This window comes from Tuber melanosporum (genome assembly GCF_000151645.1).
Source record: "Tuber melanosporum whole genome shotgun sequence assembly, scaffold_47, strain Mel28".
In the NCBI taxonomy this organism is placed as follows: Eukaryota; Fungi; Ascomycota; class Pezizomycetes; order Pezizales; family Tuberaceae; genus Tuber; species Tuber melanosporum.
Window position 1 is genome coordinate 626,884 of NW_003299092.1, and position 67,752 is coordinate 694,635.

At 47.6% G+C, this 67,752-nt stretch overlaps 14 protein-coding genes; 7 read left to right on the forward strand and 7 right to left on the reverse strand.

Annotated features, from left to right (window-relative positions):
• Positions 1-11,873: 11,873 nt before the first annotated feature.
• GSTUM_00008485001 (uncharacterized protein) lies at positions 11,874-13,111 on the reverse strand. XM_052355806.1 has 1 exon: positions 11,874-13,111. The coding sequence occupies exon 1, from the start codon at positions 12,257-12,259 to the stop codon at positions 12,035-12,037; it is 225 nt and encodes a 74-aa protein (XP_052211771.1). The 5' UTR covers positions 12,260-13,111; the 3' UTR covers positions 11,874-12,034.
• A 740-nt stretch (positions 13,112-13,851) lies between these two features.
• Positions 13,852-14,342, forward strand: GSTUM_00008486001 (uncharacterized protein; the record flags this gene model as incomplete). XM_002840068.2 has 1 exon in its annotated part: positions 13,852-14,342. The coding sequence occupies one exon, from the start codon at positions 13,852-13,854 to the stop codon at positions 14,038-14,040; it is 189 nt and encodes a 62-aa protein (XP_002840114.1). The 3' UTR covers positions 14,041-14,342.
• Positions 14,343-18,520: 4,178 nt separating this feature from the next.
• Positions 18,521-19,310, reverse strand: GSTUM_00008487001 (uncharacterized protein). XM_002840069.2 has 3 exons: positions 19,023-19,310; positions 18,840-18,946; positions 18,521-18,775 (listed from the first exon to the last, which is right to left on the reverse strand). The coding sequence occupies exons 1-3, from the start codon at positions 19,258-19,260 to the stop codon at positions 18,722-18,724; spliced, it is 399 nt and encodes a 132-aa protein (XP_002840115.1). The 5' UTR covers positions 19,261-19,310; the 3' UTR covers positions 18,521-18,721.
• A 210-nt stretch (positions 19,311-19,520) lies between these two features.
• GSTUM_00008488001 (uncharacterized protein) lies at positions 19,521-19,910 on the forward strand. XM_002840070.2 has 1 exon: positions 19,521-19,910. The coding sequence occupies exon 1, from the start codon at positions 19,640-19,642 to the stop codon at positions 19,784-19,786; it is 147 nt and encodes a 48-aa protein (XP_002840116.1). The 5' UTR covers positions 19,521-19,639; the 3' UTR covers positions 19,787-19,910.
• A 5-nt stretch (positions 19,911-19,915) lies between these two features.
• GSTUM_00008489001 (uncharacterized protein) lies at positions 19,916-21,358 on the reverse strand (the record flags this gene model as incomplete). XM_002840071.2 has 3 exons in its annotated part: positions 19,916-20,301; positions 20,358-20,464; positions 20,552-21,358. 3 exons carry the CDS (start codon positions 21,356-21,358, stop codon positions 20,052-20,054), a joined length of 1,164 nt encoding a protein of 387 aa, XP_002840117.1. The 3' UTR covers positions 19,916-20,051.
• Positions 21,359-23,217: 1,859 nt separating this feature from the next.
• GSTUM_00008491001 (uncharacterized protein) lies at positions 23,218-25,172 on the forward strand. XM_002840072.2 has 5 exons: positions 23,218-23,470; positions 23,535-23,649; positions 23,880-24,669; positions 24,721-24,966; positions 25,041-25,172. Exons 1-3 carry the CDS (start codon positions 23,431-23,433, stop codon positions 24,064-24,066), a joined length of 342 nt encoding a protein of 113 aa, XP_002840118.1. The 5' UTR covers positions 23,218-23,430; the 3' UTR covers positions 24,067-24,669; positions 24,721-24,966; positions 25,041-25,172.
• Positions 25,173-25,204: 32 nt separating this feature from the next.
• GSTUM_00008492001 (uncharacterized protein) lies at positions 25,205-27,251 on the reverse strand. XM_002840073.2 has 4 exons: positions 26,473-27,251; positions 26,042-26,404; positions 25,869-25,975; positions 25,205-25,794 (listed from the first exon to the last, which is right to left on the reverse strand). Exons 1-4 carry the CDS (start codon positions 26,563-26,565, stop codon positions 25,533-25,535), a joined length of 825 nt encoding a protein of 274 aa, XP_002840119.1. The 5' UTR covers positions 26,566-27,251; the 3' UTR covers positions 25,205-25,532.
• A 3,443-nt stretch (positions 27,252-30,694) lies between these two features.
• Positions 30,695-33,231, reverse strand: GSTUM_00008493001 (uncharacterized protein). XM_002840074.2 has 2 exons: positions 31,897-33,231; positions 30,695-31,821 (listed from the first exon to the last, which is right to left on the reverse strand). The coding sequence occupies exon 2, from the start codon at positions 31,805-31,807 to the stop codon at positions 30,746-30,748; it is 1,062 nt and encodes a 353-aa protein (XP_002840120.1). The 5' UTR covers positions 31,808-31,821; positions 31,897-33,231; the 3' UTR covers positions 30,695-30,745.
• Positions 33,232-33,449: 218 nt separating this feature from the next.
• Positions 33,450-35,182, forward strand: GSTUM_00008494001 (uncharacterized protein; the record flags this gene model as incomplete). XM_002840075.2 has 3 exons in its annotated part: positions 33,450-33,638; positions 33,699-33,971; positions 34,039-35,182. 3 exons carry the CDS (start codon positions 33,450-33,452, stop codon positions 35,047-35,049), a joined length of 1,473 nt encoding a protein of 490 aa, XP_002840121.1. The 3' UTR covers positions 35,050-35,182.
• Positions 35,183-35,267: 85 nt separating this feature from the next.
• Positions 35,268-35,876, reverse strand: GSTUM_00008495001 (uncharacterized protein; the record flags this gene model as incomplete). The annotated part of the gene is made up of 5 exons (XM_002840076.1): positions 35,268-35,374; positions 35,430-35,495; positions 35,546-35,617; positions 35,667-35,709; positions 35,769-35,876. The coding sequence occupies 5 exons, from the start codon at positions 35,874-35,876 to the stop codon at positions 35,268-35,270; spliced, it is 396 nt and encodes a 131-aa protein (XP_002840122.1).
• Positions 35,877-36,319: 443 nt separating this feature from the next.
• GSTUM_00008496001 (uncharacterized protein) lies at positions 36,320-38,164 on the forward strand (the record flags this gene model as incomplete). XM_002840077.2 has 8 exons in its annotated part: positions 36,320-36,455; positions 36,504-36,608; positions 36,669-36,765; positions 36,818-36,943; positions 36,998-37,127; positions 37,167-37,173; positions 37,223-37,347; positions 37,396-38,164. The coding sequence occupies 8 exons, from the start codon at positions 36,320-36,322 to the stop codon at positions 38,134-38,136; spliced, it is 1,467 nt and encodes a 488-aa protein (XP_002840123.1). The 3' UTR covers positions 38,137-38,164.
• Positions 38,165-46,780: 8,616 nt separating this feature from the next.
• Positions 46,781-47,836, reverse strand: GSTUM_00008498001 (uncharacterized protein; the record flags this gene model as incomplete). XM_002840078.2 has 1 exon in its annotated part: positions 46,781-47,836. One exon carries the CDS (start codon positions 47,834-47,836, stop codon positions 47,378-47,380), a length of 459 nt encoding a protein of 152 aa, XP_002840124.1. The 3' UTR covers positions 46,781-47,377.
• A 295-nt stretch (positions 47,837-48,131) lies between these two features.
• GSTUM_00008499001 (uncharacterized protein) lies at positions 48,132-49,427 on the forward strand. XM_002840079.2 has 4 exons: positions 48,132-48,348; positions 48,423-48,522; positions 48,584-48,717; positions 48,779-49,427. The coding sequence occupies exons 1-4, from the start codon at positions 48,229-48,231 to the stop codon at positions 49,358-49,360; spliced, it is 936 nt and encodes a 311-aa protein (XP_002840125.1). The 5' UTR covers positions 48,132-48,228; the 3' UTR covers positions 49,361-49,427.
• An 83-nt stretch (positions 49,428-49,510) lies between these two features.
• GSTUM_00008500001 (uncharacterized protein) lies at positions 49,511-52,286 on the forward strand. XM_002840080.2 has 3 exons: positions 49,511-49,565; positions 49,617-50,521; positions 50,590-52,286. Exons 2-3 carry the CDS (start codon positions 50,471-50,473, stop codon positions 52,102-52,104), a joined length of 1,566 nt encoding a protein of 521 aa, XP_002840126.1. The 5' UTR covers positions 49,511-49,565; positions 49,617-50,470; the 3' UTR covers positions 52,105-52,286.
• The last annotated feature ends 15,466 nt before the right edge of the window (positions 52,287-67,752 follow it).

The following is a 67,752-nucleotide window of genomic DNA, read 5'->3' on the forward strand; positions in this document are numbered from 1 at the left end:
GCTACTCTCACTCACTTCAGGAAAGCAGTTTTCAGTAATCGGTAGAAAGAGGTGGTCTCATTTGCAATCTTGTGCAACGCTTGGAAATTGCTGTTGGCCTGAACTGAGCCATAGTTCCCAATAGTGGTTCTACCACTTTGCTCTTCTAATCAGCTGTTAACCTTTCTTAAAAGATAGCATTTTCTCACTTACCTCTTTCCTTTCGCAATTGTGGCATCTTATTTCTGAGAATGAACATTATAGCTGCTTGTTCAACATGCCTTAGTGAAATTTTCACCTTAGTTTACATTCAGATGATGTTGCTAACTGATTATTAAGCCCCTGTCTTAGACAGTACCATCGCACAATTTTGTGGCTGCACTCAATTTCGTTGTTTCACCTCTCTAAGGGATAGTATTGTACCACCATATTTATGATATGGCCTCTATTAATACTTTATCAAATATCTTGTAGTAAAACAAATATAATTGATTCTCAACTCTAAGATATTGGTGGAGAATTTATAGAAGGAAACAGGTTGGGAGGGCATATACAAGACATATTAATACAAGAAGTGCTGGTATGGGTGATAATCATGAGGATTTAGATTGAAGTTCAAATTTTTCATATCCCCTAAGTCAATTGTAAGCAACGTCGATTTCTTAATCTTAAAGAAACTCCTTGAACCCTTGAGCAAAATTGTAGCAGGTAGATAACAAATAGTGTTTTATTTTTTTGCCTATCTGAATTAAGAGCAAAAAAGGTTGAGGCATCACACTTGCTTTTGCGTCACACATGCTTTTACTTACTATGAGCGACAACGAAATAGGAGGGTAACCGGCTATTATTGGCCACTAAGGGCAAAAGGCTCAAATCAATTATGAACTACATCTTCTATTCGGGTGTGCACTCTTCTGGGAGATTATTGATCTTGAAGAGAATCCTAAGAGCTCCAAATTTAAGCTATCACTATTAGGCTACTGTTCCCGGCTGTATTTTTTTGTCTAATTGTTCTGCCTAGGAAATTTATTACCGGATTGGAAGATGAAAAAGAGAAAAAAAATTGGATCCAAGGAACTACGGAGGTACAGCCCATAAGTTTTGTATGTTCCACAGGCAGAGAGTGCGACACCCTATGCTTGTGGAACATACAAGACTTACGAGCAGTACCTCCGTATAGTAAGTTCACTGCTCGGCTTGGAGATAAGCTATTGATGATCTATCTTACCAGATTCCGGATCGGGAGTCTAGAAAGAGGACGAATTTATAATATCGTAGGTATGATACTTGAGTATATAGAAGGAGATAGGGTAAGCCTGATAGGGGTTCGGCTCTACGAACTGACCAGGCATAATAATCCGCTTGTCTCTGCTTGGTGATTTTATTTCCCCCAGAATTGTCAGGGGAGGTGCCAGGGACAAATTATTCAAGGAGCACCAGGCAAAGGTCCAAATCCATGAGGGTGATGGGCTAGAGAATGTTTGTCATGCTGCGCCACATGGTGTGTCTGTGGGTCGCTCCGACTGTTTACCTTTCCTCCGATCCGTTTGCGCCTGCGGACTGATAGAAAGCCATACATAATAAAACATGGACTATGGGAAATCGCGAATAGAGCAAGGAGTTTTAGAACCAATCGTGTCAAGAGCACCAAACTCTGCCCCTCGAGCTTTCAAACTCTCTAGGGAGCCTCGCCTGAGTGTGGCTTGAGCTGCATTGGAATTTATGGCCATGACTCATTTCTAACAAATAATCAAATATGATCCCAGCATACACTAGCCACCATAAATGCGAATAAAACACCAAGCTTTGATGCAGCACCATGAAAACATCAACGAGTCTAACCACCGCATGTACAACATCGGAGGTAATATCTAACCACCCCTCCCCCATACACATTCTGCCACCCCCACTAACTGGACAGCAACTCAAAGGTCCAGATCACCACTCAAGTGATCCGGATCCCCCGACCAATGACTAGAGTCAAAATAACTCGCAATAGCAAAAATCTTGTAATTATCCGCATTCTCCCTAGCTTTCTGAGGGCTCTCGCGCGCCAGTAAGAGTGTGTTTCTATGACCGTACACGTTTTCAACACCCCCGGTGGCGGGGTTGGTAACAGTGTGGTCGTCCGCTGTATATACCCGTTAGTAATTAATGGCCCTTAGCGAAGGGGAAAATGCTATACTTACTAACGAACCAAGCATGCGTGAGTTCGTGCAGTAATTGGGACCCGACAGATATGTACTGGTCCAATGGGCGGTAGAGTAATGGGTGACGGGAAGGGGACATCTTCCGGAGGATCCCGTCCTTGCGGCTGTGCCAGTACGAGTTGCAGATGTAGATGTTTGGACCACCCTTGTCTGCTGCTACGATGCTGGGGGGATGTTAGCTCCTGAGCTTTCGTGCTGCACTAAGATTTAGTTATGTGAGGTGGAGAGTATCATACTGGTTGGCAGGCCTGCAAGCCGGAACCGACTGAGTGTTGCAGCGGATGATTGTGTCCTTCCTGGGCTTCGATTTGAAGTTCGAAATAGCGGTGTAGCGTTCTCTCTTTGTTAGCTGTTTCTTCTAATTTTTAGGGCCAAGGTGACTGGATACTTTTAATTGTAGTGTCCTTAATAGATGTCCGCGCAGGTTCTTGCCCGAAGAACGCTTTGAAGAGCGCGTTGTTGCTATCGACGTGCTCTGCGGCTTTCCTTGCTAAGGATTGCATTTCTTCAAAGTCGGCTTCGAGTAAGGCTTTCTCCCAAGTGCAGTCTCTATACTCTACTACTCCTGCTCCTTCTTGGCGAGTGTTGAGATCTGCCTCTGGAATCACGGCTGCAGAAGCCAGAGTGATCAGTGCGGCAAAGGATATGTATCGTATATGCATAATTGGTGACTATCAGGGAATCTAAAGAGGGTATATAGTTAAAAACGACCTGTAGAGAGTGTGAAAATGGTTAAAATATGAAGGGAAGTCGAGGTCTTTATGTACAGCTGAATCCTTCTCAAGATGGCGCGCTTCCTCAACGGACACACGGAAATAATCACTATCATTACCGAGCTAAGTGCACTTCCCTCAATGAGACTCTAGCATTAGAATTACTTGGAATTACTTAGACGTTCATCATCCCATAGCATTAACCAAAAAATAATCCAGTCCTTCTAAACCACCCAAATATCCCATCAGCACTACTCAACCACTAAAGAGCCGCTGACAGCCCCCGGTATAGATGTAAGTAACCATAGCGTTTCGAGAAGATGGCGCAGGTACAAATCTTTCCTAGCACTGCCCAGACCATTAGACGTTAAAATTAAAGTTGCAGCGAAGCGCCCCGGGCAAGGGCTGCCGCTTACTGCGATGCATTTGCAGTCTAACGTATCACAGAGAGTGGCTCGAGTGCAACGTACCTGTAGATCATCTCCCGACTCACGGAAAAATCGCCGTAATAAGAAAATTGTATGATAATATTTGCATTTTGTGTCGCCGTTTTCGGAAGCGCCCGGGGCGACGCTTACCCGGGCGGGTTCTCGGGCATAGCAACAAGTGGGAAACAACCAGGGGAATGGTTCGGTTTGTTTTACCATTCGTTATTATTATCGTTTTACTAGTACCGGTGCTATACTAACATTATGACATTAACTCATAGCGGTTTATAAGAGTAATCAACGCCATGTTTCGAGCAAACTCCGAGGTAATTAATGGACTAGGATTGCTCAGCCTTCCGGGACCTATCAGCTTCTGACGGTTTTAGTGGCCAAAGAGATGCTCAGTTGAATTGTATAAAGGCCATCTGAAGCGCAGCATGGAAAAGGTCCTCGAGAAACTCTCTGATCACTGCCATTTTCAAACACCTATACACTCTTACATCTAGTTTGTACACCATATCAAAATGTTGGTCAACAGCCGAATCGTCGCGGGTGTTTTTGCACTCTTTGCTGCTACAGCTCTATCAGCGGACTGCTCTGGCGATAAAGGAGAACACCCAGATGCCGGTAAGTTACCAACGCATCTTCCGAGACAAGGTCCGAGTTAACCCAGAGAATTAGAATGGGCAAGAGAAATCCAAGACTCGCTATGTGGCACCGGGTGTGCGCTCAACGATCAAGAAGTAGGCAATAAAGAATGCAGCCTCCAGTCTATTATCAAAAATGGCACCGCGGTGGTAGCATATAGATCTGATACAACTGGTCAGTACAAGAATTGGTATGCTCAACCCCTAGATCTCACTTCCCTGAACGTACACAATACTGACTCCAGAGACAGCAAGGGAGCTCTGGACGACCTCATAAATCAATGCTTCCTCGACAAATCTCAAACCTACAACGGCAGCACAAAGAAAACCCAAGGAAACTGGAAACTTGGAGATGAATCTTATTGGGTTGCGATTGAGACGGCGGACCAGTATCTCTACGATCCGCTACAGGAGCTTTCCGTAAGCGTCAATGTCGACGATGACCCAGCGACCCCTGCGGGAAAGTGAGTGCCTCATCCCTCAGTATTTCAAGTGCAAGCCCCGTGCTAATATGGGACAGCATTATTCGGGGACCCAATAAATTCTGTACTGGGCTTAGTCATGGTGGGGGAGAAACTTGCATTGACATTCCGGAAGATTGCTTGATAATTGTTCCTGGGTCTAATGTAATCCCTCCAGTCATATGCCCTGACCAGGGATTGTGAGCTTGAGATATTGGAAGACACCAATATCTAGGAAGGGTGAGCAGAATATTTGAAACTTTAGGATGAAAATTTGTGTAATGCTGTATGATAGTTACTCCTCTGTGCCTTTTTTCATTACAAGTCTTGTGGAATTCTAGCCTAGATTTAGACCTGATATTAGGGAGGAGAGGGGGAATGGGGGAATGGGAAACATAAACGTGTTTGTATTGGATAAATTTTGCATGGCGCTGGATGCGCTGCATGCTAACACGCATTGCTTAGCTTTGTATGGGCAGTTCTCCTATCAAAGCTCTCTATGGTTCCGATGAGATCACATACCGATGCCTTATCGTACTTTAAGGCCTTTTGTGCCAAATAAGCTCCCCACAGTCATAGAAACTCACTAAGCTAAGGCCTTTCTCCTTGTTCCGTCCCCTTTCCACTTCACCCCCTCTTGCCCCCCTCTCCCGGTCCCGATACCCCCGCATTCCCCTTTCCTTATATCCCCGATAGTTACTTCAGTGTCAATTCTCGATAAAGCAAAGGCCATCCCCCTTTCACAAATTCCACCATACGACACCTCTGATGCTCATAATCCTAATCCTATACTCGAGCAGGAGACCTCTTCCCGGAGAACCATGCTGCATCTAAGGGTATGACCTGAGTTACGGGGTATGATTCCATGTGCTGGTTTATTTGGCGCAACACGATGCACTCGCGCCCCCAACTAAATCGTTGCTATCGCACGAGGGTAGGGGGGCAATAACAGTGCAACGCCATCGCAACGAATATCTGTACAAAGAATGACCAATTATCGAATATCAACTTCATTAATCGTCTACCTTAGATTTTTACATTTATCGAGCCAAAATTACTTTTTCTACAGTCATTTTTGCGAGTTCAAATTTCTCTCATATTGAATTCGAAGGCTTAAATTTGTTCGAATACCGGTATTGAACTTTCTGGATAGGTAATACATAAGATGAGGATGGAAGGGTTGCACGGTAAGGAGTTTCACCATCCCTGTGGCTTAGCTGATTACTGGAATGATATCTATATCATACTTGGTGGCGATAGTTGCCTATGATGGCTGACCAACTTACAGCCACACACCCCATCCCGGACCTTGACAACCCGGATACCTCGCTACCCCGCATGAACCTCTGCGGGATAGGTAGGTTTGGAGTGGCTTGTCTGTTGGACGTGATGCTATACTCGAGCAAGGGCCATATGCCGGATCGGTGGTGTTCTTTTAGTTATGATACCATAACTATGAATAAACCCGACTGAGTGAGTCCAAGCTTTTTTTTACTCAAAAACCTGACCTGATGTCCGGACCACTCGCAGTGCCAGACAAATTCATTTAATCTTGCCAGCCCGGGATAGCGGGGTGTGGCTCTGCTCACTCGTCTTTGCCAGGAATACCTCCTCCAGCCGATATTTTGCCACAGTCAGCACGAAATATGGGGCTTTGGAGGTATTCTTGGCAAATTGGAGTATTATATGTAATGCGGCCGATAGATATATTCGTCACGTGAGTCAGATAAGCAAAAGCGGCACAATGCAACCAAGACACATATTACTGATGCCTCAATCAAGGACCAGTAGGAGCCCTATATCTTTAGCTCATACAAACATAATATAAATGATTAAACATCAGAAATATGATTCTAATCAGGTAGGGGTAGCTTTAGGATGAGTGGGGAAGTTTGCTCTTTCTCATTCAACTTTCTCTCTCCCCACTAACTAAATGAAAACATGCTTTTGCTTATCTGACCTCACGTGGCGAATATATCAATCGGCCGCACTCGCACTTGTACTGGTACTCGAGTGCGGTACTAGTACAGTACCGGTATGATACTTGAAAGGTTGCCCAAGACCTTGATCTAATCATCGCTTGGCGCGTCAACGGGAAGTCAAGGTATGATACTGGTATATCATAGCGTGACTCAGCCACACCCCAATTAGGCAGGTAAGACATCTGCATGCATCAGCCATACCCGTGATGTGCTTCAAGTCAACCTCTCTTCGAACTGAATCGATTGTGAAACCCCCCACCAACAGGTTCCCTCTTTGCCGCTTTTTTTTTACCGATATCATGGATCCCTTCAGCATCGCATCAGGTGCAATGGGAATTCTCGGTGTTTCCGCCCAGATCCTGAAACTCTGTTACTCCATCTACGATTATTACGGGGGTGTGAAAAATGCCCCGCAGACCATGAGAGATATCATGAAAGAGCTCGAAGCGCTCGACCCGGTCCTCTATCAGTTGCGGGTCCTCTCACTGAGGTCACAGCCTATTCCACTGCTCCAGGAATTCTCGAAGCCGGGGGGTGTCATCGAGATGTGTCAGGGGGAGCTTCAATCGCTAGCGGATGAACTGCAAAAGAGGATCGAAGCGAGAGGGTTCCACGGAAAGATCGGGAGGTTCACATGGCCTCTGTCCGAGTTCGAGACAACCAAACATCTCCTTGGAATCCAGAGGATGAAGAGCACAATTTTGCTGGGTCTTCAGGCTGATAGTTTGTAAGTCAACGGAAATGTCAATGTTTTTCGGCGGCAACACCCTTGTTCAGATTTGCAGTGGCGCACCTTTTCCTAGGCGTGGGTGCATCAATGCGATTTCACTTCATACCGATTCTGGCCAGATGATCTGGGCTTTCTTTCTAACACGTCATTAAAGGAGTGCGTCGCATGAAATTCTTCAATTGGCTCAGAACATAGATTCAAACCTTTCACAAATACATAACGCCACCGAAGAAATTACCGATTCGCTGGAGTATCGCAAGGCTGGTAGGGCACTAATCTAGCATCGCGAAATTGCCACAAACTAAACGTGACAACCTAGGAAAAAAGCGTCGGGAGGTCCTTAAATGGCTTCATTCAGACGACTTCAAGGAAAAACACCAACTAATCCAAGAAAACAGGCAAGAGGGGACAGGAGAATGGCTGTTAAGAAGCGAAGCGTTTGTTGACTGGAAAAAGGGTGTATCCTCCTCTCGTATACTGCTCGGGTTAGGAATAGGTAAGGTGAAACCGTCTCCGGAATCAGTAATTTTAGCTGACAAAGCACCATGTGTAATAATAATTAGCCGGGGCGGGAAAAACTTTCTTGAGGTTCTCTTGATATTCCCAAATTTTGGTGTCCCAAAAAACTGATGAGCTCCCTTAAAGTTCGCTGGTGATTGACCATCTAGAAGATGTTACCGAAAGTGGCGTAGCATACATATATTTTAACTACCAAGACCAACAAAGTCCTGCCCGTATAGTGGCCAGCATAGTGAAACAACTCCTATGCAAGTTGCCGCCAAAGACTCCATTTCCCGAAATCGTCAATGACTTACACAGCAAGCTCGCTCCTGATAAGAAAGCTTCGCAGGATCAACTACGCAGCGTGTTGAGTGGTGTGGTCAGTCTTTTCCCTGGCATCTTCCTCGTTTTTGATGCTATAGACGAGTGCGAGGAAGGCCTTCGAACACAGATTCTCTCTCTGCTTCTATGGATGAAAACCTTAGGAGAGAAAGTATTCCTGTTCATAATAAGTCGGCCATTGGCGGATCTCAAAGATGTACTGACAGATGCTATTGAAGTAAAACTCTCAGCTCATCCGGAGGACATAAGTGCATATCTCGAGGCAAGGATTGAACAGACCAGACCGCTTAGGACGACAAAAACTCCCCCACTAATGGTGCGATACAAAGACAAGATAATCCCCGAAATCAGAAATAGTGCCGGAGAAATGTGCGTAGATTCTCCAACACTTCTTTTCGAAGCGCTTGTTGATCGGCGCATGTAGGTTCCTACTTGCCAAGTTCCATTTCGACTTCCTTAGCCAGAAGATCAACGCGAGGAAACTCCTGGACGCAATAGAGACCCTGAAAAATCCCTCGAGCAGAGTCGACGCCCTGGAGCAATGCTACAAGAGAGTCGTGGACGGCATTAGAGCGCGAGACGAGAACGACGGCCTCGCATTGGACGCGCTCGCGCTGCTGTCGCGCGCCACGACTCCCCTTCGCATCAACGAACTTCAGGACGCCCTGGCAGTGATTCCCGGGGAATCGGAGCTCGATCCCCTGAACGTCACGAGCGCGGAAACGCTGGTCGATATATGCGGAGGCTTGGTCGAGATCGATCATCACAGTCGAACGATCGGATTAGCGCACTACACGATCAAGCAATACCTCGTCGACGAGAAGGTATCGCCCATTCTGAAAGAGGCGAATATGAGAACTGCGATCTTCTGTCTCGCGTATCTATCACTTTCCCACATCCCGGGCGATATGGGCAAGTTGAAATGCTCGGTTTGGGGTCGTACCCCTTTTGCCTTTCTGCGGTACGCCGTGTCTAACATCTCGTACCATTTGTGCTGTAATGAGCCGGACGAGCAACTGACCGCGATGACTCTGCAATTCCTCAAGAGTCGAAAGTCCTTGGCGATGTACGTTGAAGTCATATCGTGGATTACCACTGGCCGTGGAATCCCGAAAGGAATTACCCCGCTATGTGTGGGGTCAATGATCGGATATCTACCGGTTGTGGAAGCCTTACTCGATGAAAGAGATGGAGAACCATCGGAAGAGGATAAGATGCACTCTACTGAGGTGCATTGGGCGGCTTATGGAGGAAGGCCGGAGGTAGTCCAGTTATTGCTGGATCGTGGAGCATATCACTCTTCGGTGGATTCCCTAGGACGGACTCCGGGATCCATTGCAGCCCGTGCGGGGCATGTAAAGGTACTTCGCTGTCTACTGGATAATGGAGCAACCCTATTAGAGCGGGACAAAAAAGGCAAGATTCCGTTGCATTTCGCCGCAGAAGGTGGGCATTTGGACGCCGTCGAATTATTGCTAGAAAAAGGGATAGGCCTTGAACTCGCGGATAATCGTGGATGGACAGCGATGAATTATGCTGTTTCTTCCAGAAACGCAACCACTGTCAGAATGCTGCTCGATAGAGGCGCAAAGAGCAGTGGCATCATTGAGGATAATAAGGGTGACTTTGGGTTCCACAAGTTACTCCCTTTGTTCTTAGCCAGAAAGGAATATAGCACGGGGGCAATAACTAGCAGCATGGAGACGGCTCTCTATCTAGCGGCAAAACACAACTACCCGGAATTCGGTCTCCAATTCTTGCAAGAAGGGCAAGATCCCTCTATCACCGACATAAATGGGACAACTCCCCTGCACTGGGCAGTTCTGCACCGCAGTACAGAGTTAGCAGAAGTTCTACTTCTCAAAGGGGTCAACGTATCTGCCGCTGATAAGAGTGGGGAAACTCCATTGCATTGGGCTGCCGCAGAACGACCAAGCTATGGACACAAAGACTTTTCTTCCTTCCTCCGGATGATGGGGACACCGGGCAAAGATTCTCGAGCCATTATTTCTCTGCTGCTCGAAAGCGGGGCGCACATTTCCTCCCGAGATACCAAGGGGCAGACGCCAATGCACAAGGCAGTCCTCAGAGGGAACACTGATATTGTCCGCATCCTGGCCCGTAAAGGCGCAGACCTGTCCACCGGGGACAAGAAAGGGCAAACACCACTGCACACGGCAATTCGTCAGCGTAGTCTCCCAACCTGCCGCGTTTTACTCGACGCAGGAGCAGACATCTCCATCCCTGACGCCGGCGGGCTGACACCGCTGGACATCGCGTTCAGCCAGGAAAAAATCGAGATATGCCGAGCCCTGATCCAGAAAGGAGCGGGTATTTCCGGTCATGTTCTGGACAACAAGGGCCACACACCATTGTATATGGCTGCCCGGTGGAATTGTCCTGACATTATTGCTTTTCTCATCGACGGGGGAGCCGACGTTTCCACCCCAGACTATTTAGGGAACACACCACTGCACATCACCTCCGATGCGCGAATTGCCGGAATCCTGATTGACAGGGGAGCCGGGCTTTCCACCTTGAATAATGTGCGACAGACAGCGCTACATACTGCGCTTGATAGGAAGGACACTGCTGTCGCCAGTTTCCTGATCGAGAGGGGCGGGTCAGGCATCTTTATTCAGGACAATATGGGGCAGACACTTTTACATATTGCAGTCAAGAGAGATCTCCCAGAGGTCGCCCGCACCCTGATTACGAAAGGAGCAGATACTTCTATACCAGACACCGAAGGCCGAACAGCACTGCACCTCGCGGTGAATGCAGAGAATATCGAGGTCGTCCGCACCCTGATCAGCAATGGATCCGACGTCTCCGCCCGGGACAAGATAGGCCAAACGCCATTGCACTGGGCCATCGACAGAAGATACCGAGAAATCGCCCATCTACTCCTGGAGGAAGGAGCCGACACCACAATCCAAGACAACATGGGCTACACACCACTGCACATAACCGTCAAGCGAGAAATCACAGACATATTTCACGCACTACTGGAAAAAGACGCAGACCTCTCACTCCAAGACAACAAGGGCCAAACACCCCTCCACATGGCCGTCAAGAGAGACAACATCGAGATCGCCCGCACCCTCATCGACAAGGGATCGGACATCACCAGCCGAGACATGGACGGGCAAACACCGCTCCACGTCGCGGTCTGGTGGAACAACATCGAGCCCGCACGCCTGTTGATCGAAAAAGGTGCCGACGTTCGCACACGTAATAATCTGGGGCGGACGCCGGTTCACCACCTGGTGGACACAAGCGCGCCCACGAGTGCGTTTGAGTTGGATGGGCCGACGGAGGAGATATTCGTGCTCCTAACAAATAACGGCGCAGACGTATCCGCCGCGGATAACCTGGGCTGGACCCCATTGCATGTTGCGGCGGGCGGAGGCAGGAAGCATGGCGTCGAGCTGCTACTGCGGTTGGGCGCGGACGCATCGAGTTTTGATAATGATGGGCAGACTCCGCTGGATGTAGCTAGGAAGGGGAGTGCTAGGAGTGCGGGGTTTGATAGACATAAGTCCATTGTGAAGTTTTTGGAGGAGGAACTACGGAGGAGGGGAGCGTTTAGTAGCTGTGTAGGCGGTGTTGGTGCAGAGGGGTGAAGATTGTCGCCCAGTGGGAGGGAAATGTATGGAACTTTCTCGTGGGGGGTTACAGCTTGCAATGGATTGCAATATTGGTCAACTCAATATTCCTACGATTAAAAGCAGTAAATAAATACCTCCTCCCGTTATATTGTTTGTAGAACCCCAAAAGACGCCAAGACTAACCTAACCGTCTCCCGGAGGAATATCGCGAGAAAATGTGCTACAGACAATGAATCGGTCGCTGGCCATTTCAAGCGGGCTAAATGGAGAATTGAAGATGGTTTGGAAGTGAGATTTGTGAAAGTACGCCGCACCTTAACTAAAAGCCCATTTCTAATACTCCGCGAAGGCTACGGACACTAACACCATTGGTCCGCCAAAAACTCTTGAACCGCCAACCACTTTTCACCCAAGCCCGACATACTAGATTTTAGCTTTCACCACAACAAAATTCTTCCACCGGGTGACTATTCATGAAGCCCTCACGTGGCTCTCGATCCCCCGCCAACCCAACCAGGAGTATTACTCTCAAACACGGAATCGGGGCAAACTCCATCGACCCTACCTCCTCGACCACCAATGCCGCCCCCAACTGCCCCCCGCCCACTATTAATTCTCTACTATCATACTTGAGTAAAGAAAATATTCCGTCCATGGGCCACTGCCGGAGCAAAATCAACCTCTAATAAGTAAGCCGGAATGTACGCTGCATAGACCCCCAAACTCCATCCTCCCTTCCACCCACACCACATCGACACCCACCCACCCCCCTCCATCTTCAGCAGCCTGCAGATTGCGATAAATATCGAGTGACATACCGTGACAAGCAACTACCCGAAACCCCCGCATGCTTGTTGAATATGACAAGTAAGGCAACAGAAAGGAAAAAGGAAAAAAGGTTTCACCTTGGTAATACAGCTCAACAAAGTGCAGGTTCCTTCTTGGCTGAACGCAAGAAAGTGAAACGAAACGAAATTTGGACGGAAAGTAACGGGTCAGGGGAAGGTCGGAAATGATGTATCATATCATTTGCCAGGAAAATGGCCCTTTTTTCATCCTTTTTTTTTGCTTCCTGCATGTCGGCTAGTGCAGGTATAGAACTGTGCTTGTATGGTAACTGGGTTCACGTTCCGGTGAAGGAACGGACGGCTCGGTAACCTGCGTTGTCTGGGTCCCTCGGTTCCCAGCTAAGTCCGATAACTCGGAGCTATGAGCGCGGGCCGGTAGTTGGACTGGATAGGGAGAGGGCTATATTTAGGTCAATGGATATTCGCATCGTGTCCTTCGGGAGAGGATTTATTGGAGAGGTCTGAGGACTGTGGAACAGCCGGTGACAAATTCTGATCTGGGGTTAAGGTATTTTGCACGAGTACTTATACGAGTACAAGTGAAGAAGTGTGCCACCTCGTCCCGCGTAAGGCGTTTGTGCTCCCGTGCTTAGGTTGTTGGAGGGAGGGGGGTATGTCGAGAACGCAACACCCCTTGTGAGGTTATGATAACATGGGATATTAAGCGTTCCTGCAGGAGGCTGTAAGTTAAATTAACTCTCCGAGAGGTCAGGTTTTCGATGAGAACGAAAAAAGCCTCAGGTTAATCACCTGCTATCGATGGATCACCAGGCTGAAGACACCGACCAATATTAGATGCTGTCCGCCTTGCGACGCAGAACGCTATAATGTCCAGAGAAGTCGACGGCATATTTTGTAGTCAGACTCTAGCGCTCTAGCGCCCCACCTACTTTACATGTGACGATTGGAATCTCGGGGATTTGTAATATTAATTACTTTAGAGAGAAAGTTGGTAAACTTGAGATATCCGCAGACTGCATGATCGGTTACTTGTAGGGGGCATGGGGCCTGGCTCTCTAGCCAATGGAGGGGCTGCTCGAGTGATACGTTATGATGAGTTCCCGGGTACCAGAATTTGACTTGTGGACGCAATTCCCGGGATACTCGTAGTAGGTAAGCAGTATCCAAAAACAGGGGTAGAGAATTTGTATGGGCGCTCAAGTAGGCACGGATTTTTTGCCATAGATTTTGTGAATCCCTGCTTTCGGATACTCCTTGCCAGCTATGAGTACGATCTGTCGCCCAACTATGCCTGAGGCGGTGCGTAGCCGCCAGAAGGGCACACCAATCATGATCGGCCACCCGCACCTCACCGGATGAGCGAACCCCAAATAAGCTTTATGATTTCGTGAGTATAAATTCCTTCATATCCCCCCCTTTCCTCGCTGGGATGGATTCGATGGTTCGAATTTCTCACCGCCAGACTGCTAGCTCTGTGGCACAGCCCTGCATTACCCCTAGTGGTCCCACCGCCCCGCAGCTCAATCAACTGAACCGATTACAGATAGTGAAAATTTCGGCGGAAGGTTTAAAAGGCCAACAAGCTGAATTTGTACGAGACACCATGTGGCCTTTTCTTCAACACTAAAATTCCGCCATTACCCCACAATACTCGACCATGGGACAGATCCGTATCGCTCCCCTGGAATCCTTGCCGTGAACTCTCTCCGATAGCGAGCCAGCGGGAACCCTCCACTATCGGAATTAATTCTTTTCGTTCACGGAAGAGGTCTAATGCCAATATGGGAGCGTCTTCGAGGAGTCGCTATCGGAGATGCGTTTTCGGTTGAGGTTTTTGGCGGAGTGATACGAGTTTGGCTTCAAGGACTCAGATATTGGCGGGAGGGGAATTTGAAAGAAGGGGAGGAAAGAAATGGTCGACAACTTCCGAATATGGCTGGTAACGTGACAGGGATAAAATATATTTGGGGTAGGGGTGTTGACTGATATTATAAACTCTGATCGGGTGCCCACAACAGCCTCCGCTTTCCAAACATTAGCACCACAGCCCCACAGTATATGAAGGTCTTGTGTCCTGAGTTAGGGCTTATACCGGTATCCAAGCGAACTGGTTATTACCGCTGTTTCGGGTTTCAGAGGGAGCATGATTTAGCCAGGCGGCATCAGCTACCGTACTCGAGCAGTTGCGTCACTTGCGTGTTTAGATTCGCGGGCAAATCGGAAACAGTCTAGGAACCCTGTTGACAGCCAGCCCCAGATCTCGCCGTGTCTTTCAAATGCTTCAGCAATCAAAATTCACTCTGTGCGACGAAGTTTATGCTGTCGGCAGCGGGCACGACACCCACACAAACCGCTCAGGAGAAGTGAGGATACCGCAATGAGGAGGCGGGGAATGCGCTTAGGATGGTCGCTTCGAAGGAGAGGTTCCCTCGCTGTGCCCCGAAGCTCAGAGGAGCATCTCCGTGCTTACCTTCACATCTCATCACTCGAGAAAGGGGGAATCTGTATGAATGAAGGCCAGTAAGCAACCATCAGGCCCACGAAACCGTCTGCCGCCCCTTCCCGCGCTGGATTTGTGTTTTTGTTGGACGTACGGTGGAAGGTTTGTTGCTAAAGACCTTCCCAATCACAGGAGACAACCGATTCTCCCAGAGAAAAACAAATAGGCAAGAGGGCACAGTTCGCCCCAAACAATGCTGATATCCGCTATGTTGTAGTCAAATTTAACGCTGCACATCAGCCGTGAGCAGGGACATCCTTTCTAGCAGCATACCCCCTAACTAGTGCGAGATCAGAGGAAACGCATTATTGGCCGCGACGAAAGCGGGCACCAGATACAGGGGAAATCCCTTTTGCCTAATGTCCTGTCAGCAGATTTGATTAAAAATTTTTTTCAAGTCTTCCCAAACCTGTAGTGCAAGTATCGTACTTGTACTGGAACATCTCGGCATCACGTTAACTGGGCCCATGTGAACGAAATCATTGGTCTCGGCAACTAACCCGCTATTAATAACGATGCATTTAGGGCGCTAGGCACTCCATAACCCCCTCGGATAAACCACAGTGAATAGGGGGGGAGGGGTAGAAATTCCAGACCCAAGGGCTTCCTCGGAAAAACAGCCGGGTCCGAGGCGAAACTTTTCGTTAAAGACTCTATCGCACCGGCCCATATTGTCAGCTATCCTCGGGCCTCCCTCCCCCCTCTCACTACGCTCCATTCGGGCAGCAGGGGACTTGTCTCCGGTATTAACATACCCGCTGAATACCGCCTACCCGTATGTTAGCATGCCGAAACTAACAGATACCGGCACAAACTAGGACAGGACTGCTGTAGATGTGATAAGCTGGTACCGGTGATCCAGGGTACCCGAGGTAGAAGGGCGTTTGACTTTGAGGATAAGGGGTTGTGTGGTTTTAGGCACAGGTCTGCTGGACGTGAGGTCAGATAAAGGACGCCAACCTGATGGATGGATGGATGCAGGGCGGCCCGTTAGCGTCTTTCAGCCCACCGGCAAATTGGCCGGTAGCGCAGTGGTGCCGTGCTCGGGCTTCTATACGACCTGGGCTTCATGGCTTCATTCGTGGATGACCAATGATCGCGGGTGCCAGAAGGATGCGGGAAAAATAAAATAAAAGGTTCATTTTCTATGGACAATGAGTACGGTACTTGTATCAGAGATCCGGCAGTTTATTGACTGCTGTAATATTTTTGCTCTCGCCCCCAGTGGTTTGCCATAGTGTGAACCGTGAACCATACTAATTGCTAATGCTAATACAACCTTACGCAGACAATGGTATCGCCATCCCGATATCGAAAGCACACTGAGGAAAGAAAAAAAGGTTTTTGAGATAGGCGAGAGGGACAGGGCTTGCTCTTGGGGTGGTATTTTCGTCAGGACCTATTATACCAGACTTCCGTATAAAAGTAAAATCCTAATACGAGAGTACTTTACCAAAGCTCATTGTATTCTCCCTATGGATCAGCCGCTCTACTTTACTTATCTATTGGTCCCACAATTGTCAATTCCTCCTAGGAAATATAAAGGCCCCACGGGGAAGCAAATGAAACAATCACCGTCAGAAGATACTCCAAAGAGAACTTGACCTGAGAGATTCGCCTCGAAAGCATACAAACCAGATCACACTTTCACAGCGCGAAGAACCATTCGCGAGCGAGTACCGATATTGGATCTAAATTATCCTCCCTGGGTTTCCAATTAACCTTCAGATCCGGGCTAGGAGCCGGACCCAGTCCAGACCGGTTTTGCGCCTCCGGCAACCCAGTTAACAGCAAATTGATCCCTCAACAAAAACTTCCTATCACGCCCGTCTTTTCTCCGCCAAGATTAGGCACTCCTGCTTGTCATCGTAAGACATACTTGAGAGTACCTACTCTTGATTGGCATTAAGGAAAATTGCCAGTCTTAGCCCTTTGCTGTGGAGTCGAGAAACATATTCCACTGATCACAACAAAAGCAAGAGGACCCTAGAATCCTCCGAACATTCCGAAGCTAGAGCACCCAAAACTCTTCAACAGAGAGAAATATCCCAGGCTATCTATCCAACTCTGCTGCAAAGGTCTCGATTTGGTGCGCTACTTCCTATCATACGACGGATAGGGATGTGAACTCTTGGCGGAGAAGCAGAATGTGGACCACTCGGACAGATGCTGATTGAACCGACTTCCCGCGAGATAATCACCTGCTAATCGGGTGTTTCCTCAATCACAAGACTCTCTATCAAGATTAAGTTCATGCATAAACCCAGCTAACTAGCAAAGGCACTTCCGGCCCGGCATTGACCTCACAGCATTACCCGAGTATGGAGGTTCGTGATAAGATTGTCAGAGGTTGTGACTCGGGGTGCCCAACACCGCCAGAGGCAAAAAATCGTCCAATTCAGTAGGAATAACTCCAGGAAGGGGAAGGGCAAGAAGCCTCGACATCTTAAACCCCTGTCTATCCCACCACTTTCCTCCATACCCGAGCACAATACTTGTACAGCGAGGTACTACACCGGTAGTGCATAGGAAATTTTCACGGTCTGAATGCCGTTCCCCACAGTAGAAAATCAAATAGGAAAGCTCCTTCCCCGGAACGATTCAAAACCTTACAAGCCGCCCGATCGAAAATCGAAAATCACACCCCCCAGGCATCGTAGATCCTGCCGTTGAACGCAAGCCTCTTCATAGCCCCCGACCCCGTTCACCACGCGGGCAAGAACTTTTCCGACGTAACCCCAGGACTGATCCCCCAATACCAATACCCGGAAGCCGATATTTCGCTCCGGGTTATTCGATCGAGAACACCCGCTTCGAGATCCCCACTAGCGGAGAGAAGAGAAGGAACGGAAAGGGAGGGAAGGGATAGGAAAAGGTGTACCGTACATAGCCCCAATGTAAGCAATCACCGCACCGCTAAAAGGAACCCGGACTTCGTTCTTCACGGCCCAGAATCCCCCACAGAATTGAAGAAACACTGGTCGGGTCGGTATCGGCGTTATGCCGACACCTCCAGAGGCCATGGTATTAATTGCCAATGGCGAGACACCCACCTCCTAATAAAACACCCACCAGACTCTTCACAATTGGCCCATTGACATTCGACGTCTTCCTAAGCTCCTGTGCCCATCTGGAGCGCGCTCACAACGACACACTGCTGCCGGTGGCCACCGCTATCACTGCCTGTACTGTACCGTGCGTGTCATGTGGGTTAGGCTGACTGCTGTGGACGCCGGATAGGTGCGGCCGGGATAATATACCGGTATCGAATTAAGCGGTTGCTGTCGCAGTTTGCGCATTTATTTCTGGAGTACCGGTAGCGAACTTAACTAGGGGAGCTGGCGAATCAGCGTCCCCTTCAAATTGATGGTCTACGGTAGTTAGTTTAGTGCATTTTGGGAGATGTTCGGGCTCCTAGCTATTAGACTAATGACCGTACAGCTTGGTATGATACTGGCCCGGGAGATCCGCAATGCATTCCCCCTCAAGAAACGAGGACGTGAAATGTTGAGCAATTCTCCGCACAAGGATGACGGATGTCAAACCCAGAGACCATGAGACAACATATCATTACTACCAACCCTCTAAGCAACTCAAAACACAGCATAACTCCATTCAGTATTCTTCATCCAGTCATTACTTCCCAATACTCCAATTCACAAACACTTAAATATCCGAACTTAGGCCGCGCACCCCCAAACTAAAACAGTATCCTACAACCCGGCCACCAGCCCACATCCATCCACCCACTCATACACCACATGCCATAGCAACCGTAGAAACCGCAAATAAAAACCGTAGATAAACCCTAAGCACCAGGCAAAGCCTCATACCTTTCCCTAGCTGTCCTATCTCTCCACTTCTACACTCCCCCCACCAATTAGCCCTCCCACCCCCGCCACTATCAAGCAAAGGGACCCACAAACCTTAATAGCTTCCCCAACCCACCCCTTCAGCCCAGCATACCCCAACAATCCCACCGTAGCCACAATGAAAATAAACACCACCGCCCGATCCTTCGCGGAATCCCTCTCTAAAAACACCGGAATTAGCCCCCCTTGCCACCTTACATACCCGCCCCTTAGACAAGCATAACAGCGCGTACTTACGAAAACAGGTGGTAAAAATACCGTCTTCCCCCACATCGCGACAGATAGGCAAGTGCTGCTTCAGGCAGAATTGGCGATTACATTCCGAGCAGCTGGGCGGGGAGGTGATTGGGATTAGGGTTGAGTTATTGCCGCAGGTGCATTTGCAAAATATGTTTGCTGGGCCGGACGCTGCTGCTAAGTTTATGAGCAGGAAGAGTATGGGGAGGAAGAAACGGGAGAAGAATGGGAGGGGCATTGTTGTTACAGTAGTGGAAGAGAAGAAACTGGGGAGGATAGTAATCGTGGCGATGGTTTAGGAGAGTGCGGGCAAGTTAATCTGGGTTGCGTGGAGGCTCAAAAAAGAATATTGCCAAGACTGGTCTAGATCTGCGGTGCCAGGAAGGTGACTTTGTTGCTTGCTTTTCCCCGCCCTCCGCCCTTTTTTACTTTTTTTAGAAAGTTGGTACCGTACGATACTCGAGTAACAAGAGTGGGGGAAATCCCTTCCTCCCCTATATCCTTGGCTTGAGGAATCGGTGGACTGATAGAAAACATAAATCCATGGTGCGAGGTGTCGTTGATATTATGATGATGGATTGAGTTGAAGTCAAAATCCCTCGGTCCGGCTTGAGAGAATGGATAACTCCAGTGGCTATGAAACTCGACGATCGTGCTGTGATACGCGATTCAGAATACGGTTCTGGCGGCAAGCAAGCGTGAACATGGTATCAGAAAGAAAACTCGAGTATGCTCGATATGCGGTGCGCTCGCCAACAAGATAACACACCCTATCTTAACCTTATCCGCCGTATCTATCCTATGTGCAGTACTGTGCTCGTACTATATATCTCGCAATACCCAAAAAATAGAGAAATATAGAAATGAATAATTTATATTTATATCGCAGTTGACGGAAGAGAGGGTAGAGTGATAATGAAATAATAACTAAAAAGGGTAGTGAGGAGTAGAGATATTTACATCATGTCCACAAAAACAGGCTCCCATCCCAACAGAATAGCTATCCAAAAACGCCCGCAACCGTCATAATTAATTATTCATGAGAGCCCTCCGCCGGGCAATCGTCTCATTCTGGAAATTTCTCCCACCTATACCCCCCTTATAGCTTGCCCCCGCGGGAGACTTAACGAATGTGTTCCCCGGCCGGGTTAGCCGGAGCATGGCATAGTGAGACGCCGCAGCGGAGGTCAAGAAGGCGTTCGAGGCGGTGGCGGAAGCGCCCCGTCGAGCAGATGAAGCTTTGCACCATTCACACTGGATGTCGTCTGCGCCTTCGTTGCTATTTCCATGATTAGTGGGATGTTGCGGATTCGATAATAGAAGGGGGAGAATTACTGCGTGGTGCAGTATCCACTCTTGCAGCTTTGGCAGAAAAGGGTCACTGCGGCGATGCATTCCCCACACTGAAACCCGCACTCGAGGCATGGTCTGGTAACGTGTTTCTACGATCAGTGAGCTTTATTTTTCTTTGAAAAGCGGGGTCATGATATTATGAATGCGTAGGGGGGGAAGAAGGAGGGGCTAATCACCTTGTCCACGGCGCAACTCTCACACCACCATTTCCCGCACCCTTCACACCACCGCTCACGAACACACATTTCGCAGCGAAGCACGTCTGCAATGGGTTTTCCATCTATACCTTTACACGCCACCCTGATAGTCGATGAGTGCAACGGCGCTGGAGCGACAAGTACATTCGGCAATCCCTCGCTGGTTAGATTAACCCCACAGCCAGAGCATCCACCCTCTAGCTTAACATCAGAGATGCGGGGCTCAATGTGACCGACCTCATCGGTTTGATGCTTTAACCCTCGACAGACCCTCGTGTCAAAGCAGATATCCTTACAGTTGGAAATCACCAACGCCCATTCGTTGGGGAATTTTGTCACGGACTTTTGTACGAAACGGCTGGTGGTTGGGGCGGGGTCAGTGAAGTAGTAGATTCCCTTCAGTTTGGTGCCGCGCTCGGGCGAGAGGTGGGCCATAAGTGCACGTTCATCAATTCCCTTACATCCTCGGATGGAGAGGAGGGTAATGTTTGATGAATAGAGGATTGACTCCAGCTGAGGGATCGCCACGAGGGTGAAGTCGAGGACCAACGTTCGTGTGGCCGATAGGATTGTCGGGCTAACCAACTTTTGAGCATTTTGGAACTTTTTCTTCTCTGGTGAAAAGTCGATATGTCTGTATACCCCTTGCGCACTGGTGAGTAAATTGTTGATGAGTTTGTTGGTGAGGGATAGCGCAGATATATCCTTGGGGTGTAAGTAGGGCGCGATAGAGAGGAGGAGGTCTTCGGAGAGGATCGTGGAAATTGTTAAGGGCGTATCGGCCATAGAATTGTCTATATATATATGGATTGATGGGTGTATTGTGAATGGGCGACTTCAAGGGGGGAGGGGAGGCCATCTTAAATATCACGGCTAGTGTGCCTGCTGGGAGTAGCTAGTCTACCAATTAAAAAAAGGGAAAGGGCGAAATGGTTGAAAACGATATTTAGGTTTCGTAAACATGGCCTTATCTCCTTCACAACCTTACCTCCCCCCCACCAAGACCCAACCATCCACCAAACAAGATCTAGCACCATCACCCATCCAACCCAACCATCTGTCATACTCGAGTAGACTATCCACACATCCATCGCACCGGCAGTCAAATCTATCCTTCGGTGATTTCACTCGGGAAAAGCAATATCGGGATAACCCCACTACCGTAAATCATACCAGCACGTACTCTCTCAGCGTCACCAAGAAAACTTAAAAGCGTTTTCAACCCGACCCATTGGTTTTTCGTTGGTCAGTCGCAGAAACGTGCCGGATCCGCGTACAGGACTTACCCGAAGCACTGCACGTTCCCTAACCCCGAAAGCCTTCTCGCCCGTGGGCAAGATGGGGTCGTTCATATTTCGCACGGGACCAGGCGGGGGAGTCATGGTACAATTATTTAAGGTTAACCGGCCAAATAATATTGTATCCTTTTCTATCCCAGTTAACAGATTCCCTCACTCATATCTCCGTGCGGGGTTCTAATCTCCGTATCAAGACGAGAGGTCCTTGCAAAGTCAGATGCTGACCAAAAAAGCAAAAAAAGATGGTGTTAACTTCTGTTTTGGAAGCCAAAACGCTTGTTAACCTACAATCAGTTAGGCGTTCTGGGCGATTAAGTCTTGCCAAGGTGTTCCCCAATCTGACGAGTTATTAGGGTAGCACGAAAGAGAGAAGGTAACTGCGTGTGCACAAACGCTCGGCTCTTGAAAGGTGTTGAGAAAGTGGGGAGGCCAAGACCCAAATCTCTTGGGCCGGTGGGAGGACCGGTTCCCTGGGGATCGCAGATCGGTAAACCCCGTTGCCCCAGGGTTTCCCCCCCCTTTTCTTGTCGAAAAATAAGAAAACATCAAATCATCATGCAACTTCAACCCACGCTCACCTCAATCTTTTCCCCTTATCTATGGCAAGGCGGTGAACCATCTCACATGGAATACTCGTGCAGGAATGGTAGCACTGTTTTGTAAGTGCCAGTGATCTGCCGAAGGCTGGTTGATTTTGCCAAGGAAAGTGTAGCTATATTTGAGTTGTTCATCGGAATGATGGAAGCGTGTGTTGGTGATTGTTGTGGTTGTTCTATGGTGATTGCATCACGTCCGTTTACTCTCTACCCGAAATTAATTGACTTATCTCGAGGAAGGGACTCAACCATCAATTCCTTAATCAATGATCGAGCCTCGATCGTGTGCAGTAAGAACTGCGAGGACAGCAAGAGCATTTTTGGTTGTCAGGTTCGATCTCTGCGGAGGGGAAAAAAAAGCAAAGAAGAGAGGAGAGAAGAGAAAATCTTTGTTGAATAAAAAGGTTGACGAGGTGGGTGTGGTGGGGATTTCTGTTGCTTTATCTCTCGGAGTCTCTACCAATTAGGTTCATGATGCTTGGGTATGCCAGAATCGGAATCAAAATCACCCAACCTGTCGAGTGGTGGTCACGGTGTTGGATATTACCTGCAGAGAGATCATTTCCAAGCTGTGAGATGGTTGTGCTAGCGTTTATTGAGAAGGATCATGCGTCGGTATTTGTCCTTAAATGCTACCGCATTTGGACCGGAAGTTTATTTTGGTGTCGGACACGACAGGGCGGAGGAGGAGACGCTGAGCCTTATAATACTGGTATCATACCTCTGACCTCCTGTACCACCAGGAGGGACGTGGGGGAGAAGGATACTCTACGAGTACCGTACGAACTCCCCTGGAGAGATTCCCCTTGGGTTATACACCACACGAGCCACCCGCCTGCCAATGGCATCAATAACCGTAAGCATTGCCTTCCCATTTCTGCTGCTGCCGGCACCCAGGATCCGCGGGCGGGAACGATAGTACAGCAGAGAATTTGCCCCAGGATACACTTGTACCACTCCTCAGATGGCGAATAGGGATCCTAATTTTTGGCAATTGTTTCCCTGTGAGTTGTGGCCTATTTTTCTGTCTTTCCTATGCGCTCCGTTTTGATAGCTCATAGCCACCAGCCACCCCCAACGTCAGAACTAACGGAAGGAAGCGAAACCATCAGCTGCAATTGGCCTCCTTCGAGTCGCTGGCAAGTATTTACTGCAATGTTTATCCACTGCAGTATTCCGCACAGTTGGTTCCCTTTCTTCCATAACCCCGATCCGGGGCAAGATTTTTGTTGTGCAAGTGCGGTCTATTGATATATCCGTCATGTGCTTTCCTGTGCACACTACCGCAGGGGGTTCACCAAATCTTTCTTATCAGAATTTACGTGACGGATATATCTATCGGCCGCATTTGTACTTCTTGTTCACCCGCACTAGTTAAGGCCGGAAAGGCTGATGCTGACACCCGTACGCAAGCCACTATCAGGTCGCCTCAATGGACGGGGGTGAGCCGAGCACATGGAGGTGCTTCGTGGTGCTTCATGGTGTGGTTCCTATTATGTTTTGGGAGATTGGTCAGTCCATGTTCTGCTGGCAAGGTCGTGGGGTCTGGTTCGGTGGTTCGATAACCCGGAAACCAAAGCAGTTGGTTTTTTGTCTTTAAATCCTTTGAAGGGCTCGGTCACTCGCCAGTCAGAACCCGTCCGGGTTGGATAGTGAAGGGCCCTAGCATCCATATTAAGGCACAGTCGCAATGGAGCCGCTAAAAAACACTGGTCCTAAAGACCATAATAATATTATTATTATGATGGAACTACTTGGGCCACCAATGAGGCAAGGCAACTTGAATACCCTTATCAACACCTGATAAGGGACAAATTATTCTATAAATTGCCATTCTCATATTCTATATCTTCCCCCATCCATCATTGTTCATCCACCACCATTCATCCACTACCACTATCATAGACGATAATCTCTGAACCCCTTCCCATGGACAATATATCCTCCTTTGGATATGTCCCCTCCTCCATATGCATCTCTGCCTCTATGGGAGTTATTATGATCGCTTTATTGGGCTTGCCACCTGATCTAGCAGGGTCAGCATTCATAGCTGGCCCTCTAGATCAGGGACGGCGCCCAGTGGGTGGGTGGATCACCACTCATTCCACCCCTACAAGATTGGTAAATATCCTGACCAAAATAGCATTTCCCTTCCAAGTAAGAGGTGTTTTTTTTCTTTTTCTTTTTCTTTCAATTAAGTCAGGTATTTGACCAGTCCAGTTTCCCGACTTCAAATATAGACTAATATTAGCAGTATAAAGGCACCATTGATATGCCAGCCTTGGTACCAGTTCGGGAGACTGTATCAAAGTTAGACGGGATTTGGGGCCATCCTTGGTGCAGGTGACTATTAGGGTCAAAGGGGACCTTGTGCCAGTGCCCCCCCTGCGCTGACCCTTTGTCGAGGAGAAATCCTCTGAAAATTGTGATATCAGTGCGGGGTCGTTATGACCGATGCAACTGGAAGGGGATAGGAGTAGTAGGACTAATAAATAATATGGTGAGTTAAGTCTTTTTCTTTTCTTTCCTTTTTCTTTTCATAGAAGTTATGGAATTGGCTAATTCGATGGATAGGTCATTTCTTAGTGTTAGCGTCCACAATGGTGAACTCCTGTGAGTGGGAGGTAGTGATGGGCTGACAGGCGTGGTTTAGAGGATTTAGCAAGATTTAATGTATGGTATTTATTTTGAGGATTATTTTGTAAATTGTTGAGTGCACGCAGCACCAACAGTATTGATTGAATGGAGAGTTGATATGTTATTTTTTCCTCTGCGCGAAAAAAAATAAAAAATCCCGTGATTGAGCCTTAAAAAAGCTGTAATTCCCACCGATACGCGATGGCCAAAAGTATTCGGAATAGGAACTTGTGAATGATGCAAGGACAACCCAGGAAGAATGGAGAAAAGGTGAGACTCAATGGAGTGGGGAGGGGTTTCGTCAAGCATAAAAGACCCATTGACAGAAGAAATATCAAAATAAGTAAAAGAAAGAAAGAGAGAAGCACAAAAAAGAACAAAAATAAAACTCCCAAAGTCAATTAATTAATTGAGGAATGAACGAGCCCGTCAGGAAGAGTCCCTTTTAGCTTTCTCCGCCGCAGCCCTTCTGACATCAGCTCCGCTAGCTCGTTCCCACAGATCTCCTCCCCACACCATAGCTCTCTCGAGGATAGCACTCGGCCTATCAATGGCGGGTCTAACATCCAGGTAGAAAACCGGCTCACCTGTAGGCTCCGGTGGCGCAGAGTAATAATCGATAACGTAGCGAACTTCTCTCCCGCCCTGTCGAAGTACGTACCAATCATGCCTATCGAACGGCGGAGGTCCCCTGAAATACACGCACAATCATTAACTCGGTCTCCACACATCTCAACCAACCGATCAATCAAACTAATCACCTACCCAAACTTTTCCGGGTAAACCCTCCCAAGCACCTGGAACATCCTGGCCTTAGGCGTCATCTCCCGACTCTTCCCCTGAAACCTGACCAACCTCGGGAATCCCTCTCGCTCCCTCTCCCCCGCCCTCTCGGCGGCCTCATCCGCCTCGCGCGCATCCAACAGGGCGTTCAGCACCCCACCGCCAAAGCGCCTCTCCCACACCACGATCTCGCCCCAAGCGCCCTCATTTAGGAAGTTGTGTACGGCGACCATGCTCTCCACCGCGTCCTCGGGCGTGTCGTCGTAACCCTTCCGGCGCATGGCATTGTACATCTGCTGTGGGGATGGGTACTCCCATAGCCCGGAGTCGCCACGCGGGATGCTGGAGGTCTCACGCTCCGTTGGTAGATTGGTCCTTTGCCCCGGGGTGCGGGATTGCGGGAGGCTGCTGAACATTAGGTTTAGGTGGTTGATGTCATTGTTGGAGGTGACGTCGCTGCCACTGCTGGAACCCCCGGAGAAGTCTGATGGTGTGGATTTGTGCATCGGGCATGAGGGCTGTAGGATACTTTATTAGTTTCACTATTTTGAAAATGAGAAAGCGGAGGTTTGAGGAGAAGAGTTACCGGAGGAGATCTAGACGTAGGATGATTCGGGGGAGGCCCGGGCCTGACCCTCGGAGTGGGTTTCTCTTCTTGCTCTGCCCAAAACCAGCCCATTTCGTTTCGTTTGTGTTCCTATGCGATAGGTACTTGAGGTTTTTTTTTTTTGTTTTGTTTTGTTTCGTGAATTTTGGTGTGGCGGGGTTGATGGAGCGGAGGGGGAGTTTTTGAAGATAAGAGGTCAGTGGAGGCTGATTTTTCAGGCAGCAGTTGGTGGCCCCACTGGCTGGTGCTGGATAGGGGAGGGCAAAATTAGTAGGATAGGTGTGATTAGTCATCTACCCAAACTGCGGAGAGGGATGAACTATGGAAGAGGACTTTGTGATCGGGATCCTTGGATGTGGTTTTCTATATTGTGAGCTGGGCTTTGCCTTGAAGTCCGAGATTGGCCAAGAATTATTTGTAATCGACCATGTCTCTTTCATAATATTCCCCATTATTTTCAACATTGGTATCGATACGGACAAGTTAAAGGCCCTGGCTACAGTATACGCTGGTGGAATGCCGTGGATTCTATCTCACCCAGTATTCGAACCCATATATTTCCGTCCCGTGCCCCCCTCTACGACCAATTTCCGTAGTCAAAATACAAGTTACAAAGACGAAATAGGCTTCGAGTACGGTAACTGTCATTCGAGAAAAATTTTAGATTTGAGGTTGAGATACCACATGAAAACAGCATCCCGTAATACCCCCCGAACAGAAGCCCCCAATGTCCGATGATAGTGTTGTTCGCCACAGGCTTGAAAGCCGAGTAACCCGCCAGTAGGCCAGTCCCCCCCTCGTTCAAATCTCTCTCGCGCGATCGGGCTTTTCAACGATTGGCGGGCGTTTGGATGCAGGGTATTTGGAGGGTTGGCTTTTATGGCGGTTAAGGGAAGGGGAGGATGGTGGGGGCGGGTTCACTAGAGACCTCGGGGGGTTGAATTTTCTGTATCCTAGCATTCCTATTGCGGTTTATGGAATGGGGGACCGCTTTCGACTACGCCAATCAATGCAAGCACTGATTAAACCGAGGATCGCCCGCATCCCCCCAGATTACTGTTCCAATTCCTTTTTCGCTACGAGATAGGAGTGACTGTAACAAAGTGGCTCACTTGATAAACCAAGGAAATGGCCAGTTCCGGAGTTATTCTAACAGGGAGCAGCGAAGACAACCGAACATCACGACATCCGAACGTATTAATAGCATGAGAGAGCATCTGGTGACCGAAACCGCCCTATTCTAAGCCAGTAATGATACTTTCGAAATTATCACTCGATAGATCCTACAAATTAACACCACTGTCCTAATCCATCCACATAAGTCAACACCAAGACCGCAAACCGAGTGACTACTAGTGATGAAAAAATGAAAAGGAAGTGTGCCCGAGAACATCTCTTGGGCTGTGATAGTCCACATGCAGTGGGAACCGCGCCGGGACTCTTACTATCCGTATTTCAGGCCACCTCAGGCAATCCCCACTTCTGTCTTGATGAGTGGTCAAGTCCAAGTTTACCGTGAAAAAGCATAATTGCTCTCGTTGAGGGCCTTACAGGACACGCTAGGTTCAAGCACCCTATCATTCGGACTCCTCAGTTGCAGTTTTGTTGGGAGAAATTCACCCTCCGCCCGGTGGAGCCCCGGAAACGCGGGATGGATAATAGGCAGGTGGAGAATAATATAGGCAGGAAGGTATAAATCTCGACAGTGCAGATGGATACCACTCTCGCAATACGAGTACCGTTCCCCCAGGCGGGGCAATCCTCTCAACCGGCTGGGTATGTCAGGCTAAACCAGGCCTGGGCTGCTAGCGTTCCCAACCATCTACGAGTAGACAGTCGGGAGCGTGCGGGCATCAGCATACAAGTACCTCGGCCAGGTCTAGTCTAGCCTCGCGGCCCTATACTGTATCCTACGAATTAGCTCGGTACTCGCAGCCCGAAAGCCCGGTCGCGCCCATGCTACCAACACTCGAGTACGATACCGTACTCGTACTATGGAACGGGGCCTTTGTTAAATTTACAGGTCATGACAATAGGGCAAGGTGACGTATCATGACAGCGACAGTGTATGGAGAGTAGAAACCATTTACAGTATCATAGCAGTCATGGCCCCCACAGTATATTTAGCCGGTAATCTGGGAGGCGAACTGGCGGGGTTCGTATAACATGTACGAGTAACTTAGCGAATTACCCACCGTCCAGTCCCTCAAATTTTTTATGTCCAAAATTTGATGGAATATTATAGAGGGATAATAGTTAGAATAGTGATATCAGTAGTGAGAATAGTTTGGCTTTTTCTTTTCGGATGTGGACACTGAAGGATTTTGATGTCCTCTATTCTACTATACCCGGGTAGACCAAGACCGTCACACATACCTATGCCCTGACAAGTATAACTTATAACGCACAGGTGATGCGATTGCCAACATATTTTCCTCTGTGTCACCACCTCATTCCAGGAGTTATGCCCAACCATCGAGTGAGCTCCACGGGTATCCTTGGAGATGGGCGATCGGTGTCAGAAAGTGGGGTGAATGGGAGACAAGAAGTGTACGAGTACGGTACCGGTACGAGTGCGAGCGGTAGAGGGATTGCTTTGAGATGAACGGCCACCCAAAATGCATAAAAACTCCCACAGACCCCATAATTCGGTGTATAGAAATTTCTTTGGCACCACACGCCAAAACCAGTACGGCGATATCCAACAATTGGTCGGGGAGAAGGGGAATACGAGTGATTTCTTGTGAGAGCGGATCGGCCCATAAACCCCGGTTGATGCTTGCTATCATATCATACTATAGTGAAGTGTACTGTACCCAGAGGGGCGGAATTGGCAGGGAATTGTGTGTCCTCGCAAATTACGATACCTCTCTCCAAGCGTCATACGTCGCTACTAACCCTGCGGCACTTTTAAAAATGGTGAAATGCTCAGGCAAGTTCTAGAGGAAACTTGTGATTATTTTGTTATTGAATCAACTTGCCCCAACGTGGGGCTCTGCATGAACAAAAAACCCCCTCCGGAACAGCGAAAATAAAACCTAAATCTCAAGGGAGTTGAGCAAACTTGGGGTCGATCGGGAAGTAAAAGTATCATAAAGAAGGAGGCAAAGAAAAAACCCCAGGCCTTGAAACGAAATGCCGCTTCATGTTCCTTGCTTTTGTTCACCCTGGATCCACGTTCACAGTAATCATCACCTTCCTCGGCTTCATGCTTAGGGAGGTATCATAAAGAATTTCTATCCCGCCAACGTTTTTAATCAATCTTGGCTTGCAATTGTGATTCTGAAACCTCCGGGGTCCAAGTAGAGGCACTACTCACTTTGGCTGGGGTGAAAGATTACCTATCATACCGGAACAACGAAGCGTTCTGGTTGCAAATTTAAAAGTGGGGCAGTCTACCGTACTCGCTGTGTAGGGGTACCAGTGTGGTGTTGATTACACCCGATCTTATCCTTTAAAGTATGTACTCTTCTCAAGAAGATCTCATACCAAGTCTCAGCTTTGAAAGGATCGTTTGATCCTAAAAGGCCACCCACACAGAGTCTGTACGGTAGAGCATATAGCATTGAGCACTTACCGTTGCTATTCCTTTCCCTTTTCCTCTTCTGCTACCCCGCCGATCGCAGACCTCACTGTTAGGTGTACTGCCCAGAGTCGGACTCTATCATATGATACCACCCTGCAACGGGTCTAATTTGCCCTACAGCCATACAGCCATACATATTGAAGAAAACGAAGGTCCAGATTGAACTCCTGGTCTCTTGCTAATTGCACGGGGGTTAATTGGTTCTTGACACCAGTAGCCACTGCGCCAGCTAGGCATTCCATACCTTGGGGACAAATACTTATCCTGCTTACATGACATTGTGAATTCGGATTTTTTCCGCCGTGAGGTTGGATAACTTGCACTATTTTATTAAGCGTTGAGAGGGTGGTGGGAGCTGACACATCCCCCCGAGAAGAGGAGTTATGGGCAACGATCGCTGATTGCTAATGACGGTCCCATGGCATTCAGAGGCGCGGTCATAGCATGATTAAAGGTGATTAAGAAGAGTAACTTAGGCTTTGCTGTGAGAGAAACGCGGCAAGCCCACTCAGAGAATTCTCTCCGACTTTTGAAGTCGAGTGCCACGAGTTGAAATCGCAAACTCACCGTTTGCCGCCTGATTATGAGCTCACCGAGTGACCCCCCATGACTTAATTCTAGGTAATAATAAAAATACATTAGAATCTGATTAACTTTTTATTTATTTTAAACGTCGACTACGGTCCTCGGATCCTGCGATGCCTGTTCTCGTTGTGTTCCGGTCTCTGCTTTACCCTTCAAGATGATATTATCGATAATCCTAACCGGGCCCTCGCCCTCCTGTGCTGCTAACATCCTGACAGCACCACTTAATACTGCGCCCACATTAACATCCACCTGCTCCAATTCCTCCAACTCCCTCGGACAGGCAACGCTAAAGTACTCGGTCTCAGTTCTAACCTCATCACTTCCGGCCTCTGCGAGTATCTTCTCAGCAGGTTCTGTGAGAACCCATCTCGGAATTACTGCAGCCCCCTTCGCTACTTCTTGAAGGTATGCTTCCTCTGCAGCCTTAAGAGCCCTGTAAAGGCACACCGCAAAGCCCCGCCTCTTCTCACCAAGATAGACATTCCTAGAGCTCATCGCCAGCCCGTCTTCCTCTCTGATCGTATCCTCGACTCTGATCTTCGTAGGAACATGCAAGTCGCCAACCATCCGCCTAAGCACAACCGTCTGCTGAACATCCTTCTGTCCAAAGTACGCCTCGTCCGGCTGGAGGATATTAAAAAGCTTCATGCAGACGGTCGCCACGCCACGAAAAAAGTGCGGGCGCGTGATGCCCTCCAGGCGACTGGACAGCGGAGTGACGGTCACGAATGCTCCTTTCTGAAGTTCCTGTTGCAGGGGTATGCCGGAAGGGTACATTTCTGGCACCGAGGGCACGAACAGCGCTTCGATCCTCCCCTTCGAGGGGAACCCCGGGGAGGATAACTCTGCGTTCAGAGCTTCCAGCTGCTTGATGTCTGCGGTCAGGGTGCGCGGGTACCGCGAGAGGTCCTCGTGCGGAGCAAACTGCGCGGGGTTGACGAATATGCTGATCACTAGGCTGTTGTGGGTCCGAGCTGCCGAACGGATCAGCGAGGCGTGCCCGGCGTGCAGAGCGCCCATTGTTGGTATCATGGCTACACTCTTGCGCTGGTTCGCTTGCTCGCGGCGCCATTGTCGGATTGAGGCGATAGAGGTGTATAGTGTCAGGGGGGGCTCGGTCGCCGGTAGTGGGGTGGTCATTGTGGATGTTATTTCTGCGCATGAGGAATTGTTAGGAGAGTGGATGGACTAGAGTTTTTTTTTTTCGGAGGGTGAAGATGGGAGTATACTTGTGAGAGCACTTAGGGAAGCAAAGCGCCGAAGTAGTTGTATCATAATCAATTGACTAATTCATAGGTTGACGGGATATTGACGTCTGGATCATAGTCTCTGTGATTTAGGGGATTCTCATGACATTTGGCGGAGAGGTCAATCCAGGGACAATCTTTATCACGGTTTCTAATCGAGTAGAAGAAAAACTGGCTCCAGAGTGAGCCGAGGCTTGATTATTAAGCAAAACGGGGTCATTCTTTTTTGATTAATCAACTATCATACCTCCCGGTTTATCTCCTCGCGAATGATGCGGGAGCATACCAGTATGTACCGTACAGTACCCCATGCTAAGTTACACCAACCCTGTGCGGTTTGCAGTATCGTAAGGTAATAAACACTTGATCGTAACTCTAAACCACAGTACAAGTACCGGTATACAACTACAAGATCCCAAATTTACTAGCAGAGGAAACTCCAAACTCCTAACGCGAGGCCAGTTATCCTTCCAGTTTTCACGATATTTCAACCAGTCCCCCCCACTTGTACAGTGCACTCCGTACAGGACCGCTTTCCCCTCGCGCCGAAATGAAGCAATCTTGCTGGCGAGCTATCTGCCTACAACCCCCCCCCCCGTTTCACTGCAGGCAATCGAGAAGCAAGATGCGAGCTCAAGTATCACACGGGTAACACATATCCGGATACATCCGTCTCCCTAAGAGCCGCACAATTCCGAGATCTCCAGAACAAGCAGGTATCAAAAAGCATCAGCTGGATCTCCCACTTCAAGGAAAGGCACAGACCGAGAAATCAGGGTGGCACGAGGGCCGCGATGTAGTTTAAACTGGAATCCCATAGAGGAAGCCGTATGCCAGCGCCAGATGCAGGAAGCATGAACTTAACCACTGGAGCGGACGGCGATAATGCAGTATGGATGAGGCTATCGACCGCATCTGCGAGCACAAGTAACTTATCTAGTGTGAATCACCAGGACATTCAGGTCCGGATTTAGTATGGGCGCTCAGACGCGCGCATCCAATTTTCCATAATAAGTACCGGTAAAGGTATTGCAGTCATCTGATGGGTATGTGTTGAAATATGCTTCTGGCACTACCGTAGTATCACTCGCACTATTGATTTTCTCCTTGCATTAGTCTTGATCGCCATCTCAAAACCCCCTTACAATATTGGTACTATTGAACATACCTCCTTGCCTTTCTTTTCTTCTCTCTGTTTCTGTTTACTTCCTACTGTTGATTTACTCGCAACTTGTGTCTCGCCCTCAACAGTAGATAGTCTGGGTAGTTTGCTCTCTACTGAGAAGTCAATTAAGCAATTCATTATTCTTCTCGTCACTCAACCAGTTCCAAAAACCATCATTCCGTTCTCACTGTTTCAACAGTATGTGGGAGTGAGTCGGTTGGTGATAATTGATGATGTTGTTTGAGAAGATCCGATTAGATCCGATTAGATAAACCGGAGTTTTTCCGGCCTAGGTATAGTAAAACGAACTATCATACCGATTTATCGATCAAAACCCCCAACCATATGTAAGATCGAAATCGGCTGAACAATGAAGTGTCGAATAGCGTCTCAATTGAAACTTCTTGCGACTCACCTCGGCCCCCGGAAGCCCCGCCTGTGCCCGTACAACGCCGTGACCAGTTGCCATAGAATTCATACAGCAGCACCAACACCAGAAGCCTCCGGCAAGCCACCTTGTTCAACGCCGCTAGCACGCTACCTCGCTGAAGCGATAGAGGTCTGCCCACTATCACCATGCCCCCAGGAACCTCCTCGCATAGTGCTGATCGATGCATAGGCGACAGGTCCAATCACCCTCGCGGCGTACATGCGCCAATGTCTCGTATCCGACCTTGGCGGGTACTACACCACAGAGCGCGGGGTCGGGACCGGAGACCAATTCGGCCGGAAGGGGGACTTTATCACAAGTCCGGAGATCTCTCAGGTCTTCGGGGAGTTGATTGGGATATGGGTTGTTTCTGAATGGATGAGGCAAAGGCGTCAGGGGGAGAAGATTCAGATTATTGAGCTAGGACCCGGGAGGGGGACGCTGATGAGCGACCTCTGGAGAGTACGCCTTTAGCCCCTAGACCTTTACACCGTGGTTGTGAGTGATGTAGGACTGATTGTGGAATTAGGTTGTGCTAATTTTTAAAACTATGGCTGATTCGGTTGAGGCGATATACCTCGTCGAGGCTTCTTCCTCACTCCGTGAAGCTCAAAAGGTTCTCCTCTGCGGACCGAAAACCAAAATGAGACAAATTGAGAATGGGTTTGCCTGCCAAAGCAAGGCGTCACCGAAGACAGATATTATCTGGTATGAGGACTTCAGTTTCATTCCTCGGGACAAGGATCGTACTCCCTATATCATTGCTCACGAGTTCTTCGATGCTCTCCCAATTCACGCTTTCACAAATACGGACAACGGCTGGCGGGAAATGCTAGTAAATACTTCTCCCGGAAAGGGCCAATTCATAACCAAAGACGGGGTGTCGGAATTAGAGACTAGATCTAATACTCCGGAATTTTCATTGGCCTTGGCTAATGCTCCTACCCCCCACTCTATATTGCTTCCGCCCTTGTCCCAGAGGTATAAGGATCTTGAGAAATTGAAGAATGCGACAATAGAAATTTCACCCGAGTCGTTAGGGCTCATGGAGAAGATTTCACAAAGGATTGGCGAGGCGGGCGCCGGCGCTGCGCTAATTATGGATTACGGAACTTCTGACACTGTACCTGCTAATTCGCTTCGTGGAATCCTAAAGCACGAGATTTGCTCACCGTTTTCTCGGCCTGGGGAGGTGGACGTTTCGGCAGATGTGGACTTTACTGCGCTGGCAGAGAAGGCCATTAACTCTTCTAAAAAGGTGGAAGTGCATGGGCCAGTGAAGCAGAGAGCATTTCTGGGAATGCTGGGTATCAAAGAGCGAACTGAATTCCTGATACGCGAACTTAAGGAGGAACCGAGCTATGGTTGGGATGATGGAAATGAAGAAAAAGAGAAGGCCCTAAGGTTGGGTCATGATAGACTTGTTGGAGAACACGCAGGAGGTATGGGCGCCATATATAAGGCTCTTGCAGTGATCCCTGCGAGGAAAGGGAGAAGGCCGGTTGGGTTTGGAGGTGAGGTAACCGGGGAAAAGGACTAATGTAAATAGATTGCCCCAACTTTCGAAGAAGGGCATAGGTAAATGTATTCTAAAAGCATGTGTAGCTTGAGCTGGTGTCACACTAGATAATACATTAGGACCCCATCACCCTCCCCGAGGTGTCTTTATTCAATTCAGGCGACAACTCCTCAAGGATGTTCTGCGGGTCAGTAAGTGCAATTTTTACATATCTGGACAGATCCACAATTAGAAAACAGCTAGAGAAGAGAAAAGGAATATACAAACTTAGTATGGCTTCCTCTAGCTACCAACCGGTCGTCCTTGTTGCGGAATAACACCGTAGTATACGCAAGCGTTTTCCCAACTTAACTCGTTAGCCATTATACCTCTGGCATCATCAAAGTCGCTTTAGAGCCTACACTTATCACAAGTAGCCTCGCCTCGAATGACATGCCCCACTTCACCTCCGGAACTTAGGTATGTTACTGCGGAGCGTCACTAATGCCTCGAGGTGTAGTGATGGGTAAAAACAAACCATTGAGGTCTGTTGATACCCCTGTGGAGAACAATCCTTTGGAGGCTACAGCCAAAGAGCCTCCCAGGTCAACTGCCGGAATATCAGCGTGACGAAAGTATATTTACGTTTGTTTGATTACCCATTGAAGCAATGGCGCCGCCGTGAAGTGTGCCCAATCTATTCTACTCTGTAGTCAATTTTAATTGAAAATAGTCTAATAGAGCCAAGTGGGCAGTCAAACCGTGTGCATCTTCTCAATCAAAAGCTCAAAGTCAACCTTTCCGGGCTCGACATTTATAAGCTTTAGCTGTGATCGCGCCATTATCTTAGCACAACACCCCCTGAGCATCTAGAATAGGAGTTCACAAACAGTCGATAGTAACCTATAGATGCATAGGCCAAGGTTAACTAAGTATAGGATGGGGGGAGTCATGAGTACGTTGGTTCAAGTCCACTTTTGGCATGGAAGGAGCTCCAGACCTGAAATTTATATCAATAATTTAGAAAAGGGAAAAGTGGGATTTTAGCAAACTCACGGAATTTACAAACCTCATTGCCGCTCTTTTGGACATCTTGTTTGTTGTTTCTCGTGAAACGGGATCGCGGTAAACAAATTTCGGACATCAGATTCCCTTGATAGGAAAAGTTCAGCCTGGAAGGTTGCGGCTCAAATTTTAGCTCAGCTCCAGGGCCGGGTAACCTAACTTGCTCCTTAGTAAAGCTTCTCTGGTCCCTTCCGACTGTTATCACCGTCATCTACCAGGAGCTCTCTTGACTGCCCCTTCTCCGGCAATGGCTCTCTTGGAAATAGCCAAAAAGAGCCTGCTTGCTGCCGAGAAATACCTTGCCCTCAATTCCCTCATCTCAGTACAATCTCAACCAGAGCTTCTCAGTCAGGTTCAAGCGTCCCAAGAGCGCATCTCGGCAGGTTATTTTCCTAGTTTCCCTTAATGATTGCGCCCTATTAACCTTTTAGATTCAGGAGAGAGCAAATCTTCTATCGATGGACAATTAATTGCAGTCAAAGACAACATTTGCACAACAGATTTTCCAACGACATGTGCTTCGAAACTGTTGGAGCGTAAGTTAACGATCGTCGACATATTCCCTGCCCGAAAAAACTGGCTAAAGTAGAGAATAGAATACGTTTCGCCATTCGACGCTACGGTAGTACGTAAGGCCAAGGAGGCCGGCGCGGTGATAATGGGGAAAACAAACATGGACGAATTCGGTATGGGGTAAGCCCCCGGCTCTTCATATCAAACCTGGCTCTAACCATTGAGTGGCAAGGTCTCATTCAATGTATTCCCACTTCGGTCCCGTGATGCAGTCCGCCGAAGATGGTCGACCTGCCAGATCTGCTGGTGGAAGTTCCGGGGGCAGTGCTGTTGCTGTTGCTACGGGAATGTGCTATGCGTAGGTTAAGTCTTGAATGAGGTTAAGGCGCAACACTAAGTTTGGTGTTGGTAGAGCTCTAGGGACCGACACCGGTGGTTCAGTCCGTCTCCCAGCCGCTTACTGTGGAATTGTTGGATTCAAACCCTCGTATGGAATGCTATCTAGGTGGGGGGTAGTTGCTTATGCAAACTCATTAGACACAGTTGGGATACTTGGTCGAAATATCTCAAGTGTCCAAAAGCTATATGGTATCTTATGGTTTTCCCACTTCCCGTCTCACAAGGCTCATGTTTATAGATGCGATCAATGGCCACGATGACAACGACCCAACCAGCATAACACCGCAAACAAGAGAACGGATCCAAGACCGGTTATCACGCAGCCGAAGAAGGGGCCAGAGACTAGCTATAGGATATCCCGAGGTATACCCCTCCCTATCCAGTATTCGAACAGGGCTCAATACTTTATAGGAGTTCAATCTTGTAGAATTGGACGACCCCGTTCGTGATGCGTGGGAAAACACATTAGCGCACCTGAATTCGCAGTCTCATAGAATTGCGCCTGTATCTCTACCTCATACTAAGCACGCGCTATCGGCATACTATGTCCTGGCTCCTGCTGAAGCCTCTTCTAATCTCGCCAAATACGATGGAGTCCGCTACGGTTATCGAGACCCCGCCGACCGCTCACAGGACGGTCTTCTTTTTTCACCTACCCGCGCAAATTTTGGCGCAGAAGTCCGTAGGCGAATAATTGCCGGGGCGTATTCACTCTCCTCCGAAGCCATCGACAATTACTTCCTTAAAGCACAGTCTGCCCGTCGAATCATACAACGTGACTTCAGTAATGCATTTGCTCAACCAAATTACCTTATAACAGATAACCTGGAGGAAGGCCGCGGGAAAGAAGGCGTGGATGTGCTTATCGCCCCATGCTCTCTATCAAAGGCGCCATTTCTGGAAGATGTCAAGATGCAGAAATCAGCATTAGACTCATACGTGAATGATGTATTAACGGTTCCTGCGAGCTTAGCTGGTATTCCGGCAATCTGCCTACCTGTTATGCATGGAGAGAACGATCCTGTAGGAATACAGGTCATGGCGCAGTACGGGGATGAAGAGACAATGTGGGAAGTAGCGAAAATTATAGAGGAGGGGCTGGGGTCGGGAGTAGGCTCTAAAACCCAGCCCACCAACCCGACTGTAAATTAAAATAGACTGCCGGTACTCGAGCACAAAATGTAGATGCAAACAAATGTTGATACATTTTATTCTTCATAGTGCTCCAGCCATTTCCCAATGACGGACCGAAGGTGGTTACCACCAAAATCTGCCCTCTGAGAAACAATACCACCGGTGATTAACGCAATTTGAAGAGTTCGAATGACTAGCTTTCCTATAGCAGACGCAACTCTCTCCGCGGATCAGTGCCAGCAAATGAACGGAGAATCATGTTGAGTCACTCGGGGAGCTAAAGAAGCAAAATGTTGGAAATATCGGCACGAGTACGTACGCACCAGCACACATCAGTTGAATGCGCCAGCAGTGAAAATTTCCTTCTTTATACTTTCCTCCTTTTCCGCGCTTTTACCTCTTATCTCATTTCACCTTATCGAACAGTTCTCCTAATACGACTACTCTTGTGCCCTTTAAACCCCCTTTTTCCCGACTCCGTGTAAGCTCCAGCCTGGTCATTTCCCATTTCAAACACAAAAAGTGGCCGAAATTATCTTATCCAATAAGCCCATATCTCGTGCGATATTACAAGTATTGTTAAAAATGCCAAGGTGTGGGTTTCTCACTGTATTGAAGTTTTTCTTTTGTTTCACGACTTATTTTGGCTAGCCTCCCGCAAGTGGTAATTATTAAGGGCTTGTTTGGCATCCACGACTGCATTTTTTTCTGTGGGAACATTCGTTCCTCCGTTTTGAAACCCTCACTCTATACGGGCAACGTAACGGAACAATTATATCCAAACAGGCCCTAGGGTGGATTAAGGTGGGAGGGATATCACAGCTCAGCGGTCAGTGATATAGTGCGAGTACAAGGAGTTTCTTGGAGCTTGGAAACTGCATAGGAGAGATGGGGAGATATGGTACGCAACTTTTTTCTCTTCTACTCCCAATCCTCCCCCTTCCCTAGCTAAGACTAAAGGTAATCAGAGCATCCTGATTCTGCCATGGATCACCACACATACCGTATCTGTTTCCCCACGCATGTCCCCATTCCTCCACACACTTCCGTGATAACAAAGGAAAAACATGCCTGGATAATCTTCTCCGTAAATAGCTAAAGCTCCAGGACAATCCATCACACTTCCTCAACGATCTACCTGACTCCCGGAGCTATCAGCACCAACCATAACTTAATCTTCTACCATAAATCCACAATTTCTAATAGTAATGAGCACATTGTCACTCGGCACAGCGGTGGGCAAGACTGCCACATGCAACGGCATCATAACTACACAGTACGGTACGCCCTAGCTACTACGAGTATAATACCGACTGCAGGGCTACTGGGCTGAAGAAACAAACCAGAAACGCAGCTACAAGACCAAGATCACCGTGAATGAGGAAAACTTAGAGGAAGAAGGTCGACCGATGAGACGAGCCTTAGTGACGCTAGCTATTAATGACACAGTGGGAGATATATAGTATATATCTCCGTATAACGAACTCCCGGAGCTCAAGGAGCTCCAAAAAAAAACACCACCCAGACAAACCACGACCCACTGTGATCTCAAACAATCCGGAACCATCCTGATATCTCTTGATCCTCCGTGATCCCTGACGCCTATGCCCTATGCCAACTACCATATACCAAATAGTCTGAAAAGGAACATGGCGAAGCCAAATACCCGATGCCGAATGCATGACAATAGGTATCATCAAAACCACAAACCCATATCCTATTCCCAGCAGCACAGGACGTGAAAGCGATGATCTTATATTGTGTGCCTACCCGTCACACACCAAACGCCACCAAAACCCATGTCCTATGACCGCCTATCACCAAACCACATGTCCTGGACTATTCTAGGTAACCCAACACGGCGTGTCCAGATCTTCTCACTTAAATTTATACGTGGGAGATATAGACTAGATACTATCAAGGATAATAAGTTACTCGATTCCCAAGAAGGCGGGGCAGTCGTCGATCGTTGAGCATGGGTTTGTATATGACGTATTTGGGGTCATTTGGCACCTACTTTTTTACCAAATTTCAAGTGGCCCCTCCATACGAATTATTACCTGTGCACGCCCAAGGAAAAAAGCGCCAGATGACACTACCGGGAGCCAAATCCGACATCCCCGAAGAGGTAACCTGGCTCGGTTGGGATCAACAGGAGACCTAATCCAGCCTCAGTAGAGTACTTGTGCTTACAGAAACATGAGCTCGATGAAGTAATAGATAGATAATATCAATAACACCTTATTCGGGTACTATCAGCATGCTTTCCCAGTCCCTAGAACCCCAGGCAGCAAGGGTCCAGGACAGGAAAGGGAAATGTATATCCAGCTACAGTACCGGCAGAGAAAGCCCCCGAAGGATCTGCATACCACTGGGACGGAAAACGGAAGGTTGCTAGTACGGATACTGTACACCGAATCGTCAGTTTGAGTTGTATTATATAATGATGTTCCTGGCTTTTACCCCCCTACCCAAGCGCCCCCGTTTCGGTACCGTACATTCTTTATCATACCCTCACCATGCTCAAAATCTAACACATCAGAACATGTCAATCAAGGACCCCGTGCCTGTTCACCAGCAAAAACAAAGTTTCAAGTGTCTCCGCGGAGAGAGAGAGAGAGAGGATGGATAATTTAAAGGCTCTTTTCCTTCCTTCCTTTCTCGACCAGAATTTTAGGTACGTAGATAGCTCACTCCGTTTCCCGAGGAATCGGATTACGACCCGAAAACAACCATTCGGGTTCATCAAAATAGATTACATGTGAAAGCCAAACTCGTTTTTTGCCAAAAAAACCTAACTAATGGAATCGATTGGTCGATCCCGATTGCTTATCTTGATTATGATAGTTTTACAATTCTGAGTGTCATCATTGGAAATTCCCATACCCATCTTATGCGACGAGTTCCGTAACCAAACTGACAAATCCGTGATACCTTATCCCGGGACCGATATCATCATGCCCACCCCACCCCCACCCCCACCCAAATCAGATCTTGTCGAAGCAATCATTTTCCAAGCCACGATTTTAAAAAAAGTCATTCGCCAACACCTGACTTGGAAAAACAATTACGACACACAACAACAAAAATCCAAAAAATGGTAAAATCATTAGACCATCTACCCCAGTGCTCGAGAGGAAGAAGAAAGGAAGGAAGGAAGAAAAAAACCCGGTATCATACGAGTAAAAGGACAAGTACCCATCACAACCCACCGCATCCTTCCCACTTCGACCCGTCAAGGAAGAAAGAAAAAAACGGCAGATGGACCGCATAAACGAGTGGAAATCCCACGGCTTGGAGCGACACATTTTTCTTTTTCCTTTTCGACAGGGATATATACCGGTGGGGAGGGAGGAAAAAAAATCTCGGTCAGAGGGCCGAGGTTATGAGAGACAATTGATAAATTGATCGCCAAGGGAGGATATCTCCAGTATTGTCCGGGGACAAAATTAACTAGCTGTCAACGGCCGGAAAATCTTCGGTGATGACAACCACACTCCCCCACCAACCCACTATCATGAAAACCCAAAAGAAAATTAAAAAATATAAATACATAGTAGATATTAATATTTAGTATACCATCCATCAGCCTTAATAATTGCTTCCACCCTATCCACCATTGATCCTGCCAAAGTATCAAAAACCTTTGGGTCCAGAAGTTCCCAACAATGAGTGATCGCCTCCTCTATAATTTTTTTGATCTCATTGACAGGGCCCTTCAGGAGAAACAGCTCAGGATAGTGCTTATGAAGCTTGTCTTTCACCAGAGACCAAACATTTTCAATTGGATTGAGGTCTGGTGAATAGGGAGAAATTTCCATCAGAGAAATTCTATTTCTCCTGAGCCATCTCCTGAAAGGCAAGTGAGTCTTAGCATTGTCAATGATCAAAAATACCTCTTCCTCTCCAACATGCTCCTTGATATCCTCCCATATCCCTGGAAAGTCATATTGATCATAAACATCAATAATTGACTTTCCAGTCACTCCACCTCCAGCAGAAGTAGGATCAGGAAAAACAGGTAAAAAAAGACCATGAGTTTGACCATAGAAACAACCAGTCATCATCTGACTAATCTTTCTCTCTCCTTTCCTAGCAGTAGGTTCAACACAATCCTTATTCCACTTTTCTTTTGGGTATCTAAATACCCATTTTCTTCTCTTTCCTCCTCCCCTCTCTACAGCTACCTCATCCCCCCACATTGCCTTCCTTCTCCACATCTGCCTTGTCCAATTCCTATGGGCTAATGCCCATTCCAATGTCTTTTGAGCTAGATCCTCATCTAAATTAACCCTTTCTTGTTCCATCCACTTTTTAAGAAGCTTTTGTACAAGTCTTCTCTTCACAGTCTTAGCAGAAACATTGGGAGCCACTCTCTCAGCAATCTCAGAGTAGCTGGTATGGTGATTTTTGAGAGCTTCCTCTACCATAGCATCATACTGCAACTTGGTAGTTTTAGGATGTCTTCCTCTACCTTCATTCTCCTTGCCCTCTTGATCTCTCTTTGCAAATGTGCTTTTAACAGTACTGAGAGGAATGTCAAGGTAGTGGGAAATTTGGTGATTTGTCATCTGAGACTCGTGTAACCTGAGAATTTGTCCCCTTGTAAACTCAGAAAGGTGCTTGGAGGGAATAGGCTGGTTGGCATGACTGCGAAGATGTTAGGAATACCAGAATCCGATACCTAGGAACCACCCTAAGTAGGGTAACCCTACTTAGAATCGGAATCTCTGGTCTCCAACACCCCCCTCCGGCTCCCTTACGGGGCCCGCACATCATCATATATATTAATCTCAGTTGCGTCCTGTGACTATATTACCACAGAATTGAAGGTGTCTGAATAACACTGTATACGTCGCCGCCGTCCATCTGACTGGATCCTGTTCGCAGGTTATATGAGAGGGGATCTTCGGCTAGGTCTGGGAAGTAGAACGGAGTGATTTCGTCAACTACTCAGAGAGTTACTTGGTTCCAAAGACATGATACCTTTGGTATGGGCTGTAAGTAACAGGACAGTTTCGCACAAAGAGATGGTATCAAATGGTAAAGGATCTCTACAAGAGACCAATACATTTACATCTACCAGAAGAGTCTAGAACTCCAAAAAGACACTACCAAAGAAGCCAACGAACTTCACGGAGTGTTGCAACTGGGTTTCGGAATACATCGTAGTCATGGGGTGATTCCCGATACTACGATAGTTACTGAAACCTACTACCCAGAAAGCAACCAAGGATTGCCGACCAAGGGATTAATTACCAATCTGGTGGAATAGCTTCCTGTGAGTTAATAGGAAGTCATCCAGAGAAAATCTATCGGTTGGGTATGGAGTTACAAAGGATCGGAGTCAGGCGACCTACGATGGTTGTAATAATGACCACCTTTGCAGATATAGCCGTGGATAAAACTGATCATTTTATCAATGGCAAAGACAATTGGAGCCAACTCAGTTCGACTTAAGAACTAGGCTATAAGTCTAAAGACTCTGCTAATCGGTATATTACTATTGGAGACAGTACGTTTCCTAAGAAGAAATATCGTAATTACCAAAGAGGGTGTGATGGTTTTCAAAGTCCACAGGTGTTCGCATCTTGGAAGAAAACTCGACGTTTCGAATTATGATTGAAGAAGTATATAGTTGTATGATAGATAGATGTAGTCCATGAATACTCAGACGCGGAATATAAATATCGAAGTGCCTCTCAAGCTTTAGACATCATCAAGCAACGGAGAAGAGACCTTAACAATATAATATTGTTTTTATGATTCTACCCTACTTTACCTACTTTACTTCGCTCCTAGTAATCATAAACGAAACGAGCCAAGTCCAAGCCTTCCTAGACAATCTCCGTCTACAAAAACGAATCTTGATTGGCCTAGACAATCTTGAAGTCTATCAAGTTGTCTCCGCCTAACAGAAGAATAGGAGGCATAGTTTATTGAAAAAAAAATTTAAGTAAATTGGTTTGGTTTTGGTTGGTGTAGAGCAATTTCTTTAAGAAGTGTTGAGGGAGCGGGGTGATGAGGAGGGGAGCGTTGCCATTGCCGTTGAGAGCTAGTTAATTTTGTCCCCGGACAATAGAGTATGTATAGAGAAACCAGATTCGAGGCTGGTCACAGCCGGAATGGAAGACACCTATATTTACAAATGCATTATTATGATGCGCATAACAATAGTATAGAAGCGCTAACAGTGTCCATACCTGACGTACCGATGGTCCCCGTTCAGGGCATTGCGCACAAGGCTTAGGAGTCACGAGCTCCTCCTTTCCCACCCCCATCAAAGGAATCATCACATCGAGTGACCTTTGGTGATTCTCTCCTTCCATTTACTCGTAGGGCACATGATGGTGAAAATATTAAAAATCATTATGGAAAAGGCTAGTCGTAGGAATACCGCTATTACTACCATCATAACTACTGATAATAACAAGTTGATGAAATAGGGTGGGAAGAAAAAAAAACCCTTTCAAAATTCCCCCTCTCCCAAACCAGCCCCACCTACTCCTTCCTTCCTTCCTTCCTTCCTTCCTTCCCTCCCTGGATAAAATCGACCCAAAATCATGCGGCCCCATATCATATATAATCGTGCATTGACAGCTTCTCCATACGAGTCCTCGATTTGCGTGCCCTCTCCCCACCCTCAGATGGGTAGAGGTCATCCAGCATCTGCATAACCTTGTTCGACATTGGATAATCCCAAAAGGTGTAACCTATGTCATCCTTGGCGCTCATATCGGCTCCCGCATCCAGCAGCACGCTCACAATCTCCACGCCGATCTGCACCGCCAAGAACCAGGGCGTTTTCCCAAACATGTTGCGCACCTCAGTGCTCGCCCCTCCCTCCAGTAGTATCCTCACCATCTCCACGTCATTATTGCTGACAGCCCTGTGGAGGGCGGTGGATCCCCGAGGGGAGGTGGAGCACAGCAGGTCTGGGTTCTCAAACTCCTTCTCGTCCGGATTGGCGGAGTACTGGAGGAGGAGTTTAGCCGCCCTGGGGTTCCGGTTTATCACGGCCAGGTGCAGCGGAGTCTGCCCGCTCGGCGTAACGCACGACGGGTCGGCATGGTAGGAGAGGAGCTGCTTCAGCAGTGCCGGGCGGTCGGTGGCCACGGCGTAGAAGACCCCGTCGCCGTCCAGGTACTTGTGCTTGTCCGGGTAGTGCAGGATCAGGTCCACGCCCAGGTAGAGCGCCAGCTCGATCTTCTTCTCGACCGGAGTGGAGCTAGGGATCGGGCACTCGGTGTCCTCGTCGAATATGGTCAGTTCGGGATTCCGTCGGAAGATCAGGGAGACGAGGGTGCGGTTCCCGACCGCGGCGGAGGAGTAGAGCGCCGCCTTTTCGTACTCTGGCTCGCACGCGAGGCGGTAGAGCGGGATTGTCAGGGTCTCGTGAAGGGAGCTGCAAGTGCGCAGGAGGGAATTGAGGTCCGTGGGGCAGAGGTAGCCGGATATTATGAGCATCAGCTCGGTCGGGATTTCTGAGAGGGACATGGGGCGGATTTCTTTTCAATCAATTGGGAATGGTATATAACTAATGAAAAGAAGTGAATTGTATGTATCGAACTGTAAGATTCATAAAGATGGAAAGCGGGAAGTGGGAAGTGGAAAGAAAGTAAGATAGGAAAAGAAAAGAAAAAAGATCAAATCGAGGGTGGTGGCTGTTGTTATAATGACCTCGACCTGGCTTGGGTCAATCGGAGCCGGTGAAAATAAACGCCCCCCCCCCTCCCCCACGCATACGATCGCCCAAGTACCGGTACTATATGCATTATAGCTGTAGAAGCTGCACGAGAAAAAGGTGGATGTTACAGTAAACGGAGTACCGGTACTCGAGCAGCGCATTGGAATATCATAGAATATCTAACAGAGTAACCTACGGTACAGGTTGCCCACGCAAGGTACAACAAAATATCCCCAAAATTTTGGAGGCCTATTAATATCATAATATTATCATACTTGATGTTGTTGCAAGGCAGTATGTACCCGAGTAACTCACAAGTCCACAGACTGCAGACTTGCAAAACAACAACCAACAACAACAGACAACAACCGGCTTGATAGGGTGCCGAGAATGATAGGGTAGGTACAGTAGGTATCATAAATTTACTGTACTTGTATGTATCATAGCGAGAACCATAGGCATCCCCACCCACGGATGAGTCAGCTTTTTCAAAAAGTTGAGTAAAATTTTTTTTTACTCTTGTTAGTATAGTACAAGTATCATATCTCCTCGGAGGGGAGGTTTTTTGTTTTCCCGCTACGATAGTCTACCCTTCATCGTTCCCGGCACAAATTATCGGGTAGTATAGTCTAATCCCCTAATGGTTTAGTCGCGACGAAGCTTTTCCTCATTCCAAGGATATACTCGAGTATCATACCGATATCCTATCATCCGAGTAGATTTAGCAAAGCCCTATGATAAATTTATGAGTTGGCACCCCCCCCCCCTCCAACCTCACACTTATCACGTGGCTGTGAGGATTTGAAGCTTGCCACCCCCTCCATGGCACGGTTCCTATCGGACGTGCCTTGCCGGTATCACCTGGGCAGACACATCAACGAGACAGGACAAGAAGGCTCAATTAAAATTTCTCTCTGATCTGATCAGGTTTCACATGACGGATAACGTATATTATAATTGGATGGGGGGAAAAAGCGGGGAAGTGAACCAGTTACCATAAGTTAAAATGCAACTTTAAAAGAAGAAGAAGAAAAAAATAAACAACAGGGAAGACAATTATGCTATCATACATAGACTAGATGGCCCCTTTTTTGAGCCAAACCCGGAGGTGGAAATTTCCGCAGTTGATTCCCGGTCCGATACCTTACATATATATATATATCTACATTCTATCGGCCGCACTTTGCACATGATTGCCACCACAACCCTCACTTCTCAGTTTGCGGCAATTGGAAACTCGAAGCTCAGCAGACTACCGGTGCACCGGTAGTCTACGGTAAAGCTACTGTCCAGGTGAAACGGCGGTGGAGGAGGGGCCCAAGGCTCGTGGTGGAGCGGAGAGGCTGGGTTCGTTGTGACCGCACGATGGCTTAAGAGGCAGCTTAAAGCTGAAGATGAAGCGGATGTAAAAGCACAGTTACTCCGGCACAGGAGGGATTTTGGGCGAGCACTTACCGGCACCGTACAATATATGCTGTGCTCGAGTATGTACCAGGGGTCACTGCTCGTACCGGTATCGGTAAGTGAAGCGATCCAAACTTTTTACTACAAGTACGAGTACCGTTACGGTAGTCAGATTTCGGTGAGTGTAACAAGACGAATGGCCCAATCTTGGCTTTTTTTCTTTTTTCTTTCTTTTTTTCCTTCACAGGTGGAAAAAGGTCTGGCAAAGCTACCGGTTTTGCCGTACCTGCGCATACCGGTATCACCCAGAATACTGAAACAGCGTGTTAGCCATCTCTCAGAAATCTTACACACGGACGGGAGTTGCATAAAAGTTTTCCCCTGTTTTAGTGGTCCATGGTGGGGTAGGTTAGGTACCGGTGGGAGAAAGGCATTATTTGAGTTTTTAATTGAGGCTTTGACCGAACTCGTAGCTGTACGAGTAAAAAAGATAGCTTTAATCACCGTCATAATGGAATCAGATATGTTCGGGCTTCCGGCAAGGATTCGGAATTGCATATCAAGACTTATCGTAATTTTAGCTTTTAACATGCAATTTGGGATCGTAATCGCGGCGGGCCAAAACATCCCCCTTGTCTAGACCATGATGGGCTCATATCAGGAGAAGAAGAGCATATTTTCGATCTAGATCACGTCAAGTTGAAACAACAAAAGAGCTTTATCAAGGATAGAAATGCGAAAGTCATCATCTCGAGTTGATCCGTGAACCTGCCTTCGGCTTTCCTCGGTTATCCTCGTTTCGTGAGGCTCTCTACACCGCTGAGCCGGGTTGTTTCATGTCAATTTCCATGTGATCCCCCGATCCTCCTCACCACCCCACAATATCTTCCGACGTCGCTACTCTTGGAACCAACTCCCGTATTTTCTCCTCTTTGCATCTCATAATTTTTCCTCCCCTGAATATCTCCACACATCGGTGGAAGAGAAAAGAAAAAAGGAGAAGAAAAGGACCACAAAAAATGCTCCGTTCCACAGTTTCGAGGACCCTCCGCGAGCCACTCTGCCGGCAGTTCTCCGTTTCAGCTGTAGTGGGCGAACACAATGTCAATAGGTTAGGAGTTATTGGTGCCGGACAGATGGTACGTTGGGAATTTCAATGTTAGTATGTTTAAGGGGGGGGGGGGTGAAAGATCGTTAATTCTGGGGCTTCCAGGGACTCGGAATAGCCCTCGTAGCTGCTCAGGATGCTCGAGTTCCGGTAACGTTAGTGGATAACTCGCCGGAGTCTATCCATAAGTCTATAACCTTCATGGGTTAGCCATTTATATATATTGATAGTGATGTTTCGTTTACCAAGGCTAACTTTGGCGGTAGAAACGTTGCTGCAGAAGAGTGTCGACAAGGGCCGTTTGGCCAGTGATGATGCCCAAAAAATCAAGGATCGCGTTACCACGTCTACGCAGCTCTCATCTCTCTCAGAATCCGATTTCGTTATCGAAGCTGTGCCTGTGCGAGCATCTCCCCAAACCACACACACATATATATATAATTTGGATTAACATAAAGTAGGAAATCCCCTCACTGAAAACGAATATATTTTCCAAGCTAGCAGAGATCACACCTTCAAACGCAATCCTCGCGACAAACACCTCAAGTATCAGCATAACCAAAATCGCAGCAGCAGCGAGGGGGGCCGAGCACCGGGTTCTGAGCACACACTTTATGAACCCAGTACCTGTTCAGAAAGGTGTCGAAATCATCACGGGCTTACAAACCTCTCCTGAAACCCTCACCCGTGCCCTCAGCTTTGTAAAGGCCATGGGGAAAATCCCAAGCACGAGTAAAGACTCGCCAGGATTCCTGGCAAACCGTATACTGATGCCGTATATCAATGAGGCTGTGATCTGCCTCGAGACGGGGATAGGTGGGAGAGAGGATATCGATAATATCATGAAGAATGGGACCAATGTTCCTATGGGGCCACTGCAGTTGGCCGACTTTATCGGGCTGGATACTTGTCTGGCCATCATGAAAGTCTTGCACGAGGATACGGCTGATTCAAAGTACCGTCCCGCGGTCTTGTTACAGAAGATGGTTGATGCAGGGTGGTTAGGGAAGAAATCTGGGAAGGGTTTTTACGACTACCCATGAAATGCGGCGCAGAGTAGTTGTTAATCCTCTCCCATTGGTAACAATAATCGATTGAATATCAGCGAAACGTGCTACCTTATCACTTGGTGCAAATAATCGGCGTATGGCGCATATCCGCATCACCTCGATTTGATACTCGGATGACCACACATGGAGAAAACGGCTCCCGGGGGCCCACAGTCGGCATCAGGCTGGTAAGGATAAAGTAGGCCTACCGAACGCCTTGACTCAGTCTTCTTTAACATATAATCCCAAGGTTTCTATACATATCCTTTTTGCCTATACTGGCAGTGGGTTGACATCTGTGGACACAACCGCTACCATATTGCATACCGCCAAATTTTGATTCTTTCTGCTCGGATATGGGTTGTGTGCAATACCCGTCACGGTTGTATTCGCGAACGTCACCCGTCACGAGTATGCACCCGTTATTTTTAAACTCCAAATGCGGTGCTGGTACCCTAAACCTCCCATCCCCCAACAAGTTAGGCTGTAGAAATCACAAATACAACGTTGGCCGAATGATCAACCTCAACCAAAGTGACCAAATGCCAGCTCCTCCTCTCGCCCTTTCTCCAAGGTATAGTATTTCGAATGCTAGTACCGGTTCTTAAGACTCATCCACCATTCAACTGATGCCATCGCATCATGCGTCAAACACGTGATCTCCCATCAAAACCAGCGAGCGGGTCCTCTTAAGAACCTCAACTTCTGCCCCCAGCTTCTCCTCCCTTTCCTTCTACCTATTTCCCTTTTTTCCCCTCCACACAAGCACCGGTATCATACTTCGATAAATTTGTTGAAAAACACTCGAAAATTTGTACTCGTACATACAGGTACTCATAACCCTCCCCCTTAACCCTGGACGGGCAAGCAACAACAATATTGTACCAGTACCCGCACAAACACACACACACACCGTGCAGACAGCCTTTCTTTTAAATTGCGAGTGGAAACAAACTTCCCCCCCACTTTCCCTTCCTTTTCGCCCGAGTTTCGTCGTGAGAGTAAATCAATTGCTCGAGCTACGATTACGATCATCATCCAAAATATACCTCACACAATCCTCCATGCCATTTTCCAGAACCCCGCTTTTCGTAATCAGCAAAGATGACCAGCGAAATGAACAATGTAGAAATAGAACCTCTCGGCCTTCTCGAAGTACCTTCTTCCTTTCCATCCCAGCCCCGAATTCCTCCCTATAAAATGCTAATTGTGATTATCAACAGGCCGAATTCCCCACCCTCGACTCCGCCCTAATCGCAGCAATACTTAACGATACCAACGACCTAAGCAACGCCCGCCAAACACTCGATATATTGAAGTCGCAGACCATCCTTGACGATGGCGCGCTTCCGGGTCTCGACTCCTGTCCCGAGCTTTGTGAGTGGTCGTCAGAAACCGACCAGACCTGGCAGACGGAGGAGAACGATGACGAGAACCCATCGGACAAGATCGACTCTTTACAGAAGATGTTTCCGGAATTGGGCATGTACACGATCAAGCGAGTACTCAGCAGTGCTCAGGGCGACGTGGATCACGCAACAGATGAGCTCCTGAATCGCGTTTTTTTGGACGCCGACGAGGACGAGGGGAGAATAAGGGGGGTCGATGCGTTTGATAGGGAGCTGGGATTGAATTCGGGTGGAAAGAAAGGGAAACGTAAAGGGCGGCGTAGGAAGGGGGAGGGGGAGGGGGGAGGAGGAAGGAGGGCAAATTTAGTATTGGATGAGAACTCGCCGAGTAGCAATGCTGCAGAGTCCCGTTGGGAAACAATGTCTCGGGAAGTGGATTATCTGGCGGGATGCTTAGGCCTAGAACGGGGGAAGGTGCTCTCTGCTTACCATGGCCATAGTGGGTCGATGGGTCCTACCATTGCCGCTCTATTGGACAAGTATGGTGCTGGTGGCTCACAGAATGCAACACATCTTGATGGGCTCCACGATTTGGTGGCGGAATTCGGGGCAACTGTGAAAACAGATCACCTGAGCAAACTCTTGTCGCTCTGCGGAGAGAATAAAACTGCCCTATTCCAACTCGCCGAGATTCTCTCCCGCAGCACTCCCCCCAAACACTTTTCCCCAGCATCCTCTCCAACCCTTTCCTCCACATCCGCATCCGTATCTCCCTCTTCCCCTTCAAAAACAGCCTCCCACCAAATGACACCAACAGCCGACGCCGACTGGACAGTAATCGGCACCAACCTCCACCGTCCGCCTATGTCCGCACGCACCAACATCCCCAGATCCCCCACCTCGCCCTTAATCCACCCATCATCCTATGCAATCGCGCGCAATGAAGCCTTTGCCAAAGCCACCGCTGCACACCAAAGGTCCAAATCCGACCGCTTAATGTCCGGCGCAGCAGCAGTCTACAGCGAGCAGGGACACGAATACAACAACAAAGTACGAGAATACAGCGACATCGCCGCTGAGGTATTAGTAAACCAGAATTCCAGCGAAGATACACTAGATTTACACGGCACTACGGTGAAGCAAGCGGTGAATATTTCGCGGGAACGCACGACTCAGTGGTGGGTTAGGGAAAGTAACGACAGAGAGCGGAGACGTAAGGGAGGGGCAATGGCGCTGTGTATTGTTACGGGGCGTGGAAGACACTCGAAGGGCGGGAAACCGAGGCTTCTGCCCGCAGTTAGTAAAATGCTGATTCAGGAGGGGTGGGATATTCAGGTCCAGGGGGGGCAGGTTTTGGTTTGGGGGGTGAGGGCGGGGGCGGGGGGGTAGAAGATCGACAATTATAATACTGTATCAGCTTGTATATCCCTTGTGTTATGGATGGGAGTTGGGGAGGGGGGTTGGGAAGTTTTTGTTTGGTTGATGGGTTGATTGGAGTGGCTCATTGAGATGGATGCTGTAATTTTTGGTCATGTTATGTGTGGTTTATGGCTGGGGATATTCTGATAGAGGTATCATGCTCGAGTAACATACCCGCACTACCTCTTTAGGTTAGTTATTGGCATAAGTAATGTGCCTGAGGGGATAGTCAGTGCCCCATACAGGTTCGCCACAACCTTTTGGATTTTTGTATATGATACTGGTATAACCTTCTAGAGTCGCAACGGGGGGTATGTCGCTTCGGCAGGTATGTCGGGACACTGGGCGCGCAGAATACCTATCAACCCTTCCAGGTTGGATTTTAAGGAAAACATCCCCAATTACACTCTGAGCATTTACGCAGAGGATTTACTTGAGATGACAAGATGTGGAGTTTTTTTATACAAAAATATAAAAATGCCCAAGAAAACCAAAAGACAAATTTCAAACCCAACTTCGAAAATCCCCATGTGCCTGTTCAATATGCCTAGAGGTAGGAGCAGGTTGCTGTACCCGAGCCCGCTGTTTTTTTTACTTTTTTCTCCTCTTCCTCCTCATCCCGCTGTTTCTTTCGTTTTACAAGAATATTTCCCTGCTCTAGAACCTGAGCTCCAACAGTATTAGAGTTTCCACTTTTTTTCAGTGTTCCATCTGCCTGAGGAACTCTGCGGCAATTGGTGGCTGTCTGTTGCTTCTCGGTGAGGATTGACTCTTGCAGGAGACGTTCTCCCTCCTCAGCAATTCTCATGGTAGCTGTCTGTATATTGAGTACAGTACAGAATGCTGTTAGGGCAGTTCTTAGTTTGTAAGAGCGTGGGCTTATTGTTGTAAGGTCAATAGCCTCTCACTAGAGAGATTCCTGATGGTGTGGAGTGGTAGGTGGTGAGCAGGAAAATTGAAGTAAATCCTGTTCAGGTTGGTGGGGCATTTGCGAGTCTTCAGTAGAATAAGAGTAATTTAAACCGGTAGCATCAGGCGAAGGTGTTGGCTCACATAAAGGACAACAAAGCTCAAGCACTTGAGAGGGATTAAATGGTACAAGACCACATTTCCTGAATCCTGCCCTTGCATTCTGGGGTGTGCATCCTTTCTGTCGTGCCAGACTCAAGAGATGAGGGAAAGACTTCTTTTTTACCACCTGCTTTTGTTTGGATACCTCATTTTTATAAGCAGAACTGAGAGAAGAAAAAACCCCAACATCGAGTGGCTGGGTTCGACGGTAGCTGTACACTGGTAGGCAGAAAGCAATGATATGATTTGAAAGTAAAAATTCAATCACTTCATAATCAATGTAACGTGTTCGCAAGGTGCTAATCACGTTATCGATAATGGATACGATAGTTGGCAGGTGGCCTGCTCTTCCAGAGAGGAGGCGAGAGCTGAGAACTAAAGGAGGCTTCGAGGGCGTACTGAGGAACAAAGAAGTAACCGTTCAACCAAGTATATTGAAATACTGTCTGTCGAAGTCTGCCTTTTCTATCGTAGAAACAGGCGGTCTTTAAATACACAAATCTGTTCATGTCTAGCATGAACGAAACTAATCAAGGGTATCAATTGATACTCTTTGGTAAAACTCTTTAAGTATCAAAGCGATACTTAAAACAAAACATAAAACAAAACCAAGTATCAAACGATACTTAAAACAAACCAAGTATCAAAGTGATACTTAAAACAAAACATAAAACAAAACCAAGTATCAAACGATACTTAAAACAAACTAAGTATCAAAGCGATACTTAAAACAAACCAATAACCAAGTACCCGTACCGGTTACATTCCCCAAAACAAAACAACTGTTTTAAACGAACAAAACCTAATAATCATCAAAGGTGGATTCCGAGAAACTCATGGCTTCAGTTTCCGCCAAAAACTCTTCATCATAGGTATCACACCAAGGACAAGAGGAAACTCTAAGGAAACACTTAGACTCAAAGAAATCTAAATCACAGTAGTCACGAATACCAGATTCGTGCTGTACGTCAATCCAAGCATGATCACAATCAGGACAGTAGTCAACCCAGAGGATTTCGAAGTAGTCTTCAAGTTGGATAGCATCGCGGTTCAACAACAGTCCAACAACCTGTTGTCGCTGCCTCACATTGAGCTCCACATAGTTTGACATCGTTATGGTATTCGGATGGTGATTGGTGACTAGATAAAGTTGTCGAGAGCCTGCTCCATAGCTTGATTCTCCTCATCGCTACTTTCGAACTCTGACTCAAAGTGTGGTGCCCAAAATCCATCTCTAGTTTCGAGTTCTGCTTGCCATCGCTCAGTTTCTGGCATTGTAGGTGTCCAGCACATGGTGATATAATTGATTGTTGGGGGGAGGGATTCATTTGGCATGTTGTCTTTCCACCATCCGTTCACCATATCCATAGCGTGCTCAAGTCCTTCCAGTGGTTCCCAACTGTTTTCGCTTGTCGGATATCCTTTCCATTTGACTAGGAATTGATCATTTCCATGCCAAAGGCGGTGGTCTCTGATTTCTTCAACTTCCCATTCATCCTTCTTCTCGATGATGATAGGTGCAGGCCGAGAGTGGGTCCTTCCAGGAAACTTGGAGTTGTCATTGGGATGGAATCGTTTGACAGCTGAGGCGTGGAAGACTGCAGTATTGCGGCGGTACATGCGTCCATCCATCTGGACAGTGTAATTCTCTGTATGCTCGTCAAAGGATATGACTTTGAAGGGTCCTCGCCATCGGGGTTGTAGTTTCTTGCTGCGTCCGACATTGGTAATAAACATGTTACCGTGTACCATGAGCATGTCTCCTGGTGAGATGGGAACATGTTTGCGACGTCGTTTCTGGGCAGTAGTGGTGCTTCGGAATCGGGCAGCCTTAACAGCTTAGAAGGCATCGTTCCGAATTGCTTGGTGGCGGTTTAGATGGTCATCGGAGGCAGGGACTGAGGAGTTCTTGAATAGAGTTGTAGGTAGGAGAGGGTATTGGCGGCCAAAGACTGCCTTATATGGTGACATTCCCAGGGTATCTGAAAATCCGGCATTGATATATGTGGCTAGTTCAAATAGGGCTGGTTCCCAGTTGGTTTGTCGTTCATTGATCATGTTCCTAATCCCGGTCTTGACCTCGCGGATTTTTCGTTCTGCTTGGCCATTAGTCTCATGGTGTCCTGGGGCAGCCATAATGTGGTTTATTCCGAGAGAGGTTAAGGTTTGCTTCCAGAATCTGGCGGTAAAGCGGGGATCAGCATCACTGACAATAGATAAGGGGAACCCGTGGGGGGTAAATAAGTGTCGTTGTAGGTTATTCCAGGTGTCTTTGGAGGAGTCGGTAACCTTCATTGGTATTAACCAGGTGTATCCAGAGAATCGATCCACAGCTACCAATATGGTGTCATATCCGGCGGACTTGTTGAATGGTCCTGCGAAATCGATGGCATAGGATTCAAATATTTCACATGGTAGTTGGAGGGTCTGAGCTTTCCCTTCAGGAAGTTGTGTTCGCTCCTTATTTGCCTGGCAGAGTTCGCATTGCCTGACAAAATCGCGGAAGTCCTTTCGCATTTCAGGCCAGTAGACATATTCTGAGGCATATTGGAGGTTGCGATCTGCACTATGGTGTCCTTTGTTGTGAATCTCGGATATGACATATTCTCTAATCGTCATTCCGTTGAACATATGGCCTTTTGGTACGTATAGGCAATGTTCTCCATAACGGGTGCTGGTAAAGACCATTCCATTGGATATGTTGTAGGGGGCGAGGTCTCCATGCCTGGAGGCATCCATGGCTTTGAAGTAAATCGGGTCATGGCGATATCCTGCTATCATTTGGCTTCGGAAAGAGGAGGTTAATTCTTCTGTGGTTGATCTAACATCTCGTTCATCCTCGATTAGGGATCCTCTTGTTGGTTTGATAGGGGCTTCCTGTTCCTCAAAGGTTTCGTAGAGTTGACGCCGATGCTCGGGAATAGTAGGGGGTATGACCGAGACAATGGTTTCATTATTGTATACTCGTAAGGGTCCACCATATAGTGGTCGTGAATCGATCATGGGAGGAGAGGATGGCGGGGCTGACTGTGGGGGTTGTAAATACGACATTGCATCCACGTAGGCTGCTGCTTGTTCGAGTTCTTCAAGGCCTTGGTATCGCGTTGGAGCAGGATTAAGGACATGAGGGTGTTGGGTTGGCTCATTTCCATCGATCCTTTCTTCTTCTCCTTCTGCGGTATCGAAGCTGGTGTCTTTGGAATCATCAGCAGGCATATAGTACGGTCGCTGGTATCTGTTGCCGAACTTGATCTCAGTTTGGTGAAAAGGGCAGGTGTCATGATAACAGTGGGACCAGTGGGTTCTGCTTTGTTCAAGTTCGTGAGGAGGTGTGCTGCGGAGCGTGCAATTGTCTTTCCATTCTTCATCAATGTCCTTTCCTCGTTCTGTTCCGGCAGCACTGTACATGGTGTAAGAGAAAGGATTGGAGGGAGCGGCAGAGCTGGCGGTAGCCATTGACGGTTCTTGTTCATAGGAGGTGTCGTCAGGGCTGTCCTCGCTTTGTCTTGTGTGGTCGTGAACAAGGGGAGGGTTTGCAAGGTCTTGATTCTCGTATAGGCGGGAGAGAGCATCAGCTAAATAGTTCGTTCTTCCAGGGGTATAGATGATTTTTGCATCGTATTTGCTGATCTCGCCTATCCATCTTGTTCTTCTTCTTCCCGGTATCTTTTCTGTTTTAAGATTAGTGAGCGGTTGGTGGTCGGTAACAATAGTGAAGGTATTGCCTATCAGGATGTGATTGAAAGCGGCGAGAGCATCAATCACAGCAAGGGCTTCCTTGTCTGTTGTTCCATAGTTCATCTGTGAGTTGGTGAACTTTCTGCTGTGTAATGCCGCCGGCCTTGCCGTTTCATGGGAGGCCCCTTGCCCAACCCATGCTCCAACTCCAACATCCGATGCATCAGTAATCAACCATATCGGTTCTGGTTTACTATAGTCGATAGGTTGAATAACGTTGGCGTTTTTAATCAAATCCTTGATGTTGGTAAAGGCTTGGTCATGAGTGTGGGTCCAGGCAAATTCTGCGTTGCCGGTAAGGTCTGTGAGCGGCGCTGTCACAGTGGCGTGGTGTGGGAGGAACTGGGAAATGTAGTTGACCAGTCCTAGGAATCGCATGAGTTCTTTTTGATTCTGGGGTGTTGACCATTCCGTTAAACAGGCTATTTTGCCTGGGGCTGCGTGTATTCCTTCATCATCTATAACATGTCCTAGGATATCGAGTTTATCGGCAAATAGGATTGATTTGTTTCTGCTAGCATAAAATTTAGCTTCCCTAAGTTTGGTACAAACCAAACCTATATGGTAGGCGTGTTCTGTTATGGTGTTCGAGAAAATGAGAATATCATCAATGTAGACCCAAACAAAATGGTGGAGGTATTCGCTTAGGAGGTTTTCCATAATTCGCATAAAGGTGGCGGGCGCATTCATATCACCTTGTAACATAACTCGGCTAATGAAACTTCCGAAGGGTGTTTTGAAACTGTTGTAGCATTCGCTTTCTGGGTCTAACCTAGTTTGGAAGTAGGCATCGCTTAGGTCAATCTTACTTCGGAATCTAGCCTGTCCAACTGCATTTAGGATCTGTGTTTGGTTTGGGATAGCGGAGCTGTCCATAACCGTGTTTTCATTCCGTAGTTTGAGATCAACCAAGGGACGGATCCTCTTGCCATCTGCTTTGGGTTGAACAAACATAGGAGCGGCACCTGGGGCTTCTGCCCGGTAGATGACTCCTCTTCTTTGTTGTTGGTTGATCCAATCGCAAAGTGGGCTTTTGTATGTGTCAGGAATAGAGTAGGTCGGTTGGTTCTTGAGATTGGAGGGGTCTCGGAGGCGGATGTGGTGGTTCACCTCTCTCATAGGTGGCTGTTCTTCGGGTATTTGATCAGGGAAAACATCAGAGTATTCATCCAATAGTTTTTGGGTAGTTGCTTCACAGACTGCGGCTCGGTACTCTCCGCTTGTTGGCTTGCATGAGACTCTGACCTTCTGATCTGGGAAATCGATGGTTGATTCCCCACACCTGATTATAGCTTTGTGACGATTCAGGAATGGCATGCCTATTAGGGCATCGTATTTGGCTAAGTTTCCAATCAGCATTTCCTGGGGGGGTAGGACTGCTGAACCAAGTCGAATGGTTGCACTACAGGTTCTATGGCTTGTGGATCGTGATCCTTTTACAGCCATATTGACTGGTATGGGTTGGTTGAGGTCTCGAGTGGGGAGTCCATGGATAGAGACAAAGGCATTACTGATCATATCTCTTCCGATTGCGCCAGTGTCGAATAGGACTCGAGCCCTTTTATCATTGATTAGGATTGTTCCTTCCAGAGCGGTGTGTGCCTTGAATGTAGCCGGAGGTCGAACACTGTTGCATTCCACATCGATATATCCGATATGGATTTCTTCATATTCACTAGATTGGGCGTTATCGCTTTCAACATTGTTGGCCGATGCCTCTTGCTTAATTGCCTTTCCTTTTCCTCTCTTCGAAGGGCAGTTCTTTGCCATATGTCCTGTTTTTCCACATTCAAAACATTCTCCTTTTTCCCGTCTCGATTCTTTGGAGGATTTTGTTTTCTTCTTGAAAACCCGTGGGGTGTCATCTCCAGAGTTGCTGGAGGCTTTGTATCTTGGCTGGCTGTTTCTACTAGAGGAAGTCTGTGTTTTGTAGGCCTTGGTCTCATGGAGAATGGCGTCCTTTCGTTCTGCTCTTGCAATAATTACTGCAATATCATCGCCATCTTCCTCGAGTGGTTCTACTTCTCGCCGGAGGGTAGGGTGCATGGTGTCGTAGAATCGTCGCTTCAGGATGTATTTGGAGATGCTTCCTCTCTCCATTCGGTCCTTATACATAATCAAGTCCGTAGCCACATCGGTGATTCGTTTGACATGCGTTCCGTTAACTTGCTGGAGCTGGTTGAATTTGTTGTATAGGAGGTCGTTGGTTATAGAAGATTGGAATCGTCCTTTCAGGTAATCGAGAACTGTAGATCCTCTTAATCTTACATTTCCGCCGAAGTCCTTATAGCATTGGTGGTATGCGTCGGTTGCCTTTCCTTCACAGAATGATCCAATGATAAGTCCGGTTGTAGGATCTTCCACATCTTTTCCTTGTAAGAGTAGGAAGTGTGAGAGTTCTGTGGCCCATCGTTCAAAGGCTTCAGGTTTGAGGTCTTTCCCTTCGCCTGTGAACTTCGCTGGGAGGTGAAGTTTAAACTTAGGGGGTTCAAATGCTGCAGGTACCTCCTCTTCTTCAGGCCTTGCCCGAGATTTCCCTCCTCCAGAAGGCCCTCCTCCTGTGCTAGCCATATCTGATTCGCTACTAGATTCTGGGTCGTTTGGAGGTTCAAAGGAAGGCTTCTTTGCTGGAGTAGAAGGGAATTCTCCTGGGGGTTGTGTGTCTTCCGTGTTTGCAGGATCGCCCGGCTCTTTGGCAGAGCTCCGGGGTTGTTTCTTTCTTGTAAGATCTTGCCGTGGGATTTGCTTCCCACTCCTAGTCGTCAAAGACTCTATCTTGGGTTTGAGATGAAGCCGAATGTGCTGTGATTCTGCCGCTTCTCTCCGCTAGCGTTCTGAGGTGGATATCGATAGGTTGATCAGGCCTAAATCCGGGGACAGGTTCTTAACCACTTGCTGAGGTTAAAAAAATGTAATGTGTTCGCAAGGTGCTAATCACGTTATCGATAATAGATACGATAGTTGGCAGGTGGCCTGCTCTTCCAGAGAGGAGGCGAGAGCTGAGAACTAAAGGAGGCTTCGAGGGTGTACTGAGGAACAAAGAAGTAACCGTTCAACCAAGTATATTGAAATACTGTCTGTCGAAGTCTGCCTTTTCTATCGTAGAAACAGGCGGTCTTTAAATACACAAATCTGTTCATGTCTAGCATGAACGAAACTAATCAAGGGTATCAATTGATACTCTTTGGTAAAACTCTTTAAGTATCAAAGCGATACTTAAAACAAAACATAAAACAAAACCAAGTATCAAACGATACTTAAAACAAACCAAGTATCAAAACGATACTTAAAACAAAACATAAAACAAAACCAAGTATCAAACGATACTTAAAACAAACCAAGTATCAAAACGATACTTAAAACAAAACATAAAACAAAACCAAGTATCAAACGATACTTAAAACAAACCAAGTATCAAAGCGATACTTAAAACAAAACATAAAACAAAACCAATAACCAAGTACCCGTACCGGTTACAATCACGCTGGGAAAGAGATATCTGCCTTGTCGACCCGCCCTCAAGAATGAATGTGCTATTAATCACGGTTATCTCACAATGTTGGCGGCTGAAGCTCCTATAGTTATCTCCTCTTCGCCTGTCCCCTCAGTCGCTTCAGTTACTATGGTAGTCTTGGTTGGGGGGGGTGGGCTAGACCCTGAGAGTTCTTAGGGTCCAGTGGAGGAGCTCCCTCAAGGGAATGTTGCGCCACCAGTTATCCCAGCACCTCCTACAGCTGCGGTTGTAGGTGGTAGTGTGTGTGGACCGGATCCTGATTCATCGGGGCCAGTTGAGGTGCTTGCTCCTGGTGTGGATGGGGTGGATCCTGGTGTAGTGACACCAGCTGCGCTGGTTTCACCCCCTTCAGGGGGAAAAGTGCCTGAGTCCTCTGTGGCTAATCCCGTAGCTGGTCGGGGTAACGCCTCTAGTGGTGTCTTTCCTGTGGCGGTGGGTGGTGATAAGGATGGACCATTTACTCCTGGTACTAGACCTGCACCTGGGGGTGGGAAGAGGAAGAAAAAGAAGAAGCGCCGAGTCAAACAAGACCAGACCTCACCTGTGCCACTTGTCCCCGACTCGGAAGTGTGATTGCTTTCGTCAGTTCGCTATCGCAAACTGGCTACGATAGAGTCTGTGGCGGGTTCACTGCCTGCAGAGGAAGCTGAGGAGTTGGAGGAAGAGTTGAATACCTGGGCATGTTTGGTCAGGTGGCAACAGCTTGGGGACCATTTCGTCCTGGCTGCTTCCGTTGAGGTTTTTGGGCTGCGCTGCCGGTATGGCGCCTCCCTGATTCTCTACAATGGTTCATACCCCCTTGCCTAGGAAGTCCTCGCCCTGTAAATCGGCTTTCCCTTGGGTTTTCATGCTTTGGTATTGGGTGTTTCTTTTGTTTGGAAACCAGGATGAGTGCCAGGGTTGTCGGCGGGGTATCCTGGGATCATTGAGTGGGGACGCTCGGGCGGATTTCTATTGTGGAGAAGGTTTTTGTAGGATCACATTCAGGTGACGGTAGTGGAAGTTTTGTATTTTGTACTGGTAACTTGGCTGACAGGTAGGTTGGGCTGAGGAGGACTTTTCTTTACTGTTAATGGCCTTGTATTTTGTGTTCATATTGGGGCATGGCGCGGGCATGTTTGAGGTATGGGGTTGGAGGTTTAGTTAGTTTGTAGTTAGTGGTATCTGGGATACGACAACTTGGGGACTCGGCCCTGGGGCTCGTCATATGCCAGTGTTGGCGGTACAAGTTTAAATAAAATTAGATTGAATTCTAAGTACTTTTCCTACTTATTACTTTAAACAAATACAAAACCCCTTCACGATCATTATCTTTATTACAACGTTTATAGTTACGCCGAGGAAAGCTCTTCATGAAGAAGAGTTAGAGAAAGCTTACGATAGACGTTCCCAATAGAAGACAAAGGTCTTGTACTATCGGTAACATACGCAGAGGCCTATTACTATCGTTAGACTAAGGAAAGAAACAGAAGATGGAGAGAAGTATCGTTCCCCATCGCCAAGAACTAACTATCCGAAGAGGGATCATTACATTAATGAAAGAAGAAGGAGAAGAAGAAAAGTATCATTCCCCATCGCCAAGAACTAACTATCCGAAGAGGGATCGTTACATTTATTCTCACCATACTAGATTCTCCGTTTACCAATATATACAAATATTGTAGCCTATCAAGTCTAAAGTCCATATTTTGAATCACCTACCATGATACTGTATATCTACTTTCAATTGTCCAAACAGTATGACTCTGTGCTAGTCATATAAACTATACTTGTTCCGGGAGAAAGACTTGTCTCCATTCACTACAACACATCGGGAAGGCAAATCTTGGCTGAGACGCACCAGTACCTTTTTTTTTTTTCTAGGGAATGGGTTTCCTGTACGAGTATGATACTCGAGTAAAGGTTTATGCTCCCCCGCCTATTGAACCACACCTTATTATGAGTCTGATAGACTGCCCTAGCTCCATTTTTTGGTTGGTTGCAAATTGCCAAAATCACCTTGCCAAACACCCTTAAAGATTTCAGTGCTTGCTTATCATACACCCCCATATTCTGGATAAATGTCATTCAAAGTTCAATCCTATTATGTTAACCAGAAGCTATAAATTGATAGATATTTACTCTCTCCAGCATACCGTAACGTAACTAGATAAGTTATAGTGTGGACAGGGAATCCAAGTATAACAAAAAGATGTTTGAGTATAAAACATTTTACTCGTTATAATAAAAGCTAGAAAAATGTGTTCTGACTTTGCTTGTAATATATATTTGAGGACAGTGTATGAGTTTCCAAAATTATTAAGCTCAAGGAATACTTCTTTTTAGAGTTCTGCTACAGTGTTGTCCCGCTCCTCGTTGTTCGCACACGGATAATCACTTGTGATATATGTCGCTCAGATGACAAATGCGGGCTCTGCGAAATTATCCGACGAAAATGAACCGGTAAAGTACTCGTAGAGAGAAAATCATCGTCGTTTTTTCTTCAGAAATTCGTTACCAATCATACTAACCCCAAAAGATAAACGGAAAAAAAACAGTAATAATTATATGTTTGAAATATCACCTCTCGTCCACCACAGATTCGCACCGTTTCCCTCCAGACTAAATAATAAAAACAATGAAAGGTAACTTGAAGAAATTCCTCCGGAATTTCCCAAACACAAAAGGAATGCATCGCAAACACTCCCATTCATAAGAGCTTTCTATCATTTTCCAACTACACACTCCTTAGTACCCCGTCATACCATGGAGCTCAAAACATGGTCTAACTTCCCGCTCCTTCCGACAACAATGATGAGATTACTCAGGTATTCCTCCTCCAACGAAACCGTGATCTTCAAGGCAATGCCTCCGCTTATGGCAATGTTCTACTCGCCCCATAAACTAGCCATCGCCTTCTTCCACTAATATTGGGTAGTCAAAAGTAGCATCGCGGCCGGACAAGAGCTCGCAACCGAACACCGAACACTCACACACAAAAAAAAAAAAAAAAAGAGAACCTATTAGGCACAGAAAACGCTGATAAATCCAGTTTCACCCACATCAGTAAGTAGATCCTAGATTATCTATCACATATACCGGTATCAGACCAGGTTAAACAAAAGGACATGATGGTGATGAGAATTTGATATCACACCGGAAAGGCCGTATTCAGGGGGGCGCTGCTGTCGAGGAAAACTTCCCAGTCTCACTCAAGATACCCCCATCCGCACTGCCGGGGTTAATCACTCGCTTAGAAACCAAGCCGAGTTTTCTCTTCAACCTCTGTACTCTACGCCGTGTCTATATCCTCAATTTCCTCCATTGCGATCCAAAGATTTTTTTTGCTCACCGTAAGTCACCGCAGTACAACCGTACACTATGTAAACCCACAATCAGACCTCAAATCCCAGTTCGAGTGATATTTCGTGATAACTTGACCCAAACCCCCCCTCCCCTGACAAGTGTCTACAACAGGCTATGCTTATCTCTGGTATGATAGCCTGGAGGCTCTGTCTGTCAAAAAAACACACACCACCCCTTCATACACATGATTACCGTTTCGGATTAAAAAATGACAATTGCCAGGATATCATACTTGCTCCGCCGGGTGTTTTTCGAGATTCAGGTTTCTCGGGGGCTTCACGATGGAGGTGAAGGAATCGCTCGGCCGTGATGATTGACACAGGTACGGACCCGGAGTTGAGCGCGCAGGTGTAAGGATGGTCAGAGAGGTCGAGGAAATTTTAACATTCCAAGAGTGGAGATGGACCTCTATATGTTGTTGAAGCCTGGTCGGCGATACAAGGGTAATAAATTGTATTATTGAAATATATACACAGTTGTGGACACGACAAGCCGTCATCTATCATACGAACTAACACTTAGGACCATGCCCACCAACATACACAATACAATAGTAACCCTTATACCTCGATAATAGCCATGCCCCCCAGCGCTCCCGACACAATTATCCACTACAAGGATTAATCTACCATCACTTCAAAGGTCCAACCCGAGACTCGAAGGTCCGTCCTCCGCCAAGATCTCTTTCCCCTTCCAGACCTGAGAAGTTTTCGGAAGCAATAGGAAGGAGTAGTAGTACTCTGACCGCTCTGCGGATGCCCATCGTAGTCCCTGCAGCGTAGATTTCAGACGGGCGCAGGGCTCAGGTCACGATAGCAAGATCCAATTAGATACGATAATTTGGGATATCCATAATTCGGCTACGTACGCATTAAGAACCTCCGGTATCGCCAAATCGCGTTTGCCATGCTATCGATGACTGCGATTCTATATCTGGCTAGTTAGCCAGCAAGCACACTCCACCTACGAGTAATAGCCCCCCACCATAGTTAATGTACGACCGGGGGGGAGAAGTATTTCGTAACCCCCACCACCACCACCATCAGGAGAAACCAGTATCACAGCAACAAGGCTATTACCTCCATCCGATATCCGACGTTGTTATCCATCGATCGTCTCCACAACTCGTTTCAACCCCCAAGGAAAGCTTATGCCACCACCACCATACCCCCCCCCCCCCGCTCCGGCCCCTTCGCCCGTGCTCGATCGACACCATGGCTGAAGGGAATACCTAACGCACAGACACGGCAGTAGTCTATCCTTCGATCGCAGCGGTACGGATCGCCCGAAGGGCGGAGTGGATCATGCACAAATCCGGGTATCGGCATGATGTCATGTCGATACTAACTTGGATTCCGTGGGTGTATGCAGGGATGGATGGATCGGGTGGAGGCATAACCCCCTATTAAGCATATAATCTACTACTTCAACGTGGGCGAAAATGCATAAAATGTTTATCAAAATTTAATTGGCTACTTTATGGAAAAAGGCTTCAAGGGTGTATGTATCACGGCCCGAGTTCCACAGTGATTCAAGTTACAGCAGTTAGTTCGCACTACATGCTTGTATAGGTTAGTTAGTAGATGGGGACGGCGTATACGGTACCGACGCCGCAGGTTGTAAATGGGCGTGATACCAACTAACCAGCCGACAGCACCAGTGAAAACCGGTATCATCCATATATATAGTACGTTCGGCGCCGTAAAAAACCCATTACGGTTTTCCCCCAAACAACAGTAGCGACAAAATCAGCTATATACGGACTTCCAAGTTCAGCGCAGCTATGCGAATTCCCTACTCATAACACCAACCAACATTCCAGGTCCCCAACGTTATTCCAGTAATACCTTCTCAATGCATTCCCAACGACAACCAGGCGCAAAAAAGATCATTCGAGTGACGACACGTGATCACATATCCTCACCCAAGCGGTATCGTACCGGATTACCGGTACGGTGGAGCAAATCAACCCCCACACCCGCTCACGGTTTTCCGAGCACCGCCAGCTATCGGACCCCAAGGTGGCCTCATAGGCGATCACTCAGCTCGGCAGTCAGATGGGGCACCCCCCCGCCTTTCCAGAACCACCGATCAAACACCACGCTAGGTTGCGAGGGGGAGACAGACAACCCCCATCAAGCTTCCCCGCGGACCCCAGACTCGAAAGATCTCCGATCAGCAGAGAATTGAGCGCACCGGTACCATGGATGTTGTCGTATTAGTCCCTGCGGTACCGGAAAGGGTGTCACGGCCGTCGAGTTTCGGTTTTTCACGGGCACGCGCGCATGCATCTGGCGATTAGAGCATCCTGGTAACCCATGTTGAACCGCTGGTCAAGATAGGCGAGTGTCAGCTCATGCGCATTGGAGTTCTTATAGGATGCTTCAACATGTCTAGCGGTATTTTGCACGCTTCGCTGGTCCACTATGGCGCGAAATTCGAGGGTTCATGAGAATCCACGGGGAGCTGACGATTGGAAGGGAGCTCGAGCAACCAGAAAACCACGAGCGAGTGAGAATATGTGATGGCTATAGCCTCCATAGCGTCAGTGCAGTGCGAAGCCATCACCCCACATCCCCGTATTCGGTTGTGCAAAGCGACGTTTGAGGAAATCGTCCATCAACGGAGTCGAAGAAGAACCTGGGTTGACGACATATTCCCTACAGCAACCACCTCGCAGATGACAGTTTTGACATGTCGGGTAATTCGATCGAGGAAGTGACAAAACTGACCGCTGAACCACTCGCCCATCCAAACAGTCGGTTTCCTGGCCGAGAATGTGGGGGGTCCACCCCCCCCCCTCCTTGACTATCGCAAAGTGATAGTATCAACCCACCTAAAACTCGTATTCAGCCAGTATCAACCGATAGATCCCCCCTCCCGCCCCGATCTCTTTCGAATAACGATAATCGTGTAGATGGTAATTGGCGAACATACCATAGTCCAGGCGAAGACCGGAGACGAAAAGAAAAAAAAGAAAGAATAAAAAAAAAATCCCCCCTCCCCAAGCCTTGCGCGTTATCCTATCCAGACGACAAAAAAAACTAACTTATCGCCATTCTTATCGTCCCCCACACGCTAGCACGCATAAGGTTAAACCAGTCCTTGGTGATACAATGTACCACACAAGAAGAAATTTTTTTTTGATAATGATTGCTGGTATATCGTATTATGATATGTCGTCAAATCGAGTATCTCCGTTCCAGGGCTCTAAATCTCCGTTTCCAGACAAAAAGGGCCCTGATATAAAAGTCTACCAGGAGCGATAATTTAGTAGCGTAGTTGGGGGCCACAAGTTATGAGAGGAAAAGGACCCAAATACATCATACAAGTCATTCGTAGCGGGCAGGAAGTGAGTACTCGTACTGTACCGGTACTTGTTACCATGCCAAAATATGCGGCGAAAAAGCTTGTTATGGAATACTTCTTGCCCGCTGCGAGTACAACTTGAAGTATGGATAGTCTACCTGGGAGATGTTTTCGCCACAGCACAGGGAGGGATTATTTCGCTGATTAACCATCCCCGTCCTCGCACTTTAGAAAAACACATCTCCCCGGATACCGTACCAGCCGGTACCGTACAATTAAATAGCGATACTCGAGCACTTGAAGCGCGAGCCCGGTACCATAACCAATCAATTAACCGAGAACCCTTTTCACCCGCTTGGGTTTTTCGTTCCGTCCAGAACCGTGTTTTTGTCCGTGACGGCCCAGACGAGGGGGGCATTTTCCCAGAGAGAGAGAATTCGAAAATTCAAAGGAAAATCACCAACCCAAATCCGGTGTGAACGGAGGGCCCCCCCAAATAGGACTTGCCAGCGCCTTATACGAGTATATCGGTTCCACATCGGTTAAGTGGATTTTCATCCGGCCTCAACAACAAACTTTGGAACGAGGGGTCGTCCCCTCATACAAATTAATCGATGGATTAATTCCTCAGCTCCACACAA

What these genes read in the sequence shown, in the direction of transcription:
- GSTUM_00008485001 (XM_052355806.1), bottom strand. Translation starts at nt 12,259, where the DNA reads ATGGACGGAATATTTTCTTTACTCAAGTATGATAGTAGAGAATTAATA.
- GSTUM_00008499001 (XM_002840079.2), top strand. Translation starts at nt 48,229, where the DNA reads ATGCTCCGTTCCACAGTTTCGAGGACCCTCCGCGAGCCACTCTGCCGG. An exon ending in TTATTGGTGCCGGACAGATG is followed by an intron (nt 48,349 to 48,422) that starts GTACGTTGGGAA and finishes TGGGGCTTCCAG; the next exon opens with GGACTCGGAATAGCCCTCGT. An exon ending in TAAGTCTATAACCTTCATGG is followed by an intron (nt 48,523 to 48,583) that starts GTTAGCCATTTA and finishes CTTTGGCGGTAG; the next exon opens with AAACGTTGCTGCAGAAGAGT.
- GSTUM_00008493001 (XM_002840074.2), bottom strand. Translation starts at nt 31,807, where the DNA reads ATGACCACCCCACTACCGGCGACCGAGCCCCCCCTGACACTATACACC.
- GSTUM_00008488001 (XM_002840070.2), top strand. Translation starts at nt 19,640, where the DNA reads ATGGATAACTCCAGTGGCTATGAAACTCGACGATCGTGCTGTGATACG.
- GSTUM_00008500001 (XM_002840080.2), top strand. Translation starts at nt 50,471, where the DNA reads ATGACCAGCGAAATGAACAATGTAGAAATAGAACCTCTCGGCCTTCTC. An exon ending in AACCTCTCGGCCTTCTCGAA is followed by an intron (nt 50,522 to 50,589) that starts GTACCTTCTTCC and finishes GATTATCAACAG; the next exon opens with GCCGAATTCCCCACCCTCGA.
- GSTUM_00008487001 (XM_002840069.2), bottom strand. Translation starts at nt 19,260, where the DNA reads ATGCCCCTCCCATTCTTCTCCCGTTTCTTCCTCCCCATACTCTTCCTG. An exon ending in TATTTTTACCACCTGTTTTC is followed by an intron (nt 18,947 to 19,022) that starts GTAAGTACGCGC and finishes CGGTGTTTTTAG; the next exon opens with AGAGGGATTCCGCGAAGGAT. An exon ending in GGGTTGGGGAAGCTATTAAG is followed by an intron (nt 18,776 to 18,839) that starts GTTTGTGGGTCC and finishes GGGGGAGTGTAG; the next exon opens with AAGTGGAGAGATAGGACAGC.
- GSTUM_00008492001 (XM_002840073.2), bottom strand. Translation starts at nt 26,565, where the DNA reads ATGGGCTGGTTTTGGGCAGAGCAAGAAGAGAAACCCACTCCGAGGGTC. An exon ending in CTACGTCTAGATCTCCTCCG is followed by an intron (nt 26,405 to 26,472) that starts GTAACTCTTCTC and finishes AGTATCCTACAG; the next exon opens with CCCTCATGCCCGATGCACAA. An exon ending in GTTTACCCGGAAAAGTTTGG is followed by an intron (nt 25,795 to 25,868) that starts GTAGGTGATTAG and finishes CGTGTATTTCAG; the next exon opens with GGGACCTCCGCCGTTCGATA.
- GSTUM_00008491001 (XM_002840072.2), top strand. Translation starts at nt 23,431, where the DNA reads ATGGCGAATAGGGATCCTAATTTTTGGCAATTGTTTCCCT. An exon ending in TTTTTGGCAATTGTTTCCCT is followed by an intron (nt 23,471 to 23,534) that starts GTGAGTTGTGGC and finishes CATAGCCACCAG; the next exon opens with CCACCCCCAACGTCAGAACT. An exon ending in CCACTGCAGTATTCCGCACA is followed by an intron (nt 23,650 to 23,879) that starts GTTGGTTCCCTT and finishes CCCGTACGCAAG; the next exon opens with CCACTATCAGGTCGCCTCAA.